The sequence below is a fragment of the Ochotona princeps genome, chromosome 19, assembly GCF_030435755.1.
Source record: "Ochotona princeps isolate mOchPri1 chromosome 19, mOchPri1.hap1, whole genome shotgun sequence".
Lineage (NCBI taxonomy): Eukaryota > Metazoa > Chordata > Mammalia > Lagomorpha > Ochotonidae > Ochotona > Ochotona princeps.
This window is the reverse complement of record NC_080850.1, coordinates 1,012,577-1,084,665: the sequence shown is the minus strand read 5'-3', so window position 1 is coordinate 1,084,665 and position 72,089 is coordinate 1,012,577. Positions and strand designations below refer to the sequence as shown.

Genomic DNA, 72,089 nt, shown 5'->3' with positions numbered 1-72,089 from the left:
CTGTAGATGCAGGTGAGGTCTGTGAGTGCACTGATGAGCTTGTGTGACAGAACTGTGGGTCTAAGATGACTTCACGTAACACTGGCCTTTGGTTCCAGAGATGACCTTGTGTAACTGGAGCTTGTGGGCACAGGGATCGCCTCATGTTACAGGGATCTGTTGGTAAGGATGACCTCATGTGTCCAAGTCCTCTGGATGCACGGATGGCTCACAAGATAGTAGCCTTTCTGGTCTGGGATGGCGTCATGTGAGACATATCTGTGGTTGCAGGCTAGCTGTAGGTGCTAGGATGGCTTTGTGTGACAGAGACTTGTTGGTGCAGGACAGACTCCTGTGACATAGGCTGTTCCTGCAGGGATGGCCTTGTGAGACAGAAGCATGTGTGTGCTGCAGAATGGCCTCATGTGACATTTGTCTTTGTGTGCAGGAAAAGTCTCCTGACAGGGGACTTTGGGTGCAGGGATGGCCTCATGTGAGAGAGACCTGTGTGCAGGATGCCCTCATTTGGCAGGTATCTATGGGTACGGCATGGCCTCCAGCACCAGTGGTCTTTGGGTATGGGAGATTGCCCCTGGATCTCTTCCTGTTTGACCTATATGGGAATTCATACGGGCATGGCATACTGAGTCCCCAGGGGAGCTGCTGTCAATGGTATTGGCAGCCTGAGACTTCAGCTTGACCTGATCACTGGCCATACAGGCGAGAACAGTGGGCTGCACCCCAGCCTTCCTTCTCTGTCCTTGGATGAGCTGTGCTGGGTCTTCCTTGATAAGCAACTGACAAGTTGGTGTGGTCCCACGTTACCTGCCAGGCACATGTGGTTTATGTGACCTGCATCAGGATTGGAGGATCTAGAGAGGTAGAGTTGCCTTCTCGCCAATTACATGCCATTGGTGGGTGAAATGATTGTCGGGGGATGCCCTCCTGCCTTCCCTTTTTCTTTTTCTATGTAAGTTGTACTTGCTTTATGATAAATAGACATGCTCAACCAGACAATATGGTGATTCTTGCTGAGGAACACTGTCACCTCATCTCCTTGGTGGTCATGGGGGGCTGCTAGTCAGAAACCCCTGAGATTTAGATACAGGGAAGGCCTCTGGTGATAGTGGCCTGTAGTGCAGAATGACTTCATGTGACATTGATTTTTGTTTGCAGGAATGACCTCAACCAAAAAGGGCTCCTATGTGCGGGGATGACCTCATATGACAGAGGCCTATGTGTGCAGGGTGGACTTAATGTGTCAAGGATGTTTGCATGTAGGACAGCCTTGTGTCACATTGGCTGTTGCTACAGGGATGGCTTCATGCAGCACCGACCTGTGAGAGTGGTTGGTCTTACAGGGCTGTTTGTTGAACTGTTTAGAAGAAAAGAGTCTGTGGGTTTATCGACAGTCTCATGACAGGACCCTTGAGTGCAGACATGACCTCATGGGTGGGATTCTTTAAGTGCAGGGATGTACTTGTGCAACAGGACATGTGCGTTCCAGATGACCTTGTGTTACTTTGGCCATTAGCATTGGGAAGACTTCATTCAGCAGAGGCTTGTGTGGATGGACAGCCTTGTGTGACATTGGGCTTTGGGTTCAGGGTGACCTTGTGGGGGAGGGCCTGTATATATTGCAGAGATTGCCTCATACATGAAGAATCCATGGGTGCAGAATTTCCATGAGTGACAGGGGCCTTTGGATACAGCAATGGCATCATGTAGCAGAACTGTAGGCATAGGATAGCTTCATGTGACATTTGACTTTGCATATAGAAATGGCCTTATGCTACCAGGATTTGTGGGAAAGGTACTACCCCGTGAGTTGTAGGCCTGTGGTTGCATGGTGGCCTCATGACCCAGAGGCCTTTGTCCTGGGATCACCGCGTGTGATAGGGACCATTGGATGGAGGACAACCTCGCACCACATTGGTCATTGTAGCAGGGATGGTTTCATGCAATAGAGGCCTGTTTTTGCAAAATGTCCTTGTGCAAATTGGGCTTGTGATTAAGGACAGATTTGCAAACCCCTCTCTCATTGTGTTTGCCAGATCTGCCTAGAAAACAGGATGGTGAGGGTCCAGGAAAGTTCCTGTGCAAAAGGGCACTTAGAGTCAGTCATGGACTGTGTCACTGTGGCCTTAGGTACAGGGATGATCTCAGATGGTTCTGCATGTGTAGGATGGCCTGACGTGAGATACTATTATGCTTCAGGGTCCCTCAGTGTAGGATGGCCTTGTGGAAAGGAACTTTGTGTGGAGGGATGGCCTTGTGTGACATTGTCCTTTGTGTGCAGGGATGTTTTCGTACGACATTGGTCTTTGGATACAGGGAAGTCCTCACCAAATGGATGAGGATAGAGTCATATGACAGGCTTGAGTATACAGGAAGCCTCATGTGACAGGTGCATTTGGGTGCAGAGATGGCCTTGTGACAGATGCCTTGTGTACAGGATGAACTTGTGCAACTGGCTGTTGGTACAGGGGTATCCTCATGTGACATTTGTCATTGAAGGCAGATGTGGCCTTGTGTGAAAGTGTTCTTTGTATGCTGAAATGGCCTCATGCGTGAGGGTCCTGCGGGTACAGAAAAGACTCTAATATCAGGGACCATTTGGTACAGGGATGGCCTCATGCAGTGGAGAACTGTGGTTGCAGAAAGGCTTGACTCAACCTTGGCCTTTGGTTGCAGAGATTTCCTCATGCAACAGAAGCCCATGGGTGCAGGTATGGTCTTGTGTGATAGTGGTTTTGTAGGAATGACCTCATGCAAAGGAGCCTGTGAGTGCAGGGTTGGCCTCATGAGAAAGGGGCTTTTGTATTCAGGGAGTGTCTCATGGGAGAGGGATCCATGTGTGCAGGATAATCTCCTCCCCCATCCTTGTTGAGAGCGAAACTGTATCCTGAGCCAGAAGTCCAGGCTGTGCCTCCCCCACCCGGAGTGATGGCCTCACGCATGGAGCGTGCAAGCAGCCGTGAGTTCTCCTATCCACACTAAAGGCTCATTTCACCCAGAAGCCTGTTGGGAGTTCCAGGAAGCTTCAGTCTCCCATCTGAGATGCAATTCCAGCAGAAGCCCTTTCTCCACAAATGAAGATGTCACCAACTCTAAAGATGAGATAGTCTCAGTGGCAAGATCAATTTCCCACCTTATTTTAGTGAGTTGTTCCTCCACATTCTCTTTGAAACCCTTTCCCTTTGTCTTCCTTGTGAAAAGCAGCAACCTGCAGGGCTCTGGCCGCTGGCACATGCTGTGAGTTGGCTATTGGCACAGACCTTGTCCAAAAGGTACAGTGGCACTTGTCGGTGCAGGAGAGAAGCAGTGTGCACTCCCAGCAGCCTTCGCCTTTGCAGCAGCTCTGTTTAATTCCCTGATTTACTGAGGCACTACAGCTGGAAAAAAAGACTATTCCCTGTGCGTTACAGTCATAAGATTTGGTGAATACTCTGTCCTGACATTTGATTTTGGCAAAGGACTGTCCCATTCTGAACATTCATAAAGTTTCTATCCCTGGTAAGTTTCCTATTTCATGAGAACAGATTTTCATAAAAAGGCAATTTGAAGTCACTACTCTCACGTCTGTCCCCCTTTTCTGACTTCACTGACATCCATAAGACATGGCTTATACAGAAATCTTTTTCCAGAGCTATGTATTCATGAGGTCTCTCCCCTGTGTTTGTTCCGTGATGTATTCTAAGTTGTGATTTCTAGATAAAGGCTTTTCCTGTGGTGGAATTCATAAGGTTTCTCCCTGGTGGGTGTTTGCCAATGTCTTATAAAGGATGACATATGGCAAAAAGTTTTTCCACACTCATTACATTCGTAAGGTTGTTCCCCTTTTGGAGGATGAAGTAGGTGATTGTACTTACACTACCAAGGATCCTGTTTCCCAAGTTGGATACCAGGGCCAATTAGTAACAGGATCCAGAAATAGTCATCCACTACATGGAAAGGAAAAAGCAAGGTGCCTCCCTCTGGTGAGGATGCAAGTTCATTCAAAGGTTCAACCTGTCTTACATTTGGTCCTAATAGTGTATCAATCAGTGTCAGAGGCAGGAAGAGAGATGAGCACTTACTACACTGATGGAATGGCAAGTCCGTTCTGAAGCCTTAATGCTTCCCAGAATCCAGCCAGTGGCTGTAATCAGCCCTGACATTGCAGGAGGAGTCAAGAGATCCAGTTTGGAAGGTGATTAGAAATGGAGTGTCCTGAACTAACTGCTATGAGCCATCTGGAGGGAAAAAAGATCTCATAGAAACGACCACTCACAGACCTGGTTAAATGGAGTTACACTGGCCATGCACTTCTGCTCTCTGTCCACTCTGTATTGCTCACTTAAAACAGCAAGTATTTTAACTAGTTTAAACTCTCCCCATTTCTGAAAAGCTGCATTTTTATTTGCTTCCTTAAAAATTAGAGGAAAAGCTGCATGTGAACCTGCGCGCGTGGACGCACACACACACACACACACACACACACACACACACACACACACACCATCCATCTGCTACTTCTCTCCCCAGTGGATGACAACAGCTGCAGCTGGACCTGGCTGACTCCAGGAGCCAGTGTTTGGCCCGTCACATGCTCCTCTTATTCCTGTGCATTAGCAGGAAGCTAAGTTAGAGCGACACTGCAGAGGAGACAGAACTAGATCAGATCACATGTATTCCAACATGGGATGAGGGCGTCCCACACAGCAACCTAACACACTGCAGCACAACAAAGGCTTCTGATCTTTATTGTTTAATTTATCTAAAAAGTCCAAATTAGAGAAAGACAGATGCAGAGAGAGATTATTCTGTCTGCTCTGATTCATGCCCCAGTTTGTTGTAATGACCAGGGCTGGGCCAGGCGAAAGCTGGAGCTAAGCACTGCATCTGTGTCTCTCTTATTGGGAGCAGGGACCCAAACACCATGCCAGCTAGATTGAAAGTGGAGCATCCAAGGTTTGAACCAGCATCTGCATGAGATGCAGGCACCACAGACTGCAGCCCTACCTGCTGTGTCACAATACCAGTTCCAAGGCTTTCCATTTTTACATTTATATTCTCTTCACTCTGTGGCCTACAACCAGCCCGTTATTTTTGAATGGTGAAATTGATATACCTATCTCAAGCATTTAAAAAACCTTTTTTTGGAAAAGGAAATTGATTTGATAAATAAAAAGACTTTGTGATCACCTGGTTCTCATGCTGAGAGCTCTTCATCCTAGGAAATGGGGAGGGCTTGGTGAGGGGCTGTCCTCTTGCCCATCACTGTGGGGACCTGATACTGAACTGGTAATGACCTTGCTGTGGATCTCAAATCCCTTCCTGAGATCCATTGAAAGTTATCAACACAAGTTTTTGTTGGTATGCTGAACCATATCTGTGATCATTGGTTGGGTCCTGGGTCTTCCCTGTGGTTCTGTAGGGCACTGGATACCCTCATCTCTCCTGCATTGCTTCCTCCCCTGGTGCCAGAAAGCCCCTCCAGGCAATGCCCAGAGCAGGTGATCATGCTGATGCCAAGTGGAATGTCCAGCTTGATTGGAAGAAGTGGCTCAGGGAACATCTAGAAGAGGGGGGCACCCATGGACAAAAGCATCTCTAACTCACCACATTTTTTCTGCAGGGAGCCCAGCAAGCAAGTGTTGCATGCCACACCCCCTCAGCCACTTGATCAGCAGGGAGACTCCTGTGTTCTGATCTGTGCGCATGGTCAGGCAAGTGGGCAGGTGAGTGTTTGAGGACTCAGGACTAGAGAGCCGGAGACTTTCAACAGAAATCAGGCTTCCCATTTCTGTGCTCTGGCATGGTCCTAGATCTGGCTCAGGGCTCAGAGCTGGAAGTACAGTGGCAACACATCCTCAGATGGCAAGAAGATGCCTTTTAATGGGTCCCTGCCAGCCCCTTTCCCAGAATGGCCGCATGTAGAATGGAGCTCACAGATTCCTCCCACCCCCTGAGTGCCATGATTGACCAGCTTCCTGATAGCACTTGGACATTTACAGGCTGTCCCTGTGTTGTGCCTCTGTTACTATTGACAAGCTGCTGAGGCTCAGGTCTGGGCTGGCTTGGGCTGCTGGGTCAAGGCAGGTACACTGTAATCACCCCATGGAGCTGCACCGTGAGACCCTTGGAAGTAGCTTGGCAGCCACCACCACAGCTTCCCAAGGCCTGAGTTTCTGAGCTACAGCCCCAATCTTTCTGGCTGTGTAGCATACTCTACAGCTCAGGACCTGAGGCCCAATTAGATTCTCCAGACCCAAATACTTTATCTTCCTGGATTTGGGGGGGGCATACCCAGGAATAGCATCTGCCCATTTAAGAGAGCCTCCCTCTAAGATGGAGGGGCCAGCCTGTGCCTCTGACCTCACAGTGGCAGTTGGATGATTCCATTTACATAGAGGGGAGGGGGTGGGATGGTGGGAAGGGGGTATGCCACAGGCTCTAGTGGGATGGATTCAGACCTGCATTATCCTGAAATAGAAAGTTTAATAGAGGGGCCATGACACCCTAGCAGTTGTGTGGTGTGACACCACAGGCCTGTGGGATCCATTTTTCCCTGGCTCTCCCTGGTCCCCCATAGCTGGCTCTGCAGTGGTACGTTCCGGTTGCCAGGTTTAGATTTCAGAAAAAAAATCAGTGTTCTTTGCTGCGAGGCCGTGGATGTGGTGGTGACCACTGAAGCTGCCTTGCTTCATGGAGCCGCCAGGGGCCACCCCGCATTCATATGTGGGGTGGTTCCTGGATGAGCTACACGACGTGAGTCTGGGCGCCATGAGGGTTTTGTGATCTGAGCCACTGTTGCCACAGGGTCTGAGGCCAGCCCTCACCTACGGCCAGGTGTATTGGGTGGTTTATTCCTATGGTAGAGCAGGACCTGGGTATCAGGAACATGAAGAGGGAGCTTCATTGGTTTATTGGTTTATTGGATGTCACAAAGTAAGGGAATGGTTCAGAGTGCCAAATGAAGTGGCCTTTTTGTTAGGTTTGTTTTAAATTTTGGGCAGGGATCCATGACACATGATTTTTCCAACTGTGACAATTTTGAGGACAAATCTCCCCAAATCAATTTAGTGATGAAACCTCTTGTATTGAAAGGACACTTGAACTCAGTTGAAAGTTTGGGATTATATCTCATTATCTTCAATGAAGAATGCCCCTGAGGTGCTTTTCAGTGAGATTCTTCACCCTGTTTCATCTTTGTCTTGTTAACAGAAAGGAGATTGTTAAAGCTTAGTGATTGTCAATTCCCAGAGTTACTTTTTTTTTTTGTTGTTCAATTCATTATTAGGTAACAGAGACCTCCTCCCTTTCAGCGTCTATAGTTGTCCTTGTTGCATATTGCCAAGTTTAAAAAAAACACTAATATTTTTAAAAGACTAAACATTGAGGCAGATGTAAATATGCTGTTCTTTGATTTATTGCACTGTAGCGTGAGGGAGGGGTGTGTGTGTGTGTGTGTGTGTGTGTGTGTGTGTGTATTCGTATTCTGAGTGAAGTAACAAAGTTTTGGCCACCAGTATCAAGGTGTCAAGGAGAAGAAGACAACAGTTAGAACACATCACTAGTATTAAAAAATCAAATGCTTACTGAAGCATACACACACCTGCTAGGGAAATTTATAGGCTGGGCAGCTGACATTCTCCTGAATATGGAAGTCTGTAGGCTGAGGAAATGTTTTAAGCAGTGCAGGCATGAAGCACAACAGTGCTTTAAGGTAAAAAGCAGCTGTGTTAGTGGCGAGTGGGCTCAGGAACTGATATGTTGGCATGCTTGCTGGCATTGGAGAGCTGTTTGAAGCCTTTTCAGGAGTTAGACCTGGGCCTTCCTGAGCCTAGGTAAGGATGTAGGTTAGATGTCAGAGAAGCAAAACTGAAGATAGAGCTGCAGTGATAGGGGACAATGAATGAGGACATATTTAAGCATTGGAAATTAAAATGGATATTGCTTTAATTAGGGATGAGGGAGAAAAAGGATCTGGAATAACTGCCAGCTTTCTGGTTGTGGCACTCTAGGCATTCAAGTGCAGGCATTGGAGAGTGAAAAACTAGGTGAGAACTAGTTTGGTTTTTCTTTCTTTTTTTTGTTGTTCTTTTTCTGTCTCCCCCCACAAAAAAGCTATTATCAGGTTTATTTATTTGCTATAGGTTAATGAACTATAGACAGCAACCTGGGTGTGGGGATTAGAGTTAGAAAAATGATTTTGGAGGGGAGAGTACTTATTAAATGGTATTTTTTTAGGCAGAAAGTTCCTAGCAAGTGAACAGTTGCTGTAGAGATTTTGGATTGAAACCTGGAAAGAACTAACCTTGTACTTCAGAAGACTCTTTAAAATGTATTTTTATTCTCCTTCTTTCTCCTACCTGCCTCCTTTGTTTTTGGTAGAGTAGCATCTGGAGCTTGGCAAAGAAACAACAGAAAAATTTTATTGAGTGATGATGGGTGATAAGCTGACCCAGAGAAAGTTGAAGCACAGAAACAATGTTGGAAGTCTTGAGCTATGTTGTGCTCAAGACCTATGGTGGGGGTGTGGGAAGAAATGATTTACAAGGTCACAGTTATGGCATGACTATAATGAATGGGGGGAGGGGGACGTTCACCCTTTGAATTACCTGAGTGTTCCAAATGTTTCATTCCCATCATAGATAATCAGAGAAACCTGTAGAGTTTGGATGCAGGGGTTCAGAATCTAAACACAGGGACCAGAATCATGACATTGCCATTCTGTGCTGAAATACTGGCTGCTCCACTTCTGATGTACTTACTCTGATGTACATGGGAAAGAAGCAGAAGCTGGCCCATGTGTTTGGACTGCTGCGGCCCATGTGGGAGACCCAGATGTTGTTGTAGACATTTGATTTGGTCATTCCTAGCTTCTTCTGCTTTTGTGATTGGGGGAAGTGGATAGAAGAGTTATCTCTGTTTCACTCTACTTCTGAAGCAAATAAAATGAATTCTTTAAAACAGAACTTTAAACCCAAGCTTGTCATTTGTTTTTTTTTTAAAAGATTTATTTATTTTATTACAAAGTCAGATATACAGAGAGGAGGAGAGACAGAGAGGAAGATCCTCCGTCCGATGTTTCACTCCCCAAGTGAGCTGCAACGGGCCGGTGCGCGCCGATCTGAAGCCGGGAACCTGGAAACTCTTCCGGGTCTCCCACGCAGGTGCAGGGTCCCAATGCTTTGTTCTGTCCTCGACTGCTTTCCCAGGCCACAAGCAGGGAGCTGGATGGGAAGTGGAGCTGCTGGGATTAGAACCGGCGCCCATATGGGATCCCGGGGCTTTCAAGGCGTATACTTTAGTTGCTAGGCACCGCCGCCAGGCCCAACTTGTCATTGGTTTTTAAACTTTTTAATTGAGATATTTGTTTGAGAGTTGTGGAGATCGAGTCAGAATGAGAGTGCTTTCACTTGCTTGTCTGCTGCCTGAATGTCTGCTGTGTCTGGGGCTGAAGCTGGGAGTCATATATACAACTTAGGTTTCCCATGTGGGGTCAGGAACTCAGTTACTTGAGCCATCATTGCTGCTCCCATAGTCTGCATTAGCAGCAAGCTGGAGTCAGTACCTGGAACTGGGAATTGAACAAGGTAATTCTGTGGGATGTGAGTATCTTAATCATTAAACAAAAATATCCACTCCCCAGCATCCATTTGCAAGCTTCAGATAAATGTTTTCTTTCCAGTAGGAATATATTTTGTGTAAAATACAGTATAATTTATATATAAAACCCAATTGGTGTTAAAAAGTAAGAGAACTTAGGTCACTCAGCTTCTTTTTTTGGCCTTCTTTGTTTCTGTTCTTTTCTTTCGAAGCTATGGGAACACATCTGTATGCTTCCAGTTTAAGAAATCATTGCTTTTCCCTCTATTGCGCTTCTTTATTGTAGAGTGATTGTAGGTAGAAGTTTGCAAAAAAATATCCTGTGATGCCTTCTGTGTGGTGATTTTGTTTCCTCAAAAGAAAATGAGGGAATTGACTCTATAGAGTTGTAACTGTGTTTGTAATCAGTACTTATTACCTAAATTGCATTTTAAGAACTTAATTTCCTTTGTCTTTAAGGTTTTGATTACGCTACCTGATACTATTGGACAAAGCCAAGATTCTCGTGGTTTTCCATGGGACTGGAAGATCTATGTAACTGTTGTTGCATGTTTTCTAATTTTCATGTTTTTGTGGAGAATTTTTCAATGTGTAAGTAAATAATGCTATACTAAAAAAAGTTCATCCTCTTAGCTGAACAGCTAATATAAGAAATGTGTATTACTTTTAGGAAAGACAATCACTTATGTTCTATGTCTAATATAAAAACCAAAGGCATTCAGAACAATTTTGTAAGTACAAGATTTTGAAAGAATTTCCTGTAGAAGTTTTCTGTAGTATTAAAATACCAAAATTCTTTCATTTCTTTTTTTCTCTATTTTTAAAACTTTAATAGATAGCGAGATAGAGAAAGAAACACAGAGAGACATACAGACCAAAAGAAATGTCCAATCTGCTATTTCACTGCTTAGATGCCTCCAACAGCTTCGGGATGGGCCAGCTGTGGTTGTGAGTTGAGAACCCAATCAGAGCCTCCTGCATGAGTAGCATTGGCCCGAATACGTGAGCTGTTGCTGGTGCCTCCTGTGGTTGGTTTGTATTTGCAGGACCATGGAGGCAGGAGGTAGAGCTGGAGATTGAACCCAAGCTCTCTCCTTTGGATTTTGACCATCTTACCAGACTGTTTTCCATCAGTAGGTCAAGTTCAGAAGTTTATTATGGTTACTGATAATTGATGTACTTAGTTTCTTCAACCTTAGTTTATTAACTTCTACTTACCAAAAACAAACAAACAACCAAAAAAACACATTTATTTGAAATGTAGCAAGAGAAATAGAGGGAACAAGCAATTAATCTTGTAATGACTGGTCATTCTTCAAGTGGCTGTAATAACTAAAGCCTGGGTCAGAATGCAGCCCAGAAATTGCATCTGTGTCTTCCCCCGTATGTGCCAGGAATTCAAATTCTTGAGCAACCATTTGCTGCTTCCCAAGTCAGTAATGGAATTGGACTGTAAATGGAGCTGCTGATCTCTTGGAGAAACTGATCCCGTTTCCAGGATATGCTCCTTTCCTGTGGAACTTGAGGGTGACATCATGCAGCCACTTCCTTTCCTAGGTCAAGAGAGCCGTGCAGCAGGAAGGAGTGCACTCTCTCCTGATGAACATAGATAAAAACACAAGCTTCTCTTTTTCTCACTTTCCTTATGCTACACATGTATCCCCAAATGTGTCTGTGATCTCTTCATCATTAACATAAACATTACAGAAAATAGTTTTAAAAGGTATGGTGAAAGAAAGATTTATTTGAAAGGCATAGTTGGAGGGGGAGATGAAGACTGAGGGAGAGGAGTTATTTTTTCATCTTCTGGTTCACTCCCAAAATTTTGGCTACAACCAGTGAGGCTGAGCCAGGCCAAAAGATGACAGGAGCCAGGAGCTTTTTCCAGTGTCCTAAGTGGGTGCATGGGCCCAATAACATGGGCCACCTCTTACTGCTTTCCTGGGTGCATTCACAAGGAGCTGGATTTGAAATAGAGCAATCAGTATCCGTATGAGATGCTGCTATCACAGATGATAGCATAACATACTATGGCATCATAAGGGCTCTCTAAGGGTCTTTTAACTTGTTATTCTGCTTTGAATATAATGCGTCTAGCCATAAAATTCCTTTTCTCTTTTAGACTTCTGCAGACTCAAAGTTAGGATTGTCTTTTTGTAAACATGAAGAAATTTTTTCTTCATTTTAAAAATTATTTTCTCTTTTTTAACTAATGTTTTTCAGGTATTGCTTTTCTTTTTATTTTTCATTTTTTTAATTTTGAAGATTTATTTATTTTTATTGGAAAGGCAGATTTACAGAGACAAGGAGAGAAGAGGACGATCTTCCATCTGCTAGTTCACTCCCCAAAGTGTACCCATGGTTTGAATGGAGTTGATCAGAAGCCAGAATCCAAGCCCTTCTTCTAGGTTTCCCACATGGGTACAGGTGCCAAGCCTTTGGACCATCCTTCAGTTCTTTCCCAGGCCACAAACATAGAGCTGGATGGGAAGTTGAGCATCCAGGATGAGATCTGGCACCCTTATGGGATACTGAGTGCTGGCAGGCAGAGGATTAAGCAGTTGGGCTTATTTTTTCCCTTTAAGCTTGAGGGAATTTCTCAAAATAATGTTTTGATTCACTAATTTACCATTGTAGCATTCTATTATACCCTATTTTTCCTTGTTTAATTGTATTTGTATCCATATTTTATAGCTGAATTAAGTTTTCTTTTATTTTCTTCCTCATCCCTAATGGGGCTGTTGAAAATGGATTTTTAAACTTTATTATTCGATAAAGATCAAAGAAAAGTAAGGTTTGCTTTACTGTTTTCTTTACAATCAGTTCAGATGTGTCCAGTTGATGATATCTATCATATTTATTTTGAATGTTAGCATTAGGGAATGTGATAATAGTTTTCTGAAAATATTTCTTTTAGTGCCAGATTTGTTTAGGGAAAATAAATCAGTGAAATGAAACAGGAATCTTTACAAAAAACTATTTCAGAGCTGTTTATATACTACTTAATTTAAGAATTTGAAAGGAAGACTTTCACATGTAGATTTTCTCATTGGAAATAGAGCATTTGTCATGGAGAAGTTATTTGTAACATTTACATTGGCAGAAGTTAACTTGGATTTACCTAAATGTATATTTGCTTTAACATCTTTTGTTCAAAATTTGTTTCAGGTTAAGAATTGTGGTTTTACAGGTAAGCTTTTTTTTATTGTTCTATTTTAGATCTCATAATTTTTGTGTATAATCTGAAAACTTACAGTTTACTATATGTTTTTAGTGAAAAACAAAAAGCTTGCTGTAGAAGTTTCTGGAATAATACAAGAAAAACATGGACTACTTGACAAACATAGCTTTGCAGATAAAGAGGTAAGACAATTTTGAAAATAAAAAATAAGAGCCAGAAAACTAATTGTTATGTTCATAGTTTTGTGTAAATAGTTTATTTGGAGTGTAATACAGCATTATGCTGTTCTTCACTTCAACATTTAACAGTTCTTACTAATTTTAGCCATTGTGTTAGGAGTGACATTGTCTCATTCTGGTTTTACCCTATGTTGTCCTAATGAGTTTGTTTATATATCTTTGAACCACTTGAATTTTCTTTTTATGGACTTGCTTTTTCACATTTAAAAAAGCATATTCATATTTTCCTTTTAATAATTTTACTACATTTTATAAGGGAGTCCTTTTTTATTATGTGTATTTCAATTATGGTTTTCTAATCTGGCTCTTGCAAACAGGTGTTTTCATAAGTTCACTCTGTGTGAAGCTCTGCCTTCCAAACAAATAAGTAAATGTTTACTAGAATAATTTATAGTTTGTGCTCACGGTGTTGGTTTGTTTCAGAATGAGAATTTAGAGCCATCTTTGAAACATTCCGGCATTGAGGAGTCCAATAAAGCACAAGTTTTGAAGGTAAAGAAACCAAATGGCCTCCTTTTGAAAGCTGGGGCAAATATTGTTGCTGATGACTAACATAGACTTTATAGATAATATATTGTCAGTAAAGTAAGTTACAAAGAAGTGTGAAAGAATAATTTAGCTTTTATAACTTAAAAATGGTTAAATATTAGAAATAGGTCATTGCTAGGTAGCATGTTTTGACTGAGGCATATTCAGTTCACGGTAGAGCTCATTAGAAGCTGTTTATTCTTCCTTCCTGGAAAATTTCTGAAGTGACCTTTGCCTTTTTGGACCCAGTTTACTCCACAAGGAGACGAAGGATTCATTCAAACAATTTCAGGAATAGTTGTCAGCAATAAATTACCTAAACTGTGTAATGGTATTTACCTTTCTGTAATCCTCAGAACACTGGGAATTATTCAGCATCAGATCAGGGATTTGCATTGTAAATATAGATATGCTGCTAAGTGTTTCAGAACTGGCTGTCCAAAAATCATTTGCTGAGTTCTGAGGAAAAAAGAATGCTCCCCCATGGCTGGTCTGAAGTTACCAACCTGAGGTTACTGAATGAGGAGTATTCTCATGATTCAGCTTTCCTGAGCCTGGTGTGATTCAACTCCTTGTAAGGAAAATATACTACACTTTAGTTCAATTAAGATGGATTAAGTTAAGTGACTAGAATATGCCACTACCACTTAAAGATCGGGATGTGAAAAGCAGGGAGTAATAACGCAGTACAGAAGAGGTCTGCTTCCACCGATGTGAAGTTAGAAGGTGGTAGTCACTTTAATTTGGTGTAGGAGTTCAATTCCATGTGGCAGTTTCAATCACTGATGTCTTTCATCATCAGAACATCTGTTTGTCATTAATTTCCTTGTGCAGTGCAAAGGATGGCATACATTGTGTTGCAAATATGATATATCTATCAATGCTTTCTTCCTGTGTTACCTAATAATATCAAAAGCATATTGATAACCTCTTATACTTGCTGACCCTTTAAAACACCATTGTAGTAGTAATTGACTAATGGTTTGATGACTTAGAAGAATTTTACAAGGCATTTGGCATGCTAACAGAACTGGAAAAACTCAATAGCAAACACATTTACTCAACCTGGAGTATATGTGTAGACAAACTGAAATAATGGAATATGCCAGCCTGTTGTGAAGGCATTTCAGTTATGTAACATACCAGAAAAATTAGCTAATTGGATATTTTGGAATTTTTTTTCTTGTATTACTAATTAAGAAGACATAGCATTTATTTTCAGCGGTAGTAGTCATAATTGAATACAAACTGTGTGAGAATTTGCACGAATTTAGTAGTTGAATCTAGAAAAAAATTAAACCAGTAGAGCATGTAGAGTATTTCTGATTCAGGTCACAGAATTGCTATAAAAATAGTCAAATTTAGAGAGATAGGAAAAATAAGTTTTTTTTTTTTCAGCAGCACAATAGAGCTTTTTTTAAAAAATTTATTTTTGCTTGCTTTACATTTGAAACTTTTGATTTTGTTTTTTCAACTTTAAATAAGTTTGTTGAAGGCTCAAATGGCAGAGGCATATTTATTACATTATTTAAAATTATTGAAAATTTTAATTGCACAGTTATTTTAATTCAATATCAAATATGAAGAAATCTTGATTTTATTTAATTTTGATGTTATTACATTATAATGAATTAGGTTATTTCACCTTTTTTGTTTTAGAATGCGTTAAAGCAAAGGTTGGCAAACTCTACACAGTGGATTCTCCACCAGTTTGTTTTTGCTATTTGATTTTTCATGATATAGTTCGTAGGCTCAAGGATTTCCTCTCTCACCCCACCTGTTTTTTGTTAAAAAAAAAAAAAAAAAGTCCTACGGCACAATGCTGCTCATTCAGTTAGAATTATCTTTGTTTCTCATTAACATAGTATGTGTGAATAACTGTGATAGAGATTGTGTGGCCTGCAAGACTGAACTGTTTATTCTCTGTGAAGAAGCTTGTTGGCACCTGCTTGTTGGCACTTTGTTCTGACAATCATTAGGATCTGTGAACTAGACTTAACTTATACTCCATGTGTTTGGGTGTAGTCACCTGATTTCCCTAACTACAAATTCCCACATATGTCTTACAAAATTGACTTTTCTTTTAGGAAACACATGAAAAGCTGGAGAGTTGCAAATTCAACGTACAGGATGACATTTTGTTTTTAGAAAAACAATTAAAAAAAGAGAAATCTGAACATTTTGAACAAAATGCATTGGTAAGACTTTTTGTATTTAATGAAAATATTATAAAATGCTAATGGGGTTTCAAAATGTAATGTTATTGGCCAAAGTATAACATGTACTATACAAAAAGGTAAGGAATATAGAGGTCAAAAAATGGAGAACACCATTTTCCAGATCCTCTCTTTTCCCTTCCTTAGATGCCATATGTGAAGTAGGGTTTTTTTTGCATATTTTCTTACAGAACTGTCTACATTCACTACTGATGTAGGCCATATAAATCATTTATGTTGAATGATCACATACACACTGTATAGTTTTTATTCATTAAAAATTTTGGTTAGGACATTGTAAATATGAGCAGTTAAAATCATGATGTGTGTAAGGTATAATGTACATTATGTACCTTAAGTGTTGTGAAGTATCAAAGTTGAGATGTGGCATCTTGAAAATTGGAGGGGTTTAGTAAATACTTCTCTACTAACTGATACTTTCTTTCCAGGCAAAACAAAGCATCCAGACCCTGGATGATGAAAGAAAACTCCTCCAATCACAAATTGCTGCAGTAAGTTGAATTTGTCTTAACACTTGTAGGTCTGTTGCTTTTGCAAATAAATTAAATTTGATTGTTGCTTTTATTATTCAGGAATACTATTTGATGTTAGGGTTTCAGAGGTAGATGATCTTCAGTTTACACACACACACACACACACACACACATATAAGGCACTTGATGAAAGTTTATTGTAACACTGTACACATATTTGAGTCCTGTTGAAGATGCTTGGTGTTTAACATATTAAGGCAGAAAAACTCTCATAAAGTTAGCTTTTAGTGGATGAGATACAGAATACATTGTTCACCAAATTTGCTATGCAATACATGGACATTGATAACAGGTTATGTCATTTGTCCAAGGTTACATGGCAAATTGGTGGCAGAACTATACTCTGATTCTAGGTTCTTTCTTCCTGCTATGCTGGGCTGCCTCTGTTGGCATGTTGTTTCCATGCTTTAGGATGCTTTAGCTGTTTTCCAAGTGGATATTCTAGGGAGTCCATGAAGATGATGTATTGTGTTATGTTAATTGTTACTGACTTAATATGTTTTATACTTAGGCTATAAGAACAACCAAGAACTTTCAAACACATTTGGATTTAATTAAGGTATTGTTTGAAAATTTGCAGCTTCACGAAAGCTTGAAACAGGTTTGTACTCTATAGAGACTCTAGCTTTCAGCTATGTCATTAGAAGCACTTTGGGCATACTTGTGACCAACAAAATATTAAGAGCTAGAGTAGATATTTTTTTCTTGTTATTATCAGAGTAGGACACTTTCTTTACCCACTTGCAAGTGTATATTTTAGGGAGGGGTACACATTCTTCTGCTACTCTTTGCTGGGAGTGAAAGTAAACCAGCATATTTTATACCTTGGCAATCACAGCAGATAGCAGTTACATCCAAACCTTATCTGAGGTTTAATGGCACACATGATTCTGGAGGTAGATAAAATGAGGACTTTATATTTATCCTTTTCTTCCCCGTTTATATAGGTAAGATACACTCATTCACATGTATTTTTTTCCCAGTAACTTGATAGCTTTTCAGTGGGAAACTTTACATATGATCAATAATTGCATTGTCATAATTCTGTAAGTGCTATATCTGGGTCTTGTAATAGGATTACATTTTCTGTCTCACCATTTTCTTTAACATAATTATTTTGTTTCCTATATAGCTATTCATAATTCATCAATACACTGTTTTCAAGAGATGTAAATCTTATAAAATGTGTTTATTTGAGAGGTGGAGATAGAGAAAGTTCTTATCTTCTTGGTTACTCCCCAAATAGTTGTAATTTTAGGCTGAGCCTAGCCAACACTCAGAACTGGGAGCTCACTCTTGGTCTGCCATGTAGGCAGCAGGGATCCAGCTACACAAACCATCACCTACTGACTCTTCAGGGTCGTATTTATTGTAAAGAGGAAACTGAGTGGACTGAGACTTGAGCCACTTCATTATCAGAGATACTGGATGTGGATGTCGAGTGGCGCCTTGTTACATGAGAGGCTCAATCCAATTCTTCTTTTTCTTCTTCTTCTTCTTCCTCCTCCCTCTTCCCCCCTCCCCCACCCCCTCCTCCCCCCTCCCCCCACCCCCTCCTCCTCCTCCTCCCCCTCCTCTTCCCTCCCCCTCCTCCCTTCTCCTTCTTCCTTTTTTTTTTTTGCTGATGCTCTTGCTGGCTTTTTTTTTTTTTGCCTTCAGACTATTTAATTTTTGCGGAGTGTTACCAAATTAATCTGCCTTTAGGCCTTCCCATTTTTATGTCTTAGCTTCTGAGGTCTACTGAGTTTATTACTATTTTTCTGTCACTTTCCATGTTTTGTTTTTACAGTCATCTTTGATGCATTTCCTATTTTACCTATTAAACACTATGCCTCTAAAATAACAAAAAGCAGCAATCTTTTGTCATCTTAACGTCAAGAGCAAGTGATGGTCAACCCAGTGTTAAGCTTCTGATAGAATCAAAAATACACTTTTCTATTAAAAAAATGACTTAGATGGCATTACTTGTTACAACTACTTTTATGTAGTTTTAATTATCAGTGTTCCTGAAACAAATTATTGTAATAATGATCATTCACTAACCTTTTATTACTGCATGTTTACATCACTTTTTAGCAGTGTATTAGATAGCATCTAGTCACTAAATTTGATGATTTTTCCTTGGTTTCAATTTTTTATTATTTTTATTGCAAAGTCAGATACTTTGAGAGGAAGGGAGACAGGAAGATCCTCCATCCATTGATTCACTCCCCAAGTGGCCGCAATAGCTGGAGCTGAGCTGATCTGAAGCCAGGAGCCAGGAGCCAGGAACCTCTTCTAGGTCTCCCACACAGGTTCAGGGTCCCAAGGCTTTGGGCCATCCTTGCCTGCTTTTCCCAGGCCACAAGCAAGGAGCTGGATGGAAGGCAAGCCTGCCAGGATTAGAACCAGTGCCCATATGGGATCCAGGCGCATTCAAAACAAGGACTTTAACTACTAGGCTATCCAGGCCATTTAATTTCAGTTTTTTAGGGCTTACTTTTATTTGAAAGGCATGTTTACAAGAGAGACATGTAGTGTTATAGAGAAAGAGAGACCTTTTCCTCTCTGGTTGACTCCCCAAATGGCTGCAATAGCTGAAGCTTCTTCTGGGTCTCCTGTATGGATTCAAGGGCCCAAGAATTTAAGCCATCCCAGACTGCTTTCCCAGGATATAAGCAGGGAGCTGGATCAGAAGTGGAGCCACCAGTACTTGATTGGATACCCCCAGGGGATGCAGGTCTTTCAAGTGGAGGCCTGACTGTCTGTGCCACAGCACGGGCCCCAGTATTCATTTTATTTTGCCTGTTAGGCATCATCTGATTCTTTGGTAATTTTACAGAAAAGGATTTTTGGGGGTGTGATTGTGTAGGATATTCTCCAATGAAGGGCCAGTTTGGCAGAGAAATTTAATGTTTATTGTTTGATGGTAAATTTATGAAGTGTAAGATGTTTCTTTCATATGTATATGGAAAATTTCTTTCATGAATTTATACCTTTTTTTACTTATCTACATAGTCTCTTTTTTCAGCCTAAGTTTGTTACTTTTAAATAATGGATTTTCTTTCTAGGACAGGCAAAGTAACAGAATGACAGAGGGATAGAGGGAAATGGAGAGAGATGTGTTTCCAACCATTTTATAGAAAAAAATTCATACTATTAAAAATTTGCATGGATTTTAAAGAATTTTTAATGACAAACTTATCCCTAGTCATTTTACATGAACTTTATAAAGTATCTGTGTTTTTGTCTCAGAAAACTTTTGATTTTATATACATATGTAAATGAGTTAAAGAATACTTAAGCCTATTATTTTATACTACCCCAATTTGAAAATTCTTTGCAATAGGAATCATCTTTCCTGTCTTTTTGATGTCTGTTATTGACATAGCAGCCTTGTAAATGTATCTGTTTACAAACATGTATGATGAATTGAATTTTTTGTTGTGATTTTAGCTTATTGGAGAAGCTAAAATATCAAAACAAGAGCTGAATGGACTTAAAGAGAAAATGACATTTATATGCACTACAGTACTTACAGACCAACCTATCAATGACAATGAAAATCAAATTAAGGTAAATGACTCTACTGATATGTGTGACTGAGTTGGATAGAATTGTATCTTAACTTAGAAACTTAAAAACTTTATTTTCCAAACAAAATAAACTGAAGCAAATCATTGCAATGGCAAATTATGAATTAAATTGCTAGGCTGGAATCTTGCCAATATTCTTACTATCATATAGCTTGCCCTCTGCACCCACAATTTCCACAGCTATAGATTCAGCAAACTGTGCATCAGATCTATTTGAAAAAAAAAATGTATTGTGTCTGACAGATTCTTCTTCTTGTGCTTATTCTCTAAATATATAATGCTATCACTGTTTCCATAACAGAGTTACTAAGTATCATTAGCAGAATAGAACTGAGTTAAAATGTAGGCATTTATGGACTGTTTGTGAATAATGCACTGTTGTGCATAAGAGACTTGAACATATGTGGATTTTTGCATTTGTGAGTTAGAAGGCTTGTCCTTGAACCCTTCCTTTTGTGGATGCCATGTGAGAAATGTGTTGTTTAACTTTTTCTCTAAGCTCAAAGATTGACAGACCTTGAAATACATGTTAAACAGAACAATCCTAGCACTGTGTGCAAAGCTGTAGACCTTTTCGTTTGGTGCCTCAAACTCTTAAAAGTGTGAGGCAACTGAAGGATGGAAATTGTAGAGCAGAATAGATTTAAGTGGGGCTTTCCAGAGAAATATACGACACAGTCATGTGATATTTTTGTTACAGTGCTAGAAAATTTTTCTGCAATCCAAGAAAAAACAACCCAATGCTGGGAAACGTCTCATGTTCTAATTTGAATACTTCTTAAGAATGTATTTTATCTCAGTTGAACTCCTCACTTATGTTTTCTTTTTAATACATTAAAATTTGTAATCTTTATATCACAGATTGGTCATTATATAAAATATATACTTTATGTTAATGATCACTTTTATTTGTAGCAGATAATCATCTCATACAACATTTTGCCATTTTAAAATATGGATTTAGCAAGAATGAACTATTGTAAGATGTTTCATTAAGAATCACTAGTTTTGGGCCCGGCGGCGTGGCCTAGCGGCTAAAGTCCTCGCCTTGAAAGCCCCGGGATCCCATATGGGCCGGTTCTAATCCCGGCAGCTCCACTTCCCATCCAGCTCCCTGCCTGTGGCCTGGGAAAGCAGTGGAGGACGGCCCAATGCATTGGGACACTGCACCCGCGTGGGAGACCCGGAAGAGGTTCCAGATTCCCGGCTTCGGATCGGCGCAGCATCGGCCCGTTGCGGCTCACTTGGGGAGTGAAACATCGGACGGAAGATCTTCCTCTCTGTCTCTCCTCTGTATATATCTGGCTGTAATAAAAATGAATAAATCTTTAAAAAAAAAAAAAAAAGAATCACTAGTTTTGGTTTTATCTTATAGAGCTTAATAGCCACAACAGCCTTGCCTGGACCTTGTTGTAGCCAGCAGCCAGGAACTCCATCTGAATGTCCAATCAAGGTGGCAGGGATGCTTCTACTTGCACCACCTGTTGGTGCGGCGTTTAGGGGTGAATATGGTCATGGAGGAGAACTAAGAAGAAGTTGGAATCGGGAGATGTAGTGAGGATGGGAACCCAGGCATTCAGATGAGAATATGGGCATCTCAATGGGCTTCTTAACTATTGTGCCAAATACCTACTCTAGGTAGATTTATTTAAAAAGTGTAATTGTACGTCCACAAGAAATACATTTGGGCTGGTATTGTGGTACTGTAGGTGAAGCTACCACATACATGAGCATCTCATAGCTCCTTGGTGCAGTGTACTTGGAAAGGCAACAGAAAGATGGCCCAATTACTTGGACCTCTGCCACCCATGTGGGAGACCCAGATGGAGGTCCTGGCTCCTGGCTTCAGAATGTTGTGATAATTTGAGTAGCAAACCCGTAAATGGAAGAGTGCTTGTCTTCTCCTCTCTGTTGACTTTGAAATAAAGAAGTAAATCAATCTTAAGAGAAAAGAAATAATAAATGCACTAGTGTAAGTTATTACCTTCTGTCTTTTTTTTTAAAATCTCTGAACACTTTCTAAAGATGGAAAATTGCTCTGCCATCCTTGGAGAAGATATTGCCGATGATGACAGTGTGGAACAAGACATGAAGAGTGACTCGGAAAACGGTACTCCCTTAGGTATTAAGTCAGGATTCATCTTTTGATAAAATGATGGCTATTTCTTTTGGTTGTTCGCCTGCAGTCCTTGTTTTTGATACACTGTGCTTTGGCATGTCTGCAACACAGTGTCATTGTCTCCCTTTACATTTACCTTCAGCTGGAACACCTTCAACCAATCCCTTCAACTCCTTAGAGAGACTTGTAGTCTCCTTCCCTACTGTTCTCCTCACAGCTGATACATGTCTTCCTTACAGCAGTTTTAAAAAATGAATACCATAATCATTTCAGTGCTTGTTTTTCTCCCTATTGTAGGCTAAACAAATGGGTAGGTGACATGCTCAAAATAGGAGTGCTACATAAAACACTAATTCATAGCTCAAGATTTTTATTAAGTTAAATCGTTACACTACTTTGGATCATCACAGTAGTTTTTACCATTATCCATTGCAGTCGACCTGCCAAATGTTGGGTTAGCTGAAGCCATTCACTGTGTTTTCAAACCAGTTCTGATGACTTTGGTTTTTTCTTCAAGTGACATCTAGGGGCTGGCATTGTGGCACAGTGTTTTAAGGTGCCACCTGCAATGCTGGCATCAATATGAATACTTGTTTGAGTCCAGCCTGCCATACTTCCTTTCCAGCTTCCTGCTAAAGTAGCTAGAAAGACAGTGGGAAATGGGAGATGAAAGCACCTGTGTCCCTGCTGCCCACAAGGGAGACCTGGAGAGAGCTCTGCGTTCCTGGATGCTGTTTGTCCCAGCCCTGGCTGTTGATGTGTTAGGGATGTGAAGCAGCAGAAGAAAGTTTGGTCTCTGTCTCTGGTTCTCCTTTACTCTCCCTCACTCTCTATAACTCGGCCATTCAAAGAAATACATCTTAGAAAATATTTTATTTTGAAATTGTTAGAGATTTACAGGAAATTTAAAAGTAATATAGACAGATCTCATGTTCCTTACAACAAGTTTCCTTCCTTGATGGTTCTTCCAAGTGTTATGCTTTTTCCCCCCTGAACTACAGCTCAAGTAATAAATACATTCATGAAGAAAGATGTGATTTTTTAAATTGTGAAGGATTTCTGTATTTATTCATTTACTGAAAATGAACAATGACAGACAAGAGATGGGTGTTGAGAAATCTTTTATTACTGATTGAGTCCCCAAATGCCCATATCAGCTGGGGTTGGACCAGACGGAAGACCAGGAATTAATCCAGGTCTCCTAAGTGGTTGGCCAGAACCCAAGAATTTGAACTTTGATCTGTTGACTCCCTGGTACATTAATAGGAAACTGGACTGGAAGTGGAAGGTGTACTTAAAGTGTGTGTGTGTGTGTGTCTGTGTGTGTGTGTGTGTGATACAGCGATATTATGGCAAGAGAAAATTGCTTCTCATAGTAGGCTTATTTAGAAGGGGAATATTGCATGATTTTAGGCTTGAAACTGATTTGTTCTGAATCTCATTTATTATGTCCTTTTTTTTCCTGTAAGTATACAGCTTATAAAAAACTGAATTTATGGGTGAGACAAATTAAGAGGTTAACAAAAAAACTAAATATAAAGCGATATTTATAACATTTCTTTTATAGTCAGTTTTAAGTTTGAAGTTTTAAGTTGGGTTTTAAAAAGCATCTCATTTAAAAATTTTTAAATCACAGAATTTATATTAGTAAAGTATTGAAGGAAATATTTGAATGTCAATAATGATCGTTTTTGAATAGAGAAGCATGGGCAGTTTATAATCTAATCTGTATTTTCAAACTTCTACGCTAAATGAGCATTATCTCTAATAATGAAACACTGTTTTATAAATAATTCTCGGGCCTGGTGCGGTGGCCTAGTCCTCACCTTGAACGCACCTGCATCCCATATGGGCTCCGGTTCTAATCTTGGCAGCTCCACTTCCCCTCCAGCTCCCAACTTGTGGCCTGGGAAAACAGCCGAGGTTGGTCTAAAGCTTTGGGATCCTGCACCCGCGTGGGAGACCTGGAGGAAGTTCCTGGCTTCTGGGTTCATATTGGCTCAGCTCTGGCCATTGTGGTCACTTGGGGAGTAAATCATTGGACAGAAGATATTCCTCTCTGTCTCTCCTCCTCTCTGTATATCTGGCTTTGCAATAAAAATAAATAAATCTTTTTTTAAAAAAAGAAAATACTCAACATCAATTTAATAAATAATTGTTTTTAGCAGTGGAATAAGTAGCTTAACTTTTTTTTTTTAAAAGATTTATTCATTTTATTACAGCCAGATATACAGAGAGGAGGAGAGACAGAGAGGAAGATCCTCCATCCGATGATTCACTCCCCAAGTGAGCCGCAACGGGCCGGTGCTGCGCCGATCCGAAGCCGAGAACCTGGAACCTCTTCCGGGTCTCCCACGCGGGTGCAGTGTCCCAATGCATTGGGCCGTCCTCGACTGCCTTCCCAGGCCACAAGCAGGGAGCTGGATGGGAAGTGGAGCTGCCGGGACTAGAACCGGCCCATATGGGATCCCGGGGCTCTCAAGGCGAGGACTTTAGCCGCTAGGCCACGCCACCGGGCCCTAAGTAGCTTAACTTTTAAAATGGGTTGCAAAAGTTTTTTAAAAGTACAGATATACATAGTTTTGTGTGTATTCAATCATTTATTTTTAAGATATTTACTTAAAAATTCCTTGCATTTTCATTTAAATAAGTAGTGAGTATTTTAGGATAGTTATATACTCAATACATGTAATTACTAAAATTTTTGACTTATTAATATGATTTTGTATTTTTTCTTTTCATTAAGTTTGTGGTAGTGATTTAGTTTGTGGTAGTGATTCATGCCACATTTTGGAAAATATATCTTTCCTTCATTCTATCATCAAATAACACACTGATTTTGAAGCACTCAGATTATTTAGAATTGTTAGTTTTCATTTTTATAGATTACTGTAGGTGAATTAGCAGTTGAAGGTAGGTTAAAGTTTATACTTTTCTCTCAGGCATAGTTTGGTTTAAGTCTAGAGGACATCTGAGTATTTATTAGCCAAAAGTCTAAATTCCTTGTATGATTTATAACACATATTATGTTTAAGCCTAAAAGTTATTGCTGAATGGAAATATAATACTATTGAGAGGCAAATTCTTTACTAGATAAAATGGATATTACTGATTGTTATGGAAATAGTTTAAGGAACTATTAAAAAATGCTTTTAAAAGCCTTTTTTAATGCATTTTAGCTTCTAGGTTGAATAATAGATGCTAAATTCAATGGGGGTTTTTGAGGATTTTATACGAAAATATGAAACAATATTTAAAATGGTAGATCTAGATCTTTTAACTATTGAAAAGCATTAGATGGTCTATTGTTGGAGCCATTTTAATTTTGTTAATTTTGTCATTAACTTATTAATTTGGTAACTTTTGCCCTCAGATGTTAGTGTGTAACTTAAAATATTCCTTCTGTTATGACCTAAAATTTTCTTTAGAACATATTGAAAGTCATCTGATTGAACAAATACCTTTGAAGTCAGAAGAGACACAATTTGGAAGTGAAATTGGGACACATCCGCAGGAAGTCCCAATAATGACTGAAGTGTATCAAGGAAATGACATGATGCCATGCAGGTAATAAAAATCATTGCCAACTCCATTGCATGACAAGTAAAATAGCCTTTGAAAGCAGAGTCATATATTGTATGTTCAAATTTCTGTGATTACTGAATATTCTTAATTTATGATTAGATTTGCTCATTCATTTTTTAGGGTGGAATACTGTTCACCCATTGGAAAGGCTGATATTCTACCATCTGCAACAAAGTGGTACCAAACCATCTACCATTATGCTCACTGAAAAAAAGCCAGTACCAAAGGGAACATGTGTTTTCTCTGATATAAAGAAACTTTCATGCAACATAGAAGTTAAATAGATATATAGGTAAACATGTATATACATACATTCCCTCTGATGAACTGTGGAATGGAGAGTAGCATAGTGGGAAGTGAAGATCCACTGCACAATGTGTCTCTACTCCTGAATAAAAGAACTCTCAATGAAAGCAGTTAAACATACCTTGATAATAGGATGCTGGACTTTCTACCATTGTCTATACCTACAATGTGTGATACATTTAAATTGCAGAATGTTGGATGTGTGATTGTTGCTGAAGGGCCATACTGTTGTAATAACATGGGGGAAAATGGTGGGGAGGGGGACTGGGTAGTGGGAGGGTGGAAAGCATGTGCCTATGGAACCATAAAAATAAAACACACACACGCACATATATATATAATAAATTTTAAAAATATTATTTGACCTTAAGATAGTATCTTTAAGAGAGAAACTGGGGCAGATAACAGAAAGAAAGTGTTGAAAGTACTATTGGAAGTTTTGAAATAGTTCATAAAACCTTGTGTAATTTCCAGGAATTGGCTATTCAGTATGTGATTGCCTTAAATTAAATAATATTTGAGACTACGTCAAGGAATCTGAGCATGTCTGGTTTCAGTATTCTTTATACACATCTCCAATGTATGGAGTATCTCATTTAGAAAATTTTAAGTGTCAGTTAAATTTTAAATTCCTTATACACAACTCCAATATATGGTAAACTGATTCCTGTACCCTGTGCGAATTGTTCCTATGGAAGTATTCCTTGTCTTATTAACTAAGAGGAGTTAATTTGCCTAATTGATCAGGGTGACTTCCTAAGCCATTGCTGGCTTCTGTTTTGTTATATGCTGTATTGATAGGTATTTTATGGCTTTATTTAAAATACTGGAAAGGAACTTCTTAGGAAGGAAGAATTATTTTTGGCTAATATGCTGTAGGTATAGCATCCAAATTAAGTGGATTGATATTTCTTACTACTGTATTGGAAATATTACTAGTAAATTACTAGCACTTTTCCAAATTTATTGTTGGAGAGACTGAAAGGCTAGAACCTGATAGATAAGTGTGCTGCTTTAAATATTTGAAGTAAGATACGACCATGTATTGGTCATATCAAAAGGGTTTCTTTTGCATTGATACTCTAATAGGCCCTCTCAAAATCAAGAAGAGGGTACATAGATCTGTTGTCTCATTGGAACAGGTGTCAATTAATGACCATCTGCAGGCTATGGAGTCTTCAAAAACACTCTTTTCTCCCATATCCATATTCATTATGAGTTGTTTCCTAATGAGGTGATTTCATTTTTTATACTCGCATGATGCCTCATATATAGTATCTCTTTCTAACCAGTATTTGCTATAGTGTGTAGGATGTAATACATTTATGAATCTCCCACAGGATTTCTTCCATAGTTAAGTCACTAAAATTCAATCCAGATGGATAGTGTAGTATCAAAGAATCACTACCTGTGAGCCCTGCCTGTGGATCAAATCACAGTCATGCATTGCACACTGTTGTTTGGGTCAGACAGTATATATGTGGGTGGTCCCTAAAGTTTAAATTACTTGGTGACATGATACCTATGTCCAATTTAGTGTATTTTCACTGTTCTGTAGGCACAGAGATTCCCGCTTCATACCTCATTCTGAACTACTGTATTATAACAATAGTATCCTATAGCAACAATCACAAGTCTATGATTCTTCTATTTAAGTTTATCTTGGCTTTGTAGGTATAGACAATGCTAGAAAATCTCATATGCTATTGTCAAAGTATATTTAACAGTTTCATTGTGAGTTCTTTTAGGGAGAAGAGGTGCATATTGGAAAGTATCTTCAATGATAAATATATGTATGTATATGTTAGCTTAGATATTGATCTGGTATTTTGCGTGAAGGTTGACATATCAGAGTGAATATGTGATGTTTGTCCTTTGGGGATTGACTTATTTCACTGAGAATAATGGTCTCTAGCTGGGACCATTTTGCAGCAAATGGTAGAATTTGATTTCATTTCGGTGTCTATTATTCCATGTAGTAGATCTGCCACAGTTTCTTTATCCATCTTTTGAAAGGCATCTGGGTTGTTTCCATGCCTTCACTTGTATGGATCATGCTGCTATAAATATAGGGCTGCAGGTCACTTTTTCATATGCAGATTTCACATTATTTGGATTTTTTTCAGTATTGGACTAGCTGGACAGTACGGTAGATTCACTTTCAGTTGTCCTAGTACTCTGCATACTGACTGACAAAGTGGTGGCACCAGGTTGCATTCCCACCAACGGTGAAACAGGGTACCATTCTTCCCACATCCATGCCAGCACCTGTTGTGAATAGATTGACAAATATAGACCATTCTCACTGGTATTTGCTGGAATGGTAATGTGGTTTTTATTGGCATTTCCTGAATAAATAGGGAGCAGAACCCTTGGAGCCTGTGCCACACTGGGGACCCTAGGATGGCATTGGAGGGCCATTCCCTATCCCCAGGTGCTGAAGCGGTTGAGAGTCTGGGTGTTGCTCCCCTCCCATTCCGTTTTCCAAGACACAGAAAGTAGAAAAAATTTGAAACGATGGTCTCATCTACTTTCCCCTAATCCAGGACGCTTCCCACCCTAATCGACTGTGTAAACAAAATAAAAAATAAAATGTATATAAAGAAAAAAATTTATCTGCATTTATCATGATACAAGACCTGACTTAGTTTCTTGCATTCATATATATTGTGTAATGGGTTGTAGTATTTTTGTAGTGCTGTTTCAGTCTTTAAGCAAGATCATTACATGTAAGGCCTAAGGATAGATTCTGATACAATCTCAGGGCTTCAAAAGCCACTTATCATTGCAAGAAGTAGGCACACTAATAAAAATATTACTGATGATACTACTAACATAATTAACTTTGGGTACAGTATGATTTTGTTACTTTCTGATCAGACCCAGAAGCCAACTCAAGATTTAAAAGTGATATAAAATGATTCATTTTCTTATTTGAAAATCAGCATTAGAGAGAGGGCGAGGGACCTTGCATCTGCTGGTTGAAACTTCACATACCTGCAGCAGCCAGCGCTGTGCCTGGCTGAGAAGCTGCATGAGGGATTCCCACATCATTAACCACCAATCTAAAATGACTTAAACATGGTTTATTGTGACTTACTCCTGTGTAACAAATATAATGTTGCTTTATATGGGAAGTCTGGATAAATGTTATGTATTCTCATAATTTCATTTTTGCACCTTTTAAATTAATTTCTATGTGAAATTCCTACACAAAACTTTGGCATCTGTTGTGATAGCAGTGGTATTTTAGATGGTTTGCATTAAAATTTGAGTTTATGATGTTAAATGCTATGTTTATATAGCAGTTTTTTGCCGTGTTTGTAATGATAAGAATGGAAATACTTTTGGGAATCACCAATTTTGATATAGTTAAGCAATAAAATTGTTTTATGGTGCATATTAAGGGAAATGTGTAATATTTTGCTTAAGGAAATTGCTGGCAGAAGAAAATTGCCAACTAAAGAAAGAAGATCATATTTTCAAAGTGGCTGATAATCTTAACTGTGAGACAGCAGCAATCAACAGTTACCGGTATTAAATGCTTTTTCTTTTGTGAGTTGGAGAGTAGCTAAAAGCTCACTACCAGAAAAATCAGAGAAAATGCACAGTTAACATTATTTGGATAGGTATATGAAATTTTTAAAAATTTATTCAATTTTCTTGGAAAGGCAGATTTACAGAGAGGAGATACAAGGAGTAAAGATCTTTCATCGGCTGGTTCACTCAAGTAGCTGCAATAGCCGGAGCTGAGCTGATCCAAAACCAGGAGCTTTCTGAGTCTTCCACATGGTTGTAGGGGCCCAAGACTTTGAGCCACCCTTCTTTTCCAGGCCACAGGTAGAGAGCTGGATGGGAAGTGGAGCAGCTGAGATAGGAACTGCTGCCCATATAGGATCCCTATGATTTGCAAGGTGAAGATTTAGCCTTCACACTAGGCTGTTTAAAAGTCTCTTTTCATTTATTTATTTTATTTGAAAGTTAGAGGTACAGAAAGACAGATAAAAGTTAGATTGGCTTGGCCGCATGACCAGAAATAGAGCTCCTGTAATCTGAATGAGTGGCCTATATGAGATTATGAGATTATGGTGCCTCAGAGGGAGACTTATCCCATTATGCCACGGAGTCAGCTTTGTTTACAAGATTTTAAGTCCAGCTTTAACCTTGGATCCTTCTTCAGTTGACCCAAGGAACTAATGTAAAAGCTATAGACAAAAGGCAAGATTCAGCTGTATGTGATTAGTTGTGCATCACGCAAAAAGCAAAGTTGGATTTTATCTGAAAGATTTAGCTTGATAGTCTTTTTTAATTGATTCATGTATTTGAAAGGCAGTGAACAGAAATGAGGAGAAACATGGAGCAAGGAACAATTAGAGAAAGGATGAATGAATGAGTCTTTTACCTGCTGACTCATTCTCAGTGACCTCAGCTGTGGGTGGGACAGTCTGAAACAAGGAGCCAGAAGCTTCCTGAGGGTCTCCTACATGGGCCCAAACACGTAAACCATCTTTCTCTACGCTCCCAAGCACGTTGGCAGGGAGCTTGATAATGTGGGGCAGGTGGAACTTAAATGAGTGCTCATGCGAGATGTGGGTGATGCAGGAGCATAGCAGCCTTTGACCACCTTGTCACAGTGCTGTCCCCATCATTTTAATCTTGCAAAGGTAATGAATAACATTTGTCAAATAGAGGACATTAATTTTCTATGATCACATGAAGATTTCAGATGTCCAAATAAGCCTCCCTTGATCAGACTTAAAGCAGATATACACACAGTCTAAATCTTGGGATGACCTTTGTTTCAGGAGTGCCTAAATACTAGAATATTAACATCAGATCATGTTTTTTTTTGAGAACGTGATAATTCCTCATGTTTATTTCTCAATATATATAGTTTTGGGAGTTTTTTGCTAAGAATAGAAAACCCTTGATGTAAATAATGTTTTATGAGTGCCCTGGGTATTGTGCTTATACATTAATGTAAAAATAATTTTTTTTCATAGATGGAGAGTCAAAGTCCTTGAACAAGAATTGGAAAGAACAATTGATTATTTTCAATTTCAGGTATGTGTGTGTGCATGCACATGTGTGTCCCATTCATTATTACCAGGTACAGGTGTGTGTGTGTTCATGCGTGTACCATTCATTATTACCAGGTACAGGTGTGTGTGTCTGTGTTTGCATACATGGATGTATGTACCATTCTTTATTACCAGGTACAGGTGTGTGTGTGTGTGTGCATGTGTGTACCATTCATTATTACCAGGTACAGGTGTGTGTGTTGCTGTGTGCGTACATGGATGTGTGTACCATTCTTTTGTACCATTCATTATAAACAGGTACAGTGTGTGTGTGCACATGTGCATGTGTGTATCATTCTTTATTACCAGCTGCAGGTGTGTGTGTGTGTGTTTCTGTGTACCATTCATTATTACCAGGTCTACATATGTGTGCATACATGCATGCATGTACCATTCTTTACTGTACCTGTACAGGAGTATGTGTATGTGTGTGTGCACATGTGCATGCATGCACCATTCTTTATTACCAAGTACAGGTATGTGTGTGCACACACAGGCATGCATGTGTCATTCATTATAATCATGTTTAGGTATTGTGTACGTGTGTGCAAGCACAAATGAACTGCTCCATCAGTTGTACACTTTTGTTTAGAATGTCACATGTGGCTAAGACATTTCAGCAGTTTCAGGATTTCAAAGAGCTTGACACAAGAATTCTTAGGTATCATGTCCCCTGCTTTGTTGTAAAAGTACATTAGATTTCACAAATGAAAATTATTGACCAAAGAACCTAAAGTGGAAGTGTAATAATTATATTTTAATTGTCTTCACATATACCTAAAATGCGTGATGTGTACATGAAAATTTGCATCAATATTGTTGTTACTGATGTTAGTGATATTTGGAATAGTTTTGACTTGAGTTATTTCCTAAGCAAATGATAGGTATGTTTTTATACAAGAAAAGCATACATTTAAAATATTCTGTTTTTTAGATTATTTATTTGAAGAAAAATGCAAATGACAATTGGGTAAGTATCAAATTCCCATAAAACTTTTTACCTTTTATAAATCAAGTTATGATTTTACTTCTAGAAGATAATACTGAGCAACTAAAATGAAGAAAATAAATTACTATGTAAAAGAATCACTTTATTCTAATTGCACCAAAAGTGGAATTACGCTTCTTGTGAGAATTAACACATTGACCAATCCATACAGTCTAGTTTTAGCACGTTGCTATTTCGAAAGGAACCTATACTGTCCGCAAGGGTCAGAAGGATGTGATGTGCATATACAAAGATCATGGTCACAGATTCACATTTTTGGGGCATTGGATTACCCCTTGTTATTTATGAAGAAACAAAGTTCTCTGAATCATTTTAATCGTTTGTAAACAATGGGGTGGATAAAGCGCTAAGTTAACTAAGCCCCTTCTAGTTCTAAAATTCAGAGTTCTTTAAATATTTATTGAGTTACTACATATTAAGAAGTGGATGATTGTGAACATTGGTCTGTGCTGCAGAGGAACTGCATGAGGTTATGAAGTGTCTTTCGGGGAGTCCCTGACACAGAGGTGGAGGAGGCTACTTTTGCACCTTTTAATGTTCTAGGCACTGCACTTGAAAATAGTCTGAAAAAACATCCATTAAGTCCACTTAATAACTGTGAAGTAGATTTTATTATTACAGATTTTATAGATGGGACAACAGCCCAAGGTCACATGACTAGGAAGTGAAAAGTAGAGATTGCAGTCCTGATCTTTCAGAGCCTAAGTCTTGTGCATTTTCTGTCACTTTGCATTGAATTTATTATTTAGTAAGTTTGACTTTAAGTTAAAAGATACAGAAAGTGTGCCATCTAGATTTCAATGAAGCAGTATTTGTCACATCCACTACAAATAGCATATACTTACTGAAAGTTCAGATCAGGGCAGTTATTTGACCTAGCATTGACCTAGCATTTTGGATGCCAGTTAGAATGCCTGCATCACATACAGGGTATTTCTCTTGAACTGTTCCTTCAATTTCCTTACTTCCATCTTTGCCCTGGCCCAGTTCCAGCTCATGTTGGATTTGGGAAGTGAAGCAGGATATAAGGAGTTTATTCCATCGATCTGCCTCCTCACATAAATAAATATGGCAACCCAAATTCAGATGATGTACAAAGCATGCATTTACACACATTTTGAAAATATTTCTAAGATTTGTTTACTTATTTGAATGATAGAGGGGGATGCAGAGAAAGACACTGAGCATTCTTCCATCGGCTCGGCTGGTTAACTGTCCAAAATGGCCACAAAATGTGTCTAGATCTGATTGTATCCAGGATCTAGGAACTCCCCATGCAATCTCCTATGTGGTTGCAATGAGCCATCATTTCTTGCCTCTAGATCACATTGGCAGGAAGCTCTGAATGAAACTCAGAGTAGCTGTGACTTGAACCAAGTTCTCTGATATGGATGTTGTCTCTAGTCCTGTGGTGCCATGAGGATTACTAAAAGCTCATATGAGCATTTCACAAAAAGTGGAGTACATTATATCCTATCTTTGTAGCCTTATTTCTTAATGTGTTACAGGTGTATTTTTGCATTTCTAAAACCGTTTTTATATCATTTTATGCTACAATTCCATAGGCCCTGAGATTTCCCTTACCCCTTTCCCAAGTTCCCTTCCCCTACTGATTTCCCCTATATTATTACTATAACACGTAATGCATAAACAGCCATATGTCCATCATTGTAGGCATGGACCATGGCAAGGAGCCCAACTTTGTAGCCTTATTTCTTAATGTGTTACAGGTATTTTTTAAACAAATAATTCATAATTTATTTTAACAAGTCATGTTCAATTAATCTGTTTTTCATTCTTTCTCTTGTAATTTCAAATAATTTTGGTTCCACATATCAATAGTTCAGTAGTTTATTTTAGCAATTATCTTTGGCATAATTTCTTAGTAAAAATTTGTTATATCATTACATGTAGGAATAATATTTACACATGTATTTCTATATGATGGCAAGGTTTACAAATAAGTGATTCATTTTGTAAATATTTATGTGGTTTATTTGTCCAAGCTGTTTCTACTATGCAGTTCACTTTTTAATAAATATGAGTAATTACTTTTATTTTTTAAAAATGCAGACTAACTTCTTTTTATTTGTAATAAATTATAAATTAAGTGACTTTAACTATACTTATGTGACAAGCCTAGTGAATCATATGGTTTTCCCAGTCCAAAGTTTCACAAAATGATTGTGCAAATGATGTGAAGATCTCTCAGAATGAGGTTAACCTTCCACATGAATGGTTGTGATTATTACATGCTGTTTATTCACTTGGTTGTGCAAGCTTTGTTCTCTGTAACATTTGATTTTATCTTTACCTCGTACTGAATAAAATGGGATATGATTTAGACAGTGCCATGAACTTACTGGAAGTACAACATGCATTGATAATTTCATCTATTTTTCAAAATAGCATTTAACCACATGCTGCAAAACTGCTTTAGACCTTTATGGTTTCACAGAATCATAGTGAATTTTCTGTAGCGATGATCGCCTTGAGGCTAATATACAAAGCTGCCATGTGTAATGATTCTGAGTCTCTGTTGCCATTGCCTGAAGCTTGCATCCTCCCACATTGCCCTTAGCATATTCCTTGACTAATCAAACAGTCCTCCATCTCACATCAGAGAGCAACATTCATTGGCAAGTGCACAAGTCATCTCCAGTTTTAGGCCCATGTCATCTGCTTACCTGAAATATTTCCTTTTCCAAAAGATCCTTCAACTCAAAATGTTTTATCTGCATTTCATTTCAGGGGATGCATACATTGACAGCGATGTTTGTATGCTGTAGGATGTTCATGCTCATTTTCATCTAACATTTGTCTGCATGTTCTCCATCTTTTGTTATTTTTCAGTGGGCAGCTCGGTTTGCCGAGAGAGAACTCGATGACTTAAAGAAAGAGTATGTTTGTAAAAGGAAAAGGTAAGTTTCTTAATGGTAACACTTAACAACTTTTAGCTCTTTTATTGTTACTTTCTTAATTAGATAATATTATAGGCTAAATAATGAAATTTCAGTGATTCCAGCATTTTTTCATTGTAAAGTATTTACAATTTTTTAAATGCTTAGATTACCTGACATGTAAGTTGAAAGAAACTAGATTACCTGACCATATAAGTTGAAAGAAACTTCATTGATTTTTATGTATACTTTTATGTTTTTCAGTATTTAATATGGCCTAAGCTAGTCATTTATTCTAGGATTACTAAGTGAGAAACATGCTTAAATCTCCAGACTGAACAAGTATCTTTGCAGTGAAAAAGGCAAAAATTTGGAAGCTTCAGGAAAAACTTAAATAATAAATGTGTAAAGAAAGTGAAACAAAGTGTCATCAGTGACAAAGAGTATAGGACAAGCTGCACTGGATGCCAAGAAAACTAGACTCCAAAGCCTAAGTGTATATTTCATATTCTGTTTCTGTGATTACTAGACATTCACAATTCGTGATTCATTTATAAAATATTATTTGATCTTAAACACTTTCCTCAAGAAAGTATTGAAAGTAATATTTGACATTTTAATCTATTACACAAAGGCTTGTGTAATCATTTTCATGTGAATACTTACTGCCCAATCACCTTAAATTCGATCACAATTGATGCTATCTGACTGGGTCAGGGGGTTCAGTTCCATTTAATTTTGCACGCATCCATCTCTAATATGTATAAAGCTGACACCTCTCCTTTGTGCTAATTGCTCCTGCTCAGGTATTCTGTGTCTTAGTTAAATATTCATTTATCTAGTTTGTCAGGGTGACTCCTCAAGCTATACTTGACTTCGGTTTTTCTATCCTATATTAATAAGCTCTTTATGACATTTTAAATGCTAGAGAGGAACTTTTTATTAAGGAAGATTTCTTTTGCCTAATGGGATGGAAGTACATTATTCAAAATTGAGTGGCCTCATGGGTTCTGGCTTGGTGAGGGTGGAGAACAGTGTAGAGACCATTTATCATGGAGTGGGTCAGGAATCAGACTGGAAACATACTCTGCTTCTATAACTTTCTCTCTCTAGAGATCTGCCTTCTCTTGGCAACCATTCAGGGACCTATAACCTCTCTTTAGGTGCAACTAGCTTCTAGATGATATGATTTGATCCTGCCTCCACCATCAATGAGCTATTGTTAATCATTAGCCTTTCTACTTTGAGAATAGAAGATTGAATTCAGGGAGGCAAATAGTAACATTTTTACTCATTTTATAAATGTGTTTTGACCGTTTTTATGGTCTCTGCCCTCTTTTTATGTGTTTATTTGGAGATTCCCAGTGCAGCTCTCCTTCCTCTCTCCTCATTCTACCCCAAACCATTTTCTAGTATGTTATTACAATAGTATTACTCTTTGGCAACAGCCATGAGTGCATCATTTGTTTTTGAAGTGTATCAAGGGGTTGTAGGTATAACTAATGATATAGAATCTAGTATCAGACTGTCACGGTGTACTTGACAGCCTTACTTGGAGTCCTCCTTTCAGTTGGGAGTAGAGATGCAAACCAAAACATATCTTACATTACTGGTGTGCCATCCTCCATTTTCAAATTCATCTATTGGAATATATGTCTATACTTTTTACCCATATTTCTATTCTTTTTGTGTTTTTTAAATTATTTATTACTTTTAATTCATTAATTACATTGTATTATGTGACACAGTTTCATAGGTACTTGGATTCTCCCCACCCCTCCCCAAACCCTCCCACCATGGTGGATTCCTCCACCTTGTTGCATAACCACAGCTCAAGTTCAGTTGAGATTCCCCCATTGCATGCATATACCAAACATAGAGTCCAGCATCTTATTGTCCAATATATTATTTATTTTGGGGGAAACTACATCCAAAAAGTAGATGCACCACATTGTTTTTGTTTTGTATAACCAATTCCACTTTCAAAGGATATCTGAATTGTTTCCATTTCTTTGCTATCATGGATTATGCTGCTGTAAATATAGGTATGCAGGTCACTTTCTCATATTCCGATTTCAATTCATGTGGATATATTCTCAGAAGTGGGATACCTCAATAATATGGCAGGTCAGTTTCCGCTTGCCAAAGCACTCTCCATACTGATTTCCATAGTGGCTTTACAAGGTACTCTCCCCACCAAAATGGAACAGGTGTGCCCTTCTCCCTCATTCTTATGAGTGGTGGTATTAGTAGATTTCTGTGTGTAGGTCTTTCTCACTGGAGTGAGGTGGGACCTCAGTACGGTTTGTATTTGCTTTTCTCTAATGGCTATGGAGCCTGAGCGCTTTTTCATATGTCTGCCAGCCATTTGAATTTTTCCTTTTGACAAATTCCTGCTCATGTCCTTCATCCATTTCTTAATGGAGTTGTTTGTTTGGCTGTTGTTTGAGTATCTGATGCTCTCTGTAAATCTTGGATGTTATTCCACTATCTGTTGTATATTGTGCAAAGATTATTTTTTTCCATTTGGTTGATTTACAGACTGTTTTTCTCCAAGCTGCCTACTATTATTCTGGTGTAATCCATTACCAGTTATACCTGAGTCATTCCAATAGCTTCATGAGATCTTCCTGTTTTCATTGTTGTCTTCAAAGAATCATTCCCTGGCTACATAATTAAAACATTATGTGAAACCCCTTTCCCTATTCTATCCTTTATATTTTTCATAGCCCTTATTATTTTTGTTTGTCGTCCTTATTGTCCTGTGAATGTTTGTTAAAAGCGCTTTCACTTTTAAGGTAAACTTTATGAGAGAATGGTGTTCTCCTGTTTTGTCTGTGTCTAAAGCTATGCAAGCCTGAATACATGTGAGACTGAAGCCAGAAATCGAGAGCTTCTTTCAGAGCTCCAGTTGGATACAGGGACCCAGCTACCCAAACACTCTTGTGCTGTTTTCCAGGCTGCATTAGCAGGGAGCTTTATTGGAGACCTGGAAATAGCCAGGTCTCAAACAAGCACCCATATGGAATGCTGGTGTCACAGGCAAGAGGCTTAAGATACTGTACCACAGTGCCAGCCTCAGAGATTTCAATTATGAAATATTTCTGTAGCTCATGGTTTTCATCATAAAGGGCAATAAAATACAACAATTTGATACTTCATTAGTAAATTAATTAATAAATTAATGAAGGGTGTTCCAGGCTAATTTTTAGTTTCTGTTTTAAAAAATTTCCTGCTTGCTAACATTTGTAATATAACATCAGTGCTAACTAGTAATTTATTAAGCATGTATTTCCAGCTGAGATTGAGCAAGGCAAAATAAGTTTCAGTTCTCATTGTATAAACAAGTGTCTAATACACAGTATGTATTGTGCCACGTTTCGGTGGTTGTTAGTTACTTAGCTACTTACTGTGATCCCCAAGCATAGTACAGAAATGTCTTCCACTGTTCCTAAGTGTAAGAATGATACTATGTTTTTTAAAGAGGATGTATTTGTGTCAGATAAATTTTGTTTTGGCATTAATTACAGGGCTATTGACTCTGAGCCCAATGTTAATAAATCAATAATACTATATTAAATAAATCACAACTAAAGCAAACCTGTAACATAGTAAGTATTGGTTGACTGATGAAAGTGTTTTGTTATAATCTAGCGTGGATGTTGCCTTTTGTTATCCTTAGAAGTAGTGATATGTTGTGGGCTGAGGAGTTGATTTACATTCCTTAAGCTGAGCACTCAGGAATCAGGCCTAAGGCAGTAGCACCTAGCCTTTGCAGACTCATTGGCGTCCTATTGTCCTGTTGATGGGCTTGGGGGAAAGAGGAGATAATATGGTAATAAAGAGGCTTGTGGAGAGACGGCTCGGGGAGAAATGGCTCCCAGCACTTCTACCACCATCATGGTCTCCGTGTGTCGGTGCTTTTTGCTCGGACATTCGCCGTGCCTACTATGCCGGCTCAGCTAGCCGCGACAGTGATACACCATTTAACACTTCAGGATTTTATCACTGATAAAGTATTTTCTTAATTCCTTTTATGGTCTAAAGTTAGATACCAGGGAACACAGAATTACTGAGAGAAAGAGAAAGAAATTTATCAAAAGAGAGCAAGGAAGGTGAACTTGCTGCTGGTTCATTCCGCAAAAGTCTGCAAGACCACAGAACTTCTCCCGGAACAGAGATCTATCTACTGTTTCCCCTCCTAGGATACCTGAAATAGTCAGGGCTGGGGCAGAGCACACAAGCTTTAACCTGGTCTCCCATTTGGGTACTAGGCATCTCAGATATCAGCTACCCTTCTACAGGAGCTGCTTTAGTCATTAAGATGAGTGTCTGCAAGGCATATGGGCAGCTTATGTTAAAATCTAAGGGTTCTATAAGTACTTATTATTGCAAATAGTATGCACACTAATAAAAATAGGCAGCACTTATTATACTACTGGCAGAATTTACTTTGGGTGTTGTATAATTTTGCTTCTTTCTGATTTGAACCAGAAGCCAACTCAAGATTTAAAACTGATATAAAATGATTTATTCATTTACTTATTTGAAAATCAGCATGAGAGAGAGAGCGAGCGAGAGAGAGAAACCTTGCATCTGCTGGTTGATACTTCACATACCTGCAGTAGCCAGCACTGTGCCTGGCTGAGGAGCTACATGTGGGATTCCCACATCATTTACCACCAATCTAAAACAACTGGAACCCAGTTTATTGTGGCTTACTCCTGTGTATCAAATATAATGCTGCTTTATATAGGAGTGGAAAAATAGTATTTGTATATGTTATTTCATTTCTTTTACCTTTTTAAATTGCATTTCATTTTATGACACAATTTCAAAGACTTTGGGGTTCCCCCAACCCCTCCCCATACCCTCCCCATGGTGGATTCGTCCACCTTGTTGCAGTATTATAGAAAAATCCAGTCATGATACCTTCATTGCAAGCATGTACCATGCGTAGAGTCCAGCATCTTATTGTCCATATAAATTCAACAGTTTTGAGAATCAAAATGGTGGAATAGGGTATGGACACATTTAAACGGACGGAAAAACATTTAATCAGGATGAAGCAGAGAGGACATATTTCAGGAAGTAGGAAAGTACAGAACAGCAGAGGGGTACCTGGAGACTGATAGGCACAGGAAAGCACTTGGTACAGCAGTGTGGTGTTGCAGTGATTGATACTCCAGCATGGCAATCCAAACTCCACCAGCAGTCAGAACTCCACCAGCAACCAGGTGGGAAGGGACTTTCACTGGGAGCTCGGGAGGTGAACCCAGACAAAGACCTGTCCGTTCTGCTGGTCTCTTTGACCAGGAGCAGAGACAGAGCAGCAGATCCCAGACAGACTGTCAGAACAGGGTGGATTTCACAGCCTGGTCAGATTCCTAGATCCGAAATGGGTGCCATTTTGCATAAGGGGGAAAGGGCAGGGGACAGGATGGAGCATGCTCTGAGCTGGGAGTGAACTCATTTCTGAATCGGTGAACTGCAATGATGTGCCATTCTATGGGTTCCACCCAGGGCAGTTGTGGGTAGCCCTTGGATCTGACAGCCAGCAGATGAAGAACTCTAGTAGTGATACATCAGGTGCCATTTTGCACACTGTGGGAATAGCTTTGGGACTGCAGGGGACAACAGTGAACTGCGCATGTGCTGAGCTCGTGAGAAGTTGCTGAGTTCAGTGGATTGCACTGGTCCCACAGGAAAATAATACCGACTGTGGCATGGTATCGGCCAAAATAGGTCTGTGTGGCACCCAGACGTAATGTGCAACAGGTTCCGACAAGATCAGTGCCACCAACAACCTAACTCTATAGCACGCCTGGTGTCTTGCTAATCCTGGTACCTGCTCCAACCGAAAGTTGGATAAAGGTTTCAGAGACAACAGTGTAGCCTCAGCATTCTATCACAAGAGGAGGAAAGTGGCGAGCCAAGAGACCACGGTGGAAATCTAACATAAGAACCCAGACCTGGAACTCGCTGGAGGTTGTGGCACAAGTGGCTGCAAGCAAAAAGTTGTGTATCAACCGCAATAAGTAAAATCGCATTGTAGACCTGTGCGTGACACAGCTTAGAAACCTGCCCTAAGGAGAAGACTCTGCTAACCAGAAGTGCAATGATCAAGAGCAAAAGAAGGGACAAAGGCAGAATGAATATTACTGAAAACTCCCCTGCAAAGGAGCAAAACACTATGCCAACCTCAGAGTTCACTGAGGAAGACAGCGAGAAAATGGGGGACACAAAATCCATAAGACTCATTTTAAAGATTCTGATCAAAAATGAGAAGCTCATGCAAGAGTTCAAAGAATTTAAGGAAGCAACAAAGTAAATCGAGGCTGGTATATCAGAAATTAAGAACATAGTAGAGCAAATTTAAAGTACAGTGGAGAGTCTCCAGAATAGAATGAAGCAAGCAGAAGAAAGAATCTCAGAATTGGAAGATATTTCCAGTCATGGGGGAAGCAAACAAAAAGCTGGAAGCAGAGCTGGATCAGGCCAAAAAAGTATTCAAGAATTGAAAGACACTATTAAGAGGCCAAATATAAGAGTTATGGGAGTCCCAGAAGGTGCAGAAAGACAAGCTGAGTTTGCAAATGTATTTAATGAAAGACTAAAGGAAAATTTCCCTAATCTAGAGAAAGAATTGGGAAACAAGATCCAGGAAGGGCACAGAACTCACAACAGGCTTGATTAAAAGCGATCTTCACCACGACATATGATAATCAAGCTATCTTCAATTGAACATAAGGAAAACATCCTTAAATGTGCACGTGAAAAAATCAATTGACATATAAAGGAATGGCAATTAAGCTCACAGGAGATCTCTCACAGGAAACTCTACAGGCAAGAAGAGAATGGAGTGATTCTAAAAGAAAAAAAAAACTGTCGGCCTAGGATAATATATCTAGCAAAACTTTCTTTTGCCTGTGAAAATGAAATAAAATTCTTCCACAGTAAAGAAAAGTTGAAAGGAGTTTCCTCTTCCAAACCTGCCCTACAAATGATACTTCAAAATGTTCTCTTGACAGAGAAGAGGAATTGCACCCACCAAAACCAGAGGCAAATAGGAAGAACATCCTGTAAAATGACAACAGAAGACTAAACCAATGAACAACCCATTCCTAAAATGACAGGACCAAAGTACCACCCATGTATATTAAGCTCTGTATGTAAATGGCTTAAGTTCAATCAAACATTATAGATTAGTAGACCGGATGAAAAAGCAAAACCCATCTGTTTCTTGTCTGGAGGAGACACACTTCAACAAAGTTCAGCAGAAACCATATCACATGGGTTTTGTTGTTTTCTGTTGGTTTCATCTCTTCAAAACACTTTGTTCTGATTAAATTCTTTAATGACTCATAGATCATACAGTAGCATAATTTTCTTCAAGAAGGTTCTTGATTTTCATTCTTCAGCTACACATTAGTGATTTAATAGCTTGTTTTTTAACTTCTTGGTGTTGTTAATTTCTTTTTTCTCCCGGGTGTTGATTTTGTTTTGTGTCTTTTCATTTAAGGGGATGTATAGTAGCTGTGTAATGGAGACTGTCATATCTGGTAACATGCCATTTAACTTCATGGCATTGTAAATTTCTAATTTTCTTTCTATTGTTGATTTTGTATCATGACTTTTCATTTAAGGGGATGTACAGTAGCTGTGAAATGGAGACTAACATCCAGATGTCAGGATGCAGTGTGGTATGCATTTCTGCTTCCAGACAAAGGTGGACTTACAATGAAACTGTTTACTATATGTTGACAATAGGATTCTGGACTCCTTGCCATTGTCCATGCTCACAATGATGGACATATGACTGAGCATGAAGAACTGTATGTTAGTAATGATATAGAGGAACTAGGTGGGGGAGGAGGGAATTAGGAGGAGTAAGGGAATGTGGAGCTGTATCATAAAATGATAGCAATAGTAATAAAATGTAAAAAAAATATAAAAATTCAACAGTTTCTTGGGGAGACCATCTCTGGTCTGAAAGCAGAGCTGGCAAAATATCATCCTGACCAATTAAAAGCCACACATAACATCAACAACAATTTACAACATTACTGAATTAATTGGCATGGTATTGAGTACCCAATATGTTAGAAAATGCAGGTTCTTAAGCACATCCTGTGACTTCTTCATTGACATTTCTATTTTAGATTATACACAACCGGCTGCTATGCACCTTTAAATGGTTATAGGGTACTATTCAGCTGTCTCGTGTCTATTTTCATTTTAGTATTTAGTAGTTTATAGTGTTAAAGCATAATTTTTACTGAACTTGGTGGATTTTAGGATAGTTGAGACTTGCTTATAATTCTAACAAGGCATATGTCAACAGTTGAGGCACAGAACCGTTTTAGGAGGGGTGTGCAGAGACATCTTCAATACCTTAGTTAGGAGTAACTAATTTTTGTGTCCTACCTAGTAAGATATATGTGAGTCCAAGCTGACCATTTCCTGTCTGGTTCTAAGTTTTCCTTGTTGTTCTATGCCTATCTATTCTAATTTTGTGGGGGAATGGCTCCATAGTGACCCTGATGGTCATTGCAAGAGAGGGTGGGGATCCAAAGTTGGAAATAAGTAAGGACCAAAGAAAGCTCCCCTCTTGAGTTTCGAAGGGAATTTACTGTTCTTCTGTTTCTGCGGACTGCTCAGGACTCTCAGCTATTGTTCCAATGACATTAGATCCTGTGAGGAAGGATTTGGGCTTCTTCCATCCCATGTGGGAGATCCAAAAGGGAGTGGATGACTTAAAGGTTCTTGGCCTACAAGGGTAGTCCAGTTCCCCGTGGTCTCCTTGGCAGTTGGGATATAGCCCTTGGTGCCTGTACTGATAGTCCTTGGTGAGGATCCAAGAGTCTCCAGGGTTGGGATACAAGCCTCCTCCTGTCCACCTGCTCTACTCTGGGGTCCCCCCCTGCTCTGTGCATGTGACCTCCTGTTACGAGATTGTCAGGATCACTCTTGATTCCTCCTGTATGCCTTTATGGTTTTGCTAATGTCTAATGCTGATTCGAGTATGTTATCTATAAGTTATCTGTTATATTCATTTATTTTGCCTTTTAAATCTTGTTTCTGTGCCAGATTCATATACAAAACTCTGGAGACTGTTGTGATAGCAAGATTATTTTGAGAGTTGTTGCTTTGAAATTTGAGTGTGTAGTGTTATTTCTACATCAGAAATGCTTGCATATTAGTTTTTCATGTTGTGTTTGCAGTGATAATTATGGATATTTTTATGGGAGACTCCAGTTTTGATACAGTTAAAACAATATAAGTCTTTATGACATGCTTTGAATACATTATAAATTTTCACTTTTCCTTTGAGGCACCTGATGATCGAGGAAAACTCCCAGCCGGAGAAGAAAGCTATCTTGATTGTTGATGCAAATTTCAAATCTACAAGAGAAGTTGACTTATATTGGTATTAATGCTTTTTCTTTTGTGACCTGGAGAATAGCCAGAAAAACATTTAAGCAGCCAAATATAAGTAGTATATTTTGCTACTTTTTAATTTCAAGTCCTTGCTGTTATGAAATTTCATAGAAAACCTTAAAAGGAAAAGCAATATCCTTTCAGCATGTGTGATTTTTTTAATCTTATGTTTGAGTATGGACCAGTCTTACTTATTACATCAGGGAATTTATGGGTAGACGTTTAATTCAAGGTTTTTACTCTTTAGTTCCAATGGAGAAGAATGTGTAGGATATGAAGGGATTTGGCATATGGCTCATACATATAAAGGAATGTATGAGCCATAATTAATATTTGTATAGGTTTATAAGAGAGTAAGTTTAGTTTTTACCTTGAAGCTTTCCTTACTTCACAAAGGGGACACTGGAAAACCTAAACACAAAGGGTAAGATTCAGCTGTATTTGCATACTTGGGATACTTCATTATATGTCAGGAAGAGTAGTGTTGGGTCGGTCTTATTTTAACAAAGGAAGTAGCTGATTTGTCTTCTTTTTTGATTTATTCACTTGAAAGAACAAATATAGAACCTGGAGGTAGGGGGAGAGAATTACACACACACACACACAAAGAGATACACACAAAGAGATACACAATCACACTGAATGGGAGAGACTGACCCTTCCATCTGCTGATTAACTCTCCAAATTGTCACAACACCCAAGGCTAGGTCAGTCTGAAACCAGGAGCCAAGAGCTTCCTTTGGAACTCACCTGTTGATACAAGGGCATAAGCATAAAGGTCAGCATCCTTTACTTTTTCAGGCACATTATCACAGTGCTGGATTGTATGTGTAGTAGTAGCTAGGATTTAACAGGTATCCATATGGGCATCAGGTGATGTAGGTTGCCCTCTGTGCCACAACACCAGGCCCTCATGTGCAGTCTGATAAGGTCTATAATTTTGTGAGGGAAATAATTCATTTCCTTTAGTGATTTAAAGATTATAAATATCTGGATGAATCTTCATCATATACTTACAATACTGTATGTACTGTTGTTTTAGGAAAGCTTAATGAGTAGAATTTATATTAGATCAAAAAAAAATGAGAATTCTATTTGGTATTTCTCAGCATGTGCAGTTTTTGTTATTTGTTCCAGTAAATAGATTGTTCTTGATGTATATATTTTTAAGTAGAGTATATTATTTTATTATGGTGATTACATATGAATAATTGAAAATGTATGTCTTCTAAATAGTAAAAAAGCCAAAGATACTGAAGAAAGAGTGGAAAAAACCACTGTTTATTACCAAGGAAGGGTAAGTGTGTTTTTGTGTTTGTTGAATGTGTGTGTTGTGCATGTTTAGAGTGTGTATGTATTTATCAGATCCTGTGCCTTTATGTAGAATGGAAAGGGAGAGGTGATTCCTTTACTGGTTTTATATCTTTAAGTGCTAAATGTGGTGTTCAGTCATTTCTATTTTTTAGTGATTCAAAGAATGTGTAATAAAAAAATCTCAAGTCACCGTGTCTCCTGTCTTTGACAACAGGAATTACATTGCAGAAATAAAACTAGATTTTAAATCACCAGTTGGGTCTCTTATTCAACTAGGCTATTTATCTGTTAACTGAAAGTTCCTTTTGTGGCTGAATACTGACAAGGGAACATAAACCAAAAGCTTTATGAATTACAAATTTTAGCTGCCTTTAGTGTACTTACACATGATAGATGATGTGTTCATGAAATTTTGGAGAAAATTGTGTTTACAGACACAAAATGTGCTTGGATTATTTCTTAACTTGTGAGTTACTTCCTATGTTAAAGACAGATATTCTTTTTGTTTAAGAAAACTAATTTGCAAGCATTCTATTTTTCAGGTTATTCATTGTAAGAAAAGAGCCCACCATAATTGGGTAAGTTAAAAATTGCCTTAAAGATTTCTCTATTTCTTAGAATCAATTTTGCTTTTCCTTCTGGAAGATAGTGCTAGGGATTTAAATTTATAAAAAAGATGGTATATTAAAAAATCAGTAGTGGTATTACATTCCATTTGGAGAAATAATACATTATCAAATGGTGGTTATTCCAACAGTCTTCTTTTAGCATTTTCTTCTTCCAAAGTAGCCTAGAAGAGGGTGAGAGGGTTAGAGGAACTTGGTACATATGCTCATGTTTATATATTTACATTTTGGGACATTGGATTGCCCCTTGTTATCTAGAAGAGCCTGAAAGTTTTCGATCATTTTACTCATTTGTCAAACAAATGGGATTTGAAAAAGAGCTAGCTAAAGCCCTTTCTAGTTGTAATATTGAGGGTTCTCTTAAGTGATTCTGAGTGTTGGTACAAATTAAGAAAAGGGTCATCTGGGGAACTAATTGTGCTGCATGATGAGGAAGTGAAGTGGCCGTAGACTTGGAGCAGTTAGAAGGAAGAGCAGAGCTAGAGCTGTTGACACTAGCTGTCTACTGGGGAGTGCCTGTCACAGGGAGGTGGAGACAGCATTCAGGGATGTTTGTCAAGTGCTTGACACTGATAAGCATCAAGTCAATGTTAACTGGTGTTACCATTGCTATTATAGTGAAGACTTGCAAGTCTGAGAGGAGCATAGAATGAGAGAGTGGTGTGTTGACTGTCAGGTCCCTCCCCTCTCTGACATTCTGTTTGTTTTGGTTTCCAGAGTTCAAGTGAAGATTCATTAGTGAATGAGCTAGCATCATTATAGATTCATTTTTCTTCACCATTTTTCAGCACTTTCTAAATACATATGCATATTATTATCAACATTTAGTCATTTTATATGAAAAGACAGATTTACAGAGAGCAGGGATACATAGAGAAAGATCTTCCATCAGCCAGTTGACTTCCCAGGTGGTTGCAATGGCTGGAGCTGAGCCATTATGAAGCCAAGAGGCAGGAGCTTGTTTTGAATCTGCCATGAGATTGGGTGGTCCCAAGGCTTTGGGCCATACATTACTGGTTTTCCCAGGCCACAAATAGGGAGCTGGCTGGGAAGTGGAGCAACTGGAACATGATCTGGTACCCAGATGAAATCCTGATGCATGCAAGGCAATAACTTATTTGTAAAAGATGAAGAGGATATCTATTAAATTCTTGCTATTTTAGGCAAGATACTTAAAAGTAGTTTGCACATGTTTCTTACTAAACCCATTTAATAAGTATAAATTAGATTATACCGTTTCAGGCTTTATGATGAGAAAATGGCCCAAGATCACATAATTAGATAGTGAAGGCTAGAGATAGAAATCATAGTCTTTTAGAGTCCAGTCTTATACATATTCTATTAGTTTTTGTAGAATTCTTGTTTGGTAAGTGTGACTTTAACATTAGTACATATAGAAGGTGCGCCGTCTAGATTTCAGCAAAATGCTATTTTCCAGATTTAAGAAAAGTAATATAGATTTACTGAAACAATCAAATCAGTGCTGTCATTTGGTCTGGTGTTTTAGAATGCTAATTAGGATGCCTGCAACACAGACTGGGGTAACTTGGTTCGACTGCTGATTGCAGCTCCTGAAATTTCCTTACTTATATTTTGCCCTGGGCCAGTTTCACTGTTGTTAAGTATGCAGAGTGAAACATTGGTTGAGTGCTCATTATGTGGATCTTATCCTCACATAGATGACTACACCGATCATCGTTCAGTTGAAACAGAAATTGTGTCTGAGTGCTGTGTTTGTGTGTACTTTTTGAAAACCATTTTTAAGGATTATTTACTTACTTGAATTCTGGGAAAAGGTATGAAATGAGAAAGAGAGAAAGAGAACAATGATTTATATATTTTCTGCTCTCCGAAGACCACAAATCAAGGAGCAGGACCTTCCAGAATGCAGGAGCCAGTAGCTTCAGGCCTCCTAGGTGTGTGGCAGTGATCCATCCTCCCCTCCCTGTAAGGCACATTGGCAGGAAGTTCTTTGTGAAGCTTAGAGTAACTGTGACTTGAATCAAGAACTCTGATATGGGATGATGGTAAACATAGAGATGGCCAAACCTGCTGAGCTACGAAGTTTATGAAAATTTAACAAGAAAGGGGCTGTGCTGTATCTTATTATTTGCATCCTGAATTCTTAATATATTATAGAATTTCTAAAGAATATTTCACAATTTATTTTTCTTTACAAAAAGGCAGCTTTCACACTTGATGAACTTTGTTCTGTTTCTACTCTCTTTTCCTTATAATTTCAGCTGTTTATTACTTGTTTGACCTTCTTTCTCCGCCCAGTTAGAATTATTGCTTTCTTCCTTTGAACTTACTTACTTGTATGTCTGGGGATGAATATGTCTTGTATGCCTGGTGATAAATTACTGAGGTCATTTGTACAAAACATTTTAAATTAATATACCTAAAATTAAGAAATTTTCTGTATTCCAATGCATATTTTAAAAGCATGGTACTATCCACATTATTTTTCCCTCCATCCTTTCTTATTTTTCTATTTTAGCTTTTACAGTGACTTACCTTCCATTTAACTTTATAATAAATTGTACCTTCCTCTAAATAAAAAAACTCCAAAAATAATAAATAGAAAAAGTAGTGTTCCTCAGATGTACAAAGGCCATGAAAATGACCAAAATTCAAAATATCATGTATATATGTGTGTGTGTGCATATATATATATTTTTTAAAAAAGATTTATTGATTTTATTACAAAGTCAGATATACATAGAGGAGGAGAGACAGAGAGGAAGATCTTCCATCCGATGAATCACTTCCCAAGTGAGCTGCAACAGCCGGTGCTCGCCAATCCGAAGCCAGGAACCTGGAACCTCTTCCAGGTCTCCCACACAGGTGCAGGGTCCCAATGCATTGGGCCGTCCTTGACTATCTTTCCAGGCCACAAGCAGGGAGCTGGATGGGAAGTGGAACTGCTGGGATTAGAACCAGCGCCCATATGGGATCCCGAGGCGTTCAAGGCGAGGACTTTTAGCTGCTAGGCCACACCGCCGGGCCCTTTCTGTATCTTTTAGATATAGATATGTAACATACATACATATATGTATATTTTTCAGCTGTCAATTATCTACAAATAATTGAGCACATACATATATTCGTGGGACCCTTTTTTTTTTAAGGGTAATGGTCTCCATTTCTATATGTATTGGGAAAGACAAGGTTTCATTTTTTTATATAACTGAGTACTATTAACATTGTATCTGTGGAAGTGAAAATATTTCTAAAAACTATTTGAGAAAATAATTAGGATATTAATGAAGGAGAAAGCGAGGAAGAACATAAATATGAATAAGAGTGAGAATGCTGTTTCAGTCCACTGAAAGTAAACTAGTCAGAGCCCAGATGGTTGAAGTTGAGAGCTTGGACCTCAGTCTACATCTCCATTTGAGTGACAAGGGATCCAGATACTTAACAGTTATCATTGTCTCCCAGGATTTGTTTAATCAGGAATTCAGAACAAGGAAATGGAGCCATGAATTGAACCCAAGTACTCTAATGTGGGACATGGCTGTCTTTAGTGGCAGCTTGCCTTCAAGGCCCAACAACAGCCCTTACTGTGATCATTCTTTGTGTCTTTACCCTGAGATAGTTTCAAGTTACATTAGTGAGCGAATGTCACTTTTTCGTCAGCAGACCTCTTAGAAGGCTTTGTGGATGTGAGTGCTCAGTGTTTGGACACAGTGATTTGGAGTATAACATAGTCATTGGCTGAAATTTGTCTTAACCTTTGAGAATAAGCTGTAGACTCAGAACTAGGTGTTCAGTTCATGTGGCAGTAAAGATGCTGCTTAGGATACCTGGTCCTCTGTTGGGCTGCCTGATTTAAATCCAGGCTCCCCTGCTTCTTACCCAGATTCCTGCTAATGTGCACCTTAGGCTAGAGCAGCTGATGGTTGAAGAATTTGGTTCCTGACACCTGTGTGAGAGACCCAGATTGAATCCTGGGTTCTTCTTTAGTCCGGCCTGTCTCTGGCTGTGTGGCAAATGAGGAGTGAACAGGTGTTGGAAAAAAATGTCTCGTTACTATTCAAATAAAAGAATAAGAGGGTCTTAACTATTAGTACTGAGTTTGTATGTATTTGTTTTTGACCATATGTCTTTAGTGTTGGTTATTATCTGATGCTTCTCTGCCTAGTACATAAAGACAGATGTGTTTTATTAATTTGACAAAAGATTCACAAATTGACCTAGTAAAATACACTAGAGGCTAAAGTCCTGGCATTGCATTTTCAGGGATCCAAGTTGGGTACAGGTTTATGTGCTAGCCACCCCACTTCCCATTTAGCTCCCTGCTTGTGGTCTAGGAATATTGTTGATGGCCCAGTCTTGACCCTGCACCTTCAGTGGAGACCCAAAAGAAGCTCCTGGCCCCTGGCTTTGAATAGGCTCAGCTTAGGCCATTGTAGATGCTTGCGGAGTGATTCAGTGGATGAAAGATAGTCCTCTCTGTATATCTGACTTTCAAATAAAAATAAATATAACTTTATAAAAATAAACAAAAGATCAAACAATTTTGATTCCATATTGGTAATCATTCAATAATTTGTTGATTTCAATAATAATGATTTTGGCATAGTTTTTCACCAAATGTTGATGACATCATAAATATTGGAGTTGGTTAATACATGTAACCTTTTCTGATATGAAGGATACTAATGAATGAGATATGCTTTGTGTGCTTCTGTAATTTGGGGAGTCAAGTTTCCTTCTACATTGGAATTAATTTTAAAGTAAAACTTTGTTATTGGATTCCATTTTATTTGTAGAAATTGCAGATTAAGCTAAATGCCTCTACCATGATTGTAAATTAAGTGACTGTATCTATCTTTAAATGTTAAAATAAATTGATCGTAATAGTTTCTCCAGTCCAAAGTCTCACATAATTGTGCAAATGATCTGGAGATCTCTCAGAATGAGGTTAACCTTCCGCATGAATGGTTGTGATTATTACATGCTGTTTATTCACTTGATTGTGCAAGCTTTGTTCTCTGTAACATTTGATTTTATCTTTACCTCGTACTGAATAAAATGGGATATGATTTAGACAGTGCCATGAACTCACTGGAAGTACAACATGCATTGATAATTTCATCTATTTTTTAAAATAGCATTTAACCACATGCTGCAAAACTGTTTTAGACCTTCATGGTTTCACAGAATCATAGTGAATTTTCTGTAGCGATGATCGCCTTGAGGCTAATATACAAAGCTGCCATGTGTAATGATTCTGAGTCTCTGTTGCCATTGCCTGAAGCTTGCATCCTCCCACATTGCCCTTAGCATATTCCTTGACTAATCAAACAGTCCTCCATCTCACATCAGAGAGCAACATTCATTGGCAAGTGCACAAGTCATCTCCAGTTTTAGACCCATGTCATCTGCTTACCTGAAATATTTCCTTTTCCAAAAGATCCTTCAACTCAAAATGTTTTATCTGCATTTCATTTCAGGGGATGCATACATTGACAGCGATGTTTGTATGCTGTAGGATGTTCATGCTCATTTTCATCTAACATTTGTCTGCATGTTTCTCCATCTTTTGTTATTTTTCAGTGGGCAGCTCGGTTTGCCGAGAGAGAACTCGATGACTTAAAGAAAGAGTATGTTTGTAAAAGGAAAAGGTAAGTTTCTTAATGGTAACACTTAACAACTTTTAGCTCTTTTATTGTTACTTTCTTAATTAGATAATATTATAGGCTAAATAATGAAATTTCAGTGATTCCAGCATTTTTCACTGTAAAGTATTTACTCGTTTTGTCCTTTGTTTTGAATACTTAGGTTACCTGAGTGTTTAATTTCCTATATAATGCTTATTTGCCTTATGTGCGACAGACATTTATATATATATTATATATTCACATATATATTTATATATTTTTATGCTTATATTTGTATTATATATTTATATATAACATATATTATATATTATATAACCATTATATATATATGTACATATATATATATATATATAGTTCCACTTCCCTTTTCCCTATGCATTTTGCTGCTGACCAGTTATTCCTTGTCTTCATGAAAAAATGTTGTCTTATTGTCAAGTTGACTGCTAAAGCCATGCTTTTCTTCTGTTATGTGTATTAGTAAGATTTTTATGATTTTCTTTATAACACTTGAGAGGAGTTTCTTAGGAGGGTTGTTTTATTTTGGCTCACAGGAGACACATCATCAAAAATTGTCTGATGTTTTGGATTCAAGATCTGTTGTGGCACGTGTACAGTAGAGTAGCCATTCATTATTCAGCCAGATAGTCTCTTACTCCATCTCTATACATTGCCTTAATGGAGAAGCCACAAATAAGTTTGATAACAGATATGATGTTAAAGCAAAGACAAAGCAAAGCAAAAATACAGTACCATAGAGTTAAAAAATATGCCATTGAATAACCAATTCATAGGTGATGGAAAGAAAACACAGAGTCTAATTTTCATAATGATTTTCTTGTATTAGAACATATGGTATTTGTCCTTTTGGGTTTGACTTGTTTCACTGAAGATGATGGTCTCTAGGTGTGACCATCTAGTTGCAAATGATATGATTTCCTTCTTTTTATTGGCTGAGTAATACTCCATAAACTAGAGGTACCGCTCTTTATTTAACCACTCCTCTTTGGATGGGCAACCTGATTGTTTCCATGTATTTTCTATTGTAGATTTTGTTGTTGTGAATGTAGGATTACAGCTGCCTCTCATATATGCAGTATTCATTTCCTTTGGGTATATTCCTAGGAGTGGAATACCTGGTTCATGTGGCAGGTTCATTTGCAATTCTCTAAGCACTATCCATACTGATTTCCATAACTGCCGTACTAGCCTGTCCTCCCACCAGCAGTGAAGGAGGATGTCTTCTTCCCACTCCCCTGCAAGCAGGTGTTGTTAGTTGAGTTCTGAATGTAGGCCAGTCTGAATGGTTTTAATTTGTATCTTCCTGACAGCTAGGTAGCCTTAGTATCTTTTCATATGTCTGTTAGCCTTTGGATCTCTTCTTTTGAGAAAATCTCTGTTCATTTCCTTTGCCCATTTTTCACAGGGTTGCTTGCTTGCTTGCTTGCTTGATTGATTTTTCTGTCCCTGGGTTTCTGAAGCTCTTTGTAAATCCTGGATATTAGTCCCCTATCACCTGTGTAATGTGCAAAAATTTTCTCCTATTCTGTTAATTGCTTCTTCATTTTGTTAATCATTTCCTTTGCTGCATAGAAGATTTTTAGTTTGATATAGTCCCATTTGTTTATTTTATCTTTGACTACCTATAATTTTGGGGTCTTTCCTAAGAAGTCTAGTTCCATTCCTATTCCTAGGAGAGAGCTTCCTCTATTTTTCTTTAATACTTTGATGGTTTCTCGGTGTATATTTAGGTCCTTGAACCATTTAGAGCTGATTTTTTTTGTATAATGTGGCAAGTGCAGGTCTTGTTTCTTGATTCTGCGGGCTGCTCTCCAGTTGTCCGAACAGCATTTGTTGAATGGCCAAGAATTTTTTTTCCTGGATTATTTTCAGTTTTCTTGTGAAAGAGTAGTTGGTAATGCATGTGTGTGTTCCCTTCTGATGTTTCTGTTCTATTTCATTAATATCCTCCTCTGTTTCTGTACCGGTACCAGACTGTGTTGATGACCATTGCACTGTAGTATGTCTTGAAGTCTGGAATTGTGATTCCCTCTGCTTGATTTTTCTTCTTCAGGATAGCTTTGGCTATTCGTGGTCTCTTGTGTTTCCAGACGAATTTTTGTATCTTGTATTTCTGAGAAGTATGATGTTGGGATTTTGATTGGGATTGCATTGAATCTGTATATTACTTTTGGTAATATGGACATTTTGATGATGTTGATCCTGCCAACCCAGGAATATGGTAAAATTCTCCACTTTTCAATGTCTTCTTCTATTTCCTTTTAAAATGTTTTATAGTTTTCATCATAGAGGTCTTCCACATATTTGGTTAGCTTAATTCCTAGATATTTAAGATTCCTGTCTGCTTTAAGGACTGTACTTACAATTTCCTTCTCAGTCATGAAATTATTTTTGTACACTAGTGCCATTGATTTGTGTTCATTAATTTGTATCCTGCTATCCTGCCAAAGTCTCTTATGAGTTCCAGTAGTGTCTTAACTGAGTTTTTTGATTCTCCTATGTAGAGGATCATGTCATCTGCAAATAGATACTTTCAGTTCCTCATTTCCAATTTGAGTTCCTTTGATTCCATTTTCTTGCCTAATAGCTTTGTTATGAACGTCCAATACTATATTGGATAATAATGGTGACAGTGGACATCCCTGTCTAGTTCCAGATTTTGGTGGAAAGGCTTTCAGTCTTACTCCATTTAGTGTGATGCTGGCATTGGCTTTGATTGTGCTGTAGAATGTTCCTTCTATACTGATCTTGCTTAGGGTTTTCATCATTTAGTGGTAGTGGATCTTATCAAATGCTTTCTCTGCATCTATTGAGATGATCATATTTTTTTTTCAATTTGTTGATGTCATGTATCACATTTATTGATTTACGAATGTTGAACCTTTCCTGCATGCCTGGGCTGAATCCCACCTGGTCCGGGTGAATGATCTGCCTGATGTACTGTCTGTTCCTGTTGACTAGTATTTTCTTGAGGATCTTTGCATCTTTGTTCATGAAGGATATTGGTGTACAGTTCACTTTTTCTGTTGCTTTTCTATCTGGCTTTGGTATTAAGGTGATATTGGCTTCATAGAGCTTATAAGGATTGCCTCCATTTCTATTGTTTGGGAAAGCTTGTGGAGGATTGGAGTAAATTCCTCTTGAATAGTTTTTTAGAACTCAGCAGTGAAACCATCTGGTCTAGGACTTCTCTTGGTTAGAAGGGCTTTAATTTTGCATTCAATTTCAGTTCAATGTATAAGTCTATTTAGGCTGTTAATTATCTCTTGATTTAGTTTTGGTGGATGTGTATGTCCAAAAATCTGTCCATCTTTTCTGTGTCTTCTGATTTGTTTGCATATACTTGCTTGTAATAGTTCCTAATATTTTCTTGTGTGTCTGAGCTATGTGTTGTTAGATTTTTCTTCTCATCTCTGATGCTATAGATGCTCATCTTCTCACTCCATTTTTTGATTAGTTGGGCTAGTGGGGAGTCTATTTTGTTGATTTTCTCAAAAAACCAGCTCTTTAATTTATTGTTCTCATAGATAGTTCTTTTGGTCTCTGTTTAGTTAATTTCATTCCTTATTTTGATTATTTCATGTTTCCTACTTATCTAGGGATTACTTTGCTGTTGTTTTTGTATCCTTCAATTGTAGGGTTAACTCATTTATTTGGTTCCTTTCCAGTTTCTTAACATAAGCATTGATTGAGATGAACTTTCCTCTTAACACTGACTTTGTGTCCCAAAAGTTTTGGTTTGTTGTGTTGATGCCTTCATTTGTTTCAAGAAATTTTTAAATTTTCCCTTTGATTTCCTCTCTAATCCATCAATCATTTAGTAACATATTAGTCAGTCTCCATGTGTTTGCAAGTCTTCTTGGGTGTTTTGACTTTGGGTCTCTAGCTCCACTCCATGATGGTCTGAGAAGATTCATGGTATGATTTCAATTTTTTAAAAATTCAGTGAGGCTTGTTTTGTGGCCTGTGACATGGTCCGTTCTGGAGAAGGTTCCATGTAGTGATGGAAAAAAAAAAGTGCATTCTCTGTAGGATGAAAGTTCTGGTAGATATCAAGTAAACCCGCTTGTTCTAGAGTTTGGATGATTCTGTTGTTTCTTTGCTGAGTTTCAGTCCCATCAAACTGTCCATTGATGTTAATGAAGTATTAAAGTCCTCCACTATGAATGTATTGGAGTTTGTTTCTCCCTTTAAATCCATCAATATTTGTTTCACATAGTCAGATGCCTTAGCATTTGGTGCAGGTGCATTTATTATATTGATCTCTTCTTGCTGAATGGATCAGTTGATCATTAGGTGGTGTCCTCCTTCATCTCTTTTGATGTTTTTCACACCAAATCTATATCATGTGATATAAGAATGGCCTCACCCACACGTTTTTCTTTACCATTTGCTTGGAATATCTTTTCCATCCTTTCACTTTCAGTTTCTTCTGATCTTTGTTGGTGAGATGTGTCTCCTGCAAGCAACAGATAGGTGGAGTTTTTTGATCCAGTCCTCTAATCTGTAGTGTTTGATTGATAAGTTTAAGCCATTTACATTCAATGTTAATATGGATAGGTTGCAGTTTGGTTCTGTCATTTTAGCAATGGGTTGTTATTTGATTTAGTCTTCTGCTAGTCTTTTAGTGGAATGTTCTCCACATTTGCCTTTGGTTTTGGTAGTTGCTATTCCTTTTTGCTTTCACAAGAACATCTTTCATATCATTTGCGAGGCAAGTCTAGAAAGCAATTTCTTGCATTTATCTTTGCTGTGGAATAATTTTATTTCATTTTCAAAGACAAAGGAGAGTTTTTCAGGATACGTTACTCTGGGCTGAAAATGTTTCCCTTTTTGAATCTGGAATAAGTCACTCCTTTCCTTCTGGCATTTAGTGTTTCCTCTGAGAGGTCAACTGTGAGTGAGGGGGTTCCTCTATAGGTCATTCAATTTTTTTTACGTGCACATTTAAGGGTCTTTCGTTATGTCCAACTGAAGAAAGCTTGATTACATGTGTCGTGGTGAGGTTTGTTTCTGATCAACTCTGTTGGGAGTGTTATGACCCTCCTGTATATTGTTTCCCGATTCTTTTCCAGCTTTGGGAACTTTTCATTTATTATTTCTTTGAATACATCTTTAATACCAGCTTCTGTTTCTGCACCTTCTGGAACTTCCATTAACTCTTAGGGGTCTTTTAATTGTATCTTTTGATTCGTGGATACTTTTTTGTTTTTTTTTTAGTTTGACCTTGCTCTGCTTCCAGCTTTTTGATTGTTTCCCCCTGTTGACAGGAAATATCTTCCAATTCTGAAATTCTCTCTTCGGCTTCATTCATTCTATTTTTTGAGAGTCTCCACTGTACTTTTAATTTGCTCCACTGTGTACTTAATTTCTGATATATCTGCTTTCATTTGATTCATTGCTGTTATTTACTTTCTAACGTATTCCTTAAATTCCTTGTGCTTTGCATTGTTTACAAAGTTTATGAGTTCTCTGACTTCTATGTCTCCCATTTTTTTCAGGGTCTTCCTCAGTTAACTCTGAGGGTAGTCAAGGCTTTTCCTCCTTTGCTGGAGAGTCTTCAGTAACAATCATAGTACCTCTGTGTCTTCTTTTGCCATTTGGCATTGCATTTCTGGTTGGCAGATTCATCTCCTTAGTGCAGATTTCTAAGATGTATTACCTGGCTGCCACAAGAGTTGAGCCATGGCTGCCGCTAGATCCTTGGCTGTCGCTGGGGTCTGTATTGTTGTTCACCAGCCACTGGTAGGGATTGCCGTTCACTACAACACTGCTCCAGCATTGTTGCCATTTCCCCTTGTCAAGAGGGTCTCCAGGTACCCCCTGCGAACTGCCTGACCCCTTTTTTCCCTTGTAATCTGTCTCTTGTGGTTCATCCTAATGGTTCTCTGTCATCCAACACTAATTTTTCTGTCAGCTGGTTAGGTAGTCAGGATGTTTGTTGGCTGTTGCCATGCCACCTTGTGGGTGACAGGTGCTTTCACTTTCCTGGGTACTCACCTTTCCTGCTGTGGGGCAGATATGGGGCTGGTATAGATTAGATAGTTCTGACAGTGGAGTGTTCTGGCTGGCAAAGGTCCCCCACCGCCTTGTGCTTTTGCAGCCTCTGCCTGCCCAACTGGTGCCTTGAGTGGGAGTGGTCCAGCTCATGCCACACTGTGTGTGATCAGAAACTAGCCTTTCTACACTCCGAGGGCACTACATCTTCTCCCAATTGTGATGGGTCTGTGATGGCAGGTTTTGTGTTTGTTCTCACGCACCCACTGCCACCAGCCGGGCGGTTCACTTTGCTGCATCACCAGTCTTGTTTTCCCCTGGAATCTGCCCTCCATTTCTGGGTTGCCAAGAGAAGCCTTAGTCTCTGAGAGAGACCTTTATCCCCTAGGATCCTCTGTTTGGGGGATTTAGGTGTCTGTCTGAGTGGCCCCAATCCAAGAGAGCATTCAGGAGGGGATAGGCTCAGATTCCACCACATGAGACTTCAAAGAGTGCCTCACCAGTTCCTCTTTTTATTTTTTTCTTTGTCTGCAACAGTGTTTACCCTAGATGGTGCCTGCTTCCACCAGTTCAAGTTGCCATTTGCTGTCGTGGGAGGTTTTTTTTTTTTTTTCAGTCCTCAATGTCTGCTCGTCCCCTGCCTTGATCATGCCAACTCCGGGGAGTTTCAGATGACTTTTCCAGCAATTCTGCTCTTCCTATTCTCTACTCAGCCAATATTTATCTCTATTTCTGCATGTGCTTAGCTACACTAACCTCTACGCTTGGCTACCTTCCTAGACTCTGATGATTAACTTTCAAATTTCAGGTATACTTTGATGAAATCAGTGAGCCAAATCACAGCACTTTTTATTCATTCTGTAATTAAATTTTGGCAGCTTTCTTATACTCATTTTTGTGTGTGTGTTTTTATTTTTATGATCTTTTTTGACACAGAGAGATTCCCTGTTCTACCTCTGCTTTCTTCCTCAACACCTTCCTTCCATCAATTTCCCCCATATTATTACAGTAGTACAGTCCTTCCTTCAGGAACAATTACTTGTCAACATTCTGCTTTTTAACATAGACATCCGTATCTATTTTCAAGATAAATTTATTGACTACGTTCTCCTTTTGTTTGACTGTATTGATAGATACTGCAACTTATCTTCTAATCTTCTGTATGTTAATCTTCATTATATAATTCTTCCTCTATGTATAGACACATATATATGTATGTGTATATATATATATACATATGTGTGTACACACACTCTGGGCTTACCTGTATATCTGTTTAGTGTTTTGCCTGAAAGTTGCTTTGTATCAGAGAAAAGACATGTTATTTTCCATTTTGGGACTGGCTTAATTCACTGGGTATGATGATCAACTTTTGCAAATAATGGAATGTTGCAAATGGTAGAATCCCTTCCTTAATGGCTATATTGTATCCCTGAGGTAAATGTAGCAGTTTTCTTACTCATCCCTCTTTCAGTGGGAGTCTGTATTGTTTCAATGTCTTTGCTATCATAGATTCTGGTGCTATATATAGGGAGGAAGGTTGATTTGCCATGTACAGATATCACTTCATTTGGATATATTCATAGGAATGGGACACCTTGGACATATGGTAGATCAATATTCAATTGTCTAAGCACTCTTCACACTTTCATAGTAGGTATACTATTCTGTGATTCTACCAACAGCAGGGCAGGTTATTTTTTTTCTCCTTATACTCAGCAGCAAGCATTGCTAGTAGGTTGCTGCAGATGCAGGAGCCTTGTTTTGGTCTTCCAGCTAGGGGGCAGGCATACAAATATGACAATCACTTTTACTTATCTCAGTGTATTTCTAGGGAGGTTATCATAAGTGAAGCATGTGGGAAATGATTCAGCATCTATAGAGGGTACTGGTGTTGCAGGTATCTCCTTAAAGGCCACAACACTGCTGAATCCCTCTTTCATGATTTGTGGTGACTTTATACAATGGAACCAGCACAAATAGTAAGTGTATTGAATGTATTTAGAACCCAATAGGGAACATTAATGCTCTGTTGAGTTTAAAATGTTGGGAGTTGTTTAGGCTCATTCAGCCACCTGTTATAACACCTCAACTCTAGCTTTGGATTCAATTCAAAAAAATTTTTTAAAATGTCTATTCATCATGGACTTCTGGACATATGCAATTCTTCAGGATATCAAATAAGATTAAAATTGTCAAAATGCATCAGCTGACGTATGGCTGCCATGACTCAGTTAGTAAAACATAAAGTAAGTTCTTCTTATTAGGCTCATGTGAGAAAATCAAGTGAGTTGAATGTTAAATTAGTTAGGTGAAGGAACTTTTTGACTCTATCATGAAAACATTAAAGAATGTTGTTGATTAATGAATTTTAAACAGTGTTGATTTAAAATTCTAAACAGAAAATGGTGCTTTTTGTTGTTTTAAAAAGGTGATCCTGACTATGTGTGTTCTTTCAGTGATTTCACACCCCCAAAATTGGATTGTTGTGAATTGATACTAATACTAATGTGTCATTCCTGCCCATAAACTGTTTCCTAATGGGATTTAATGGATGTTGCTGCTAGTAACCATTTAGTGTGCAAATACAATCGATAGTATAGGTAAAATGTTAATTTTAAATTCTTGAAAACATATGGTGTATTTTAGCTTTATTGATTTTCTATATGCTGGCTGTCTATTTCTCATTACCAGTTTGGTGCTTTAGTAACACATTTCCAAATTTAATACTGGAGAAAATGAAATGAAAGAACGTAATAGTCAGGTGTGCTGCTTTAAATATTTGAAGTAAGAAACAATCATGTATTGGTCATATCATTAGGGTGTCTTTTGCATTGATACTTTAGTAGGCCCTTTCAAAACCAAGGAGAGTGTACAAAGGCCTCATCTCTAGAGGGACAGGAGTCAAAGGATTTCTGACTGTCTGCACCTTATGCTGTCTTTAAAAACATTCTTCTCTCCCATATCCATGGTCATCATAGTTTCATGTACTTCCAAATGTGGTGGCTTCTACCATCGCTTAATGCTTGCACAACACCTGATATGGTGAAATGCTTCCTAAGTGGCATTTAATATAGTATGTGGAATATAAAACATTTACTGAGCCCCTGAGTTCCATAGTTAATTCACTAAAGGTCATAAAGGTCCAGAGTCATCTGTTTGGGATTTCAAATATTACGTCAATCAAGATGGATAGTGTAGTATCAAAGAACCGCTATCTGTGAGCCCTGCAACTGGATCAAATCACAGTCACATATTGCATACTGTTGTTTGTGTCAGACAGTGTATGTGATGGTGGTCCCAAACATTTGTGTTACCTGGTGACGTGATAAGTATACTAGTTCAAGTATATTTTCAGAATTTGTCCTTGTTTTTCAGTGCCACAAGGCTTGACTTCGTTTCTCTGTTTCATTTGCATTTTTATTCAACAGGAATTTTAGAACCCTCTGTATCCCTGTTCAGTCCTTAAGATCAGGCTTTAAGACATTTTCTGGTGCAGTCTAAGGGCTCCATAAGTACTTATCACTGCAAGCAGTATGCACACTAATAGAAATAGGCAGCACTGATTATACTTTGGGTGTAATATAATTTTGTAAGGCAAAATTTACTTTGGGTGTAATATAATTTTGTTGCTTTCTGGTCTGACCTGGAAGCCTCGTCAAGACTTTAAAAACTGGTTTGAAAATGATGTATTCATTTACTTATTTGAAAGTCAGCATTGGAGAGAGAGAGAGAGAGAGAGAGAGAGAGAGAGAGAGAGAGAGAGAGAGAGAGAGAGAGAGAGAGAGAGAGAGACCTTGCACCTGCTGGTAGATTTCTTCAGATAGCTACAACAGCCAGGGCTGTGCCTGGCTGAGGCACTGCATGTGGGATTCCCACATCATTAACCACCAATCTAAAATGACTGGAACCCAGTTTATTGTGGCTTACTCCAGTGTAACAAATATAATGCTGCTTTATATAGGAGTCTGGATGAATATTTTATGTATTATATGTAAGAATATTTTAAGAGGTGTTGCTTTGAAATTTGAGTTTGTAATGTTAATTCTATATCAGAAATGCTTGCATATTAGTTTTCATGTTGTGTTTGCAGTGATAATTATGGATATTTTTATGGGAGGCTCCAGTTGTGGTACAGTTAAAAGCATATAAGTCTTTTTTTATGACATGCCTTGAATATATTATGAATTTTCACTTTTGCTTTGAGGTACCTGATGGTCGAGGAAAACTGCCAGCTAGATCAAAGGGCTGATGTGTCACTTGTTGATGAAGATTGGAACTATACAGCAACAGAAATCTTGATGTATAGGTATTAAATGCCTTTAGTCTTGTGGATGAAGCATATCTAAATTTCATTTCCAGAAAATAATGTTAAAGGATCTAGAAACAAGTGGGACACTTTTGTCTGTCAATTCAAGTTTCTTCATATTAAATCTAGTTTTTGCCTTGAATCCTTCTTCAGTTGGACTAAGGAGATAGTGGAAAGCTTAGAGACAAAGGGCAAGAATTGTCTGTATATGGAGAGTTTTGGTACTTCTTTTTATTTAGGTAGATTAAGGTTAATGTTTACAAAAAAAAACTTGGAATGATGTATTTACTTGAGATGCAGAATTAGAGAGAGTGTGAGAAAAGGTAAAAGACAACAGAGAATAAGGCAGACAGTGAAGCTTCCATCTGCTGGTTCACTCTCTCAATGGTCTTAACAGTCGTGGCTGAGCCAGGTTGAATTCTGGAGCCTGTAGCTTTCACTTGTTTCCTACATGGTACAAGGGTGCCAAGCATCAGGCTCATCCTCTACATTCCCAGAAACATTGTCTGGGTGTTGGTATTTATGTGAACAGCTGAACTAGAACAGTTGCCAGTATGGAGTTACTGTGACACAGGCAGTAGGTACAGCCCATGGTCTCATGGTGCTGCTCTATCTTACTAGTATTTTTAAGGTAACCAGAACTTTATGGGGGATTTCATTAATATCCTATGATTATATTAAGATTATAGATATCTATATAAGGGTAAGTCTGTGAGCATTGTTCATGTTAATACAAATATACACTATACTACACTTAGTATAAATCTTGAGCTTTGTTTTAGGCTAGCATAAATAACAGAATTAATGTTAGTATTTTTTAAATGGGCATAAAGACTCAATATTTTGATTACATTTAAATATTGGAGTAATTCTTTGTTCTTCACAGAAACAGAATCAATGATCTTGAAATAGAACTTCAAAGAACATTTCATTATTACCAGGAAGAGGTAGGTGTGTGCCTGTGTGTGTGTGTACACATGCGTTTACTTGTTCCTGTGAATTTATGTTGGATAGAAAGGGAAAAGTGATTCCTTTACTAGTTTTATATCTTTCTTCAGGTGTTACATGTGGTTTTCAGATACTTCCATATTTCAGTGATTCACAGAATATGAGATAAGAAATTTTAAGGGTCATTATGTCTGCTGTTTCTTTGGAAAAGTGGAATTACATTGCAGACATAAAAATAGATTTTAAATCACTGATAAGGTGTCACATTCAGCCAGGTCAGTTATCTGTTAATTGATAGTTCCTGTTGTGGCTGATTAGTGACCAGAGAGAATAAAGTAAAAATTTATTGTATAAATTTTAGCTGTGTTTAAGTGTACTTACAATAGATGATGGAAATTTCCGTAAAAGGGTGTTTACTGACGGAAAGTGTTCTTGGATTGTTTCTTAGCTTGTGAGTTACTTCCTTTGTTATCAATAGATATGCTTTTTTTTTTTTTTAAGAAAACTAATGTTTCAATCACATTGTTTCAGATTGTTTCTGTTCAGAAAGAAACCCACAATAATTGGGTAAGTTACAAATGCCCTTTTTAATCTTCTTCAAATCGTGTATTTCATTCAGAGAGTTAACATTGGGGAGTTAAGTTTATGAAACGTAGTGTGTAAAAGATTTGGCCAATTTTATTTGCATCAATAATGGAATTATGTTTACTGTGAGCTTTAAATTCTAAGTTGTATCCTGGTTGTTTTCACAGTCTTGTTTTAGTATTTTTCTTCTTCCAAAGTAGAGGAACTTGGGGCATGTGCTCATGTTTATGTATTTACATTTTGGAACATTGGATTGCTCCTTTTTATCTAGAAGAGCCTGAAAGGTCTCTGGATCATTTTACTCATTTGTCAAACAAATGGGATTAGAAAAAGAGCTAGCTAAAGCCCTTTCTAGTTGTAATATTGAGGGTTCTCTTAAGTGATTCTGAGTGTTGGTACAAATTAAGAAAAGGGGCATCTGGGGAACTAGTTGTGCTGCATGATGAGGAAGTGAAGTGGCCGTAGACTTGGAGCAGTTAGAAGGAAGAGCAGAGCTAGAGCTGTTGACAGTAGCTGTCTACTGGGGAGTGCCTGTCACAGGGAGGTGGAGACAGCATTCAGGGATGTTTGTCAAGTGCTTGACACTGATAAGCATCAAGTCAATGTTAACTGGTGTTACCATTGCTATTATAGTGAAGACTTGCAAGTCTGAGAGGAGCATAGAATGAGAGAGTGGTGTGTTGACTGTCAGGTCCCTCCCCTCTCTGACATTCTGTTTGTTTTGGTTTCCAGAGTTCAAGTGAAGATTCATTAGTGAATGAGCTAGCATCATTATAGATTCATTTTTCTTCACCATTTTTCACCATTTTCTAAATACTTATACATGTTAATTTTTAAAGCTAATTTTTAAAATTCCTGTTATACTCGGCAAAGTACTTGAAAGTATTTTGCATACATAGTTATGAAATCCATTTAATATCTGTAATTGGATTTTATAATTACAGATGTTATAGATGAGAAAACAGCCCAAGGACGTATAATGATTTAGATTCTTGTCTTTTACAGTTTCTGTTAGTTTGCATTTAATATTTATTTAGTACGTGTGACTTTATGTTAAAACATTTAGAAAGTGTGTTCCCTACTTCTGGCCTAGAAAAGCAGTGGAGGTTGTCCCAGTGCCTTGGAACTCTGCACCTACATAGGGGACTGTGAGGAAGCTCCTAGCTGCTAGCTTCAGATCAGCTCAGCTCTGGACATTGTACCTCTTAGGGAGCAAAACCCTGGATTGAAGATCTTTTGTTCTCTGTTCATTTCTCTCTGTAAATCTGCCTTTCCTAGAACATTAAATAATGTGTGGATACTTTGAAAGTACCTACACATTTGATTAAGCTTGCTTTGTTTCCACTTTTTTACCTTTATAATTTCAACTGTTACTTTCTTCATTGACCACTGCTTTGTTCCATCCTGTTGGATTAACTTTATTTGCTTTAAACTTACATAGTAGTCTCTTTCATGTGCTGTGGTGAATACAGTGTTCTTTATTGAGGTCATTTTAAATGTATTATTCACATACACAAAATTAAGAAATTTCATATATTTCACATGCATGATTTTAAAATATGCTTTCTACATTATTCTTGTCTCCTCTCTCCTTCCTACTTTGTTATTTTTGCTTTAGTTTTAAAAATTATATACTTCCCATTTTCTTTACAATCATAAGCTTTACCTTTCGTTTGTTAATTGAATAATGCAGCCTATGATAATTAGACACTTAATGTTCTTCAGGAGAATTGACCACGGCTATACATGATAGTGAAATAACAAAATATCTATATATTTGTTGCACTCTGTATGTTTTTATGCAAAATTAGGGAAAGAATAAATGTCTCTTGGTGACTGAAATAACAAGTATGCGTAATGGTCACCAATTCCATAATATTTTTGTGAAAGACAAAGTTTAATGTGTGACTGCTGTTCCATTATATGTGTGCATGAAATGAGCCTAAAGACTTGAGAAATAATTCAGTGGAGAAAGACAAGGAGAAAGAAGTGGAAAAAGAAAGAGGCAGGGAGAGAGAAATAGGCATGCAAAAGCGAAGTCATTATTTGGTTTAGTTCTCTGAAAGCTAATCTACTTGTGCAATTTTCTCAGACTACTGATGCTCAGCTTGGAACTCAGTCCATGTCTTTCATGCAGGTGGCAAGGGATCCAGTTGCTTAATCCATTGCCACTGCTTTCCAGTGTTTGTGTGTTCAAGAAGCCAGAACCAGTAGATGGAACCATAAACTGAACCCAAGTTCTCTAAAGTGGGACATGGCTGTCTTTACTGGCAGCTTGCCTTCAAGGCCCAACAACAGCCCTTGCTGTGATCATTCTTTGTGTCTTTACCCTGAGAGAGTTTCAAATTCCATTAGTGAGCGAATGTCACTTTTTCGTCAGCAGACCTCTTAGAAGGCTTTGAAGATGTGAGTGCTCAGTGTTTGAACACAGTGTCTTGGAGTATAACATAGTCATTGGCTGAAATTTGTCTTAACCTTTGAGAATAAGCTGTAGACTCAGAACTAGGTGTTCAGTTCATGTGGCAGTAAAGATGCTGCTTAGGATACCTGGTCCTCTGTTGGGCTGCCTGGCTGTGTGGCAGATGAGGAGTAAACAGGTGTATGGAAAAAGTTTCCATTGCCATTCAGATAAAAGAATAAGAGAAGTCTTAACTATTGGCTGTGACTTTGTATGTATTTATTTTTGGCACCATGTCTTGATATTAGTAGTCTATTGCCTATATAGTTTTCTGCCTTGTAATTAACAAGTAGCTATCTTACAGTATTATACAAAACATTCAGAAATCATTGTTTCCATATTATTAGTTCAAAAATTTGGTGATTGTAATAACAGGATGATTGTGACATAGTTTTCAGAAAAAAAGTGATGACATCATTTTGTGTTGGGGAAGGATTTTTATATGTAATCTTTTTGGATGGAAAGTACTACAAATAATTTGTGAATGTTTGTTCTTTGGCCAAGTTCCTTTCTACCATTTGATGAATCATAAGTTAAATAATAAATTTGTTATTGTGTGTCCTTACTTGTGTGAAAATTTGAATTGTGTGATTTTCAGTTGTATATTACAAAAGTATGTACTAAGTGATTTTACCAACCTTTATGTGACGAACTGCTTTATTTTGATAGTTTGGTTAGTCAGATTTTCTAGGTAAATACTGCATCTAACCTCCATATTCCCCAGAATGCATTTAACTTTTTCATGTTAATTTTTTGTGGTTATTGAATATGGTTGATATTTACCATGTTGTGTAATTTTTTTTGTCAGTAACATACTAAATTTTATCTTTTGTGAAATAAATGGGTTAGTATTTACACAATAGTATGTACTTAACGGAAATGTGGCATGCTTTGATTATATTAACTGTTAAAAAAAATAGCCTTTAGCCACAGGCTATGACACTATTTTAAACCTTTATGATTTCACAGAATTATAGGGAGTTTTTTCTAAAAATGATTGTCTTGAGGCAAATAAGCAAAGCTGCCATTGATAATGACTTTGGGTCTCTTATTTCCATTGTCATAGCTCATAGAATATTTCTTGATTAATCAAACATCCTTCATCTGACATGGGGAGCTTAACATTCATTTACAAGTGCACAATTGGCTTCAGTTTTATGTTCACATTATTCTCTAACTCATTTCCTGTTTCAATAAATCCTTAAAATGAAAATGTTTTATTTAGATAAGATTTTTAATAAAAATGATATGTGCATTGACTATGATATTTGTACACTCTCGCTAAGATGCTGTTGCTCATTTTAATCTAAAGTTTGCATATCTTTAAGTTGGCAGCTTGTATTGCTGAAAGAAGCCTGAATGACTTGAAGCAAGAAAATAAAAGGAAAATGTAAGTATATCAGTGATAACACTTGAAAACTTTGGCTACTTTATTCTGCTTTATGAAATAGTTAATTTTTTTGTAAGCGTAAATAGGAAAGGGTATGGTGAATCTTGCATATTTCATTTTGAAGTATTTACTCATTTTGTGGCTGTTGTTAAGTTCTTGGGTCACTGGAATATTATTTGAAAGATTAAAGCTTTCCTGCAAAATTTTAAAGTTTTCCATCTTTGATGTGTATATGAACGAAGTTAGGTAGCTAGTTCATTGTCATTATTTTGAAAGCACATCAAAAATATCCAAACCAAGTGGAAAAGGCAATTAAAATTTGTGCATTTTGAAAGTGAAATTCCAAAGATATTTCCATTATTCTCTAAGTGGTATAAAGAAAATGAAAAAAAATTCACAAATAACAAAAAATATGTTGATAGCTCCAATAAACAGAATGAAATAAAGCTTGGAAATTCTAGTCCTATATTGCACATTCAGTTTTTGTGATTACTAGATATTCTCAGTTTCTGATTGAATTTGTTCATTCATCTCTTGGGATATTATTTGATCCTAAACTATTTGGAGGGGGGAACTGTTGAAGTAATATTTATACTTTTAAGGTAGTGTTATTTCTATTATGTGAATATTCAGTATATTTTTGCTTTAAATATAATGATACTGTCAGGGCAGGGCAGGGAAATAAAGAGGACATGCATGATTGCATTATTCTTTACATGCATCTCTGATTACACACACATCACTGATTCAACTTTCTTGGGTAGATTGCTCCAGCTGTTGTTGGGTTTTTGACCCTGAGTATAGCAGCAACCTCATTTCTTGTCTCATAGGAAAGAATTTTCGTGCGGATACAATTTAATTTTAAAGCAAGATTTATTAGAAAAGTTGAGAAAGGAAACTCCCATCCTAGTGACGGGAGGGGGCTCTGAGATAGAAAGGACCCTTACCTCCTGCCAGAGTAGCAGGAGAAGTGGAGAAAAAAGAGACCCTAGTCCTCTGCCATAGTGGCAGGAGGAAAAATGGAAAAAGAAACCCATATTAATGGTGGAGAAAGCATCTTTTAATGGTTTACTTCAAAGGGGCTCTCCAAGGAAAAAAGGAAATTCCTGGTCCCCCTGGTATCTGGCTTTGGGGCAAAAGACCAGACAGGTGTCAGACATTGGACATTCCTAGCGATGAGTACTACTTCCTCCAGTCCTTCAATGATAAGGAGACCAGTCTGAGGCCCTCCCACACATTGGCCAGATAGTGACTGATACTTCAGGTTGAGGAATTGATACGCTAAAGCACCTTTGTTCCTTGGAAGAGACAAGTTCTGGTGAATCCAAGAAATGGTGGGGGCAAATAATCTTTTATATTTGAGTAAAAATGGCTTGAGGACCCAGAATACTCTAACTTATTACTACCCAGTCTAACTCCTCTCACACTGCCAAGTATTCCTTGACTCATCAAAGAGGGTTCATTTGCTTGGTTGATCAGAGTGACTGCTCAAGCCATCCTTGACTTCTGGTTTTATATTGTGTTTTAGTAAGCTTTTAATGACTATTTGAAGTACTGACTAGTAATAGCTTAGGAAGGAAGATTTATTTTGGCCAACAGGCTCTAGATAGGCTATGCAAAATTGAGTCCAGAACTGGTGAGGGTGGAGAACAGTGGAGAGCCCATTCATTACACAGCAGACAAGGACGCAGAGAGCGATGTGAAGCATACTCTGCCTCTGTAACCTACCTGCCCTCTCTTGAGAAGCACCTCCCCATGGTGACCCGTTAGTGCCTTGGGATTTCTCATTAGGCTCATGCACAGCCTAGTTGCCATGAATAGATGTAATCTCCACCATCAATTCATTATTGTTAGTCATTGAATATTGGAATATAAATGGCATGAATTTAAGGATCTAAATTGTAAATTCTGTATTTATTCTATTGCTGAATATTGGCAGTTTTCTTATAAACCTTATTCCTCTATTTTAGTGGTTTTTTGTTTTCTGTGATGATTTTTCTTTCAGCTTTAAGAAGTCTCCCATCCTCTCCCATTCCTCTTTCCCCATTCCTCCTAACCGTTTCTCCCCTAGGTTCACAATGTTATAGTCCTTCAGGAGAAGTCACAAGTCCATCATTCTGTCTTAAAATATATATCCTGGCACAATGGGAATTTACCCATGTGGGAGTCCATCTTTTATTCATGAGACGCATACAGGAATATTTATTCACTCCCAGTATTCTAGTCTCCATTATGCAGTTGATATACGAGAAAAGACACACACACACACACACACACACACACACACACATATATATACACTCATCTGTTTACCAATATATGTATTTGTTTTGTGTAGTTGCATAACATTGCCTTATTTCAGAGAGAACATATTGTATTCTTTTCCTTTTGGAACTTGTTTATTTCACTAAGCATAGTGCTCTCCTCTCCAATTACAAATAGTAGATTGTTGCTATTGGTAGATTTTCACTATTTTTTATGGGTATATATGTTTTGATGAAGTAAATATACCACTTTTGTAACCATCGCAGTTTCTATGGATATAAGATTATTAGTATATGATTGCTATCATGGATTATGCTGCTGTAAATATAGGTATGCAGGTCACCTTCTCATATTCCGATTTCAATTCATGTGGATATATTCTCAGAAGTGGGATACCTCAATCATATGGCAGATCAGTTTCCACTTGCCAAAGCACTCTCCATACTGATTTCCATAGTAGCTTTACAAGGTACTCTCCCCACCAAAATGGAGCAGGTGTGCCTTTCTCCCTCAATCTTATGAGTGGTGGCATTAGTAGATTTCTGTGTGTAGGTCTTTCTCACTGGAGTGAGGTGGACCTCAGTACGGTTTGTATTTGCTTTTCTCTAATGGCTATGGAGCGTGAGCGCTTTTTCATATGTCGGCCAGCCATTTGAATTTCTCCTTTTGACAAATTCCTGTCCTTCATCCATTTCTTAATGGAGTTGTTTGTTTGGCTGTTGCTTGAGTATCTGATGCTCTCTGTAAATCTTGGATGTTATTCCACTATCTGTTGTATATTGTGCAAAGATTTTTTTTTTTCCATTTGGTTGATTTACAGACTGCTTTTCCCTGTGCCATATAACTTCAAGCACACTGCACTGTCCCAAGTCAGAAATGTCTATGCAATTGTTTGCTCCACAGATAGATGTAATAGGGAAGTGAGAAGTTGAATCCAGCAGCTTCAAGTGGATTTTTCCATGTGGATGGCTAGGGTACAAACAATTAAGACCACTACCTTCAGCTTCTCCCAGAAATTGAAAGGGAGCAGGATCTCAAGGGCAACATCAGACAAGGACCAGGAGCCATGTGGGTATCAACATTGCAGATGTTATCTTTACCTGCAACACCACAATGCCCAATCCATATTTCACGATTTGTGTTGACTTTATATAATAAATCCAGTGCAAATAATGACAAGCCTACCATGTATATTTGGACAGTGGTGGAAAACATTAGTGCTCATTTATTGTATAGTTGCAACATTTCATCTCCAGCTTTGATATAGCTGACTTTGTAATAAAAATAAATCTTTAAAAAAATTGCAAATTATCATGGAAGTTTTGGGATTTTCAGGACATGAAAAATAATGTGGATAAAATGGCAGATTTGTGGTGTGCCTGCAGTGTTAGAAAACATTGAGCTATTCTTGTTAGGTTAAAATGAAAAATATTCTACAGGTATGGGATTAGAAGAGTGGATAGAGAAATCCCAGAGCCTGTGGTACTATGCCATAAAATAATAAAATAAATAAATGAACTTTTCACCTCTGACAATGCAACTCACAACAAAGTATTGAATGCCCCGTATGTCACTGAATAAATGAAAACAAAATCAAAAACCTTCTTGAAGAAAATGTTGCTAGTGTATGACCTACATGTCACTGAGAAATTAATAAGAAAAAGGTTTTTGAAAGAAATGAAAATAAAAATAAAAATATTAAAACCCATGAGATGCAGCAAAACGAGTATTAAAAGTGAAATTTATAACATCTGGGCTTACAAAAAAATAGAAATATCTCAAATAAATGACCTAGCGTATCTTCAAGGACTTATTGAAAAATAAAAAAGTGGGCCAGCAGAGTGGCCTAGTGGCTAAAGTCCTCGCCTTGAACGCCCCGGGATCCCATATGGGCGCCGGTTCTAATCCTGACAGGCTTGCTTTCCATCCAGCTCCCTGCTTGTGCCCTGGGAAAGCAGTGGAGGATGGCCCAGTGCTTTGGGACCCTGCACCCATGTGGGAGACCTGGAGGAGATTCCTGGCTCCTGGCTTCAGATCGGCATAGCACCTGCCATTGTGCTCACTTGGGGAGTGAATCATCGGACGGAAGATCTTCCTCTCCATTTCTTCTCCTCTCTGTATATCTAACTTTGTAATAAAAATAAATAAATCTTAAAAAGAAAGAAAAATAAGAAGTGATCAAGAAGCTAGAAATGATTAAGATCACAGGAAAAATAGAATTGAAACTAAGAAACTACAA

The 72,089-nt window shown here is 38.1% G+C and overlaps 1 long non-coding RNA gene across 1 annotated transcript; it reads left to right on the top strand.

The window, feature by feature from the left end:
* The first annotated feature begins 25,442 nt into the window (after positions 1-25,442).
* On the top strand, positions 25,443-30,943 carry LOC131482597 (uncharacterized). The gene is made up of 3 exons (XR_009247143.1): positions 25,443-25,555; positions 29,312-29,413; positions 30,883-30,943. It is a non-coding gene; the product is annotated as an uncharacterized LOC131482597 (long non-coding RNA).
* Positions 30,944-72,089: the final 41,146 nt, after the last annotated feature.